At 36.8% G+C, this 72089-nt stretch overlaps 3 protein-coding genes across 3 annotated transcripts; all 3 read right to left on the reverse strand.

The window, feature by feature from the left end:
• Window positions 1–5953: 5953 nt before the first annotated feature.
• LOC144449366 (protein rolling stone-like) lies at window positions 5954–9034 on the reverse strand. Its single transcript, XM_078139894.1, has 3 exons — window positions 8960–9034; window positions 6821–7043; window positions 5954–6540 (listed from the first exon to the last, which is right to left on the reverse strand). The coding sequence occupies exons 1-3, from the start codon at window positions 9032–9034 to the stop codon at window positions 5954–5956; spliced, it is 885 nt and encodes a 294-aa protein (XP_077996020.1).
• Window positions 9035–10619: 1585 nt separating this feature from the next.
• Window positions 10620–12277, reverse strand: LOC144449572 (uncharacterized). Its single transcript, XM_078140133.1, has 2 exons — window positions 12185–12277; window positions 10620–11468 (listed from the first exon to the last, which is right to left on the reverse strand). Exons 1-2 carry the CDS (start codon window positions 12205–12207, stop codon window positions 10997–10999), a joined length of 495 nt encoding a protein of 164 aa, XP_077996259.1. The 5' UTR covers window positions 12208–12277; the 3' UTR covers window positions 10620–10996.
• Window positions 12278–14124: 1847 nt separating this feature from the next.
• LOC144449073 (uncharacterized) lies at window positions 14125–47758 on the reverse strand. Its single transcript, XM_078139492.1, has 54 exons — window positions 47664–47758; window positions 46608–46705; window positions 45686–45838; window positions 45187–45309; window positions 43271–43519; window positions 42610–42751; window positions 40570–40780; window positions 39776–39962; window positions 39030–39229; window positions 38421–38681; window positions 37317–37525; window positions 36778–36898; window positions 36291–36482; window positions 35265–35474; window positions 34566–34840; window positions 34086–34230; window positions 33681–33899; window positions 33230–33398; window positions 32580–32866; window positions 32225–32425; window positions 31876–32014; window positions 31585–31768; window positions 31032–31247; window positions 30722–30911; window positions 29920–30119; window positions 29144–29375; window positions 28577–28783; window positions 28218–28323; window positions 27924–28040; window positions 27454–27621; window positions 27113–27261; window positions 26856–26984; window positions 26387–26525; window positions 25654–25840; window positions 25275–25480; window positions 24924–25036; window positions 24530–24649; window positions 24256–24384; window positions 23576–23797; window positions 23283–23420; window positions 22982–23159; window positions 22578–22709; window positions 22049–22186; window positions 21626–21756; window positions 21219–21363; window positions 20416–20576; window positions 19450–19693; window positions 18389–18961; window positions 17607–17810; window positions 17062–17252; window positions 16763–16871; window positions 16227–16555; window positions 15811–16018; window positions 14125–15139 (listed from the first exon to the last, which is right to left on the reverse strand). Exons 5-54 carry the CDS (start codon window positions 43401–43403, stop codon window positions 14877–14879), a joined length of 9459 nt encoding a protein of 3152 aa, XP_077995618.1. The 5' UTR covers window positions 43404–43519; window positions 45187–45309; window positions 45686–45838; window positions 46608–46705; window positions 47664–47758; the 3' UTR covers window positions 14125–14876.
• Between the last annotated feature and the right edge of the window lie 24331 nt (window positions 47759–72089).

The raw sequence follows: 72089 nt of genomic DNA on the forward strand, positions 1-72089 counted from the left end.
CCTCTATAGCTGTTTCCTCAAATATGTACATTGTCCACACTACACACTACACACTACACACATTTGGACTAAACAGAATCCAGCATATACTACTCTAACAACAGTTGTGTAAACCTTGATGCCGAGAAATAAGTATGTATTCTGTGGTTGATTCCGTAGGTGTGTTCAACAAATAGCGCACATGCAGACCAAAACAACAGACGTCGACGAGCTGATGAATCCGAATTTTTCAGCGGACCAACCTCATTTACCTTTATCAGCATTGGTAGTTTTGTGAATTCGCCTCCATTGATAACTTCTAAGAGCTACCTGTGGATGTATGAGGATAGTGGTACCATACGTTTCCAAATAACAGCGTATGATGATGATGGCGACACAGTAATCTTCAAATTGGACAAAACCTCAACGTACCCGCAACTCGGCAGCGCCACTCTCTCAACAGATGGTTTGCTAACTTATCGACCTTGCCTCGACTGTTTTGGGACTGATTCGATTTATTTTGAAGCTGTAGAAGATCGCAGTAATGACGAAGATGTACTTTCAACGCCAGGACTTCTGGTTATTGACGTACGAGCGACAAATGACAACCCACACATTTTCCTAGTGGTTGATCATTCTAACGTCATGACAGATAAGTTCGTGGCAACCGTTGAGGAACATCATATGAATGATGAATCGCAGAAGAGATTCGCAGCTATTGTTGGTGCATGGGATCCTGACACATATGATACATTGAATTTGGTCTTTGACCTTCCAGCACACGGCAAGTTGATCATTGGAACGCAGCACACTGATGTGTCCTTCATCTACAAAGATTGTAATACACAGGATAATGTAACAGATGAACACCTATCTTACACTTCACCAGAAACACCAGTTGTTGTATTTCCATGTGATCTCACCATTCCTCATGTTGAAAGTCGTCTAGCGTGGTTATTCAGTGCCATATCATATCTCCCAGATCAGGGCTACTTTGGAGAAGATTCATTCCAAATAAATGCTCTGGACCAAGATGGGTTCCACTCTGAAGTGTTAACCGTTCACGTACATGTTTTGGTCAATCCATGCATGAATGGGGCAAGATGCATTGGACCAAAATCTGACCCTGATTGCACCAGTATACAACGTTCGTATGGATTTGACGGCTACGAATGTCAGTGTCCCCCAGGTTACATCGGAGAGTATTGCGAGACCTACTACAACCAATGTGACAACAATCCCTGTGAATACAATTATACTTGTATTGATATGGTAGGTTTAAATTTGTATTCAGCGTTTGTTTAGATGAATGTGTATTGCTTATTGCAGTTAAAAATACTCTTTTGATCATTCGGGCGTCTGTACCAGAAATCTATGAACGCAAATCTGTTCTTATCTGGTCTTTGCCAATCAGCAACACACGTGTAATCCATTGATATACTTTATATGTGTGAATTTGTACGTCATGTCATGCCAAAAAATTCGGTGGTCTCAGCTGGTTATTGGCAACAAATGAATTATGTTTAATAGCCATGTGACTTGGTTCGCAAAGAAACTGAATAGGGACTAGAAATGTAATTCATACTGATAATTTAGTAGCATTGATTAAAACAGACCACTTCATGAGTTTTTCGCACAATTTGTATTTCCTGAGAATACAATTCTTCGTCTCTGTTTTACTTACAGGTAGATGCATTTATATGTCACTGTGATGATGAAGACTGGCCATGCGGGTCAAAGTTCAAATACAGCCTCCCCGTTGTTGTAATTGCTGTTGTATGTGTTGCCGGGATAGTATTAGCGTTGGTTGTAATTGTAATATCGAGGAGAATTTACTCGAAGAAGACCAAGGGGAAAGTTGCGTGAGTACACTTTAATTGAAACACTTGTAAGGAAATACTTCATAGCAGATTTATTTCAAAACGTAGGCTTAGGTGCAATAGTTAGTCACCTTACTAAATTTAACTGTCTTATGAAAAAGGTGATTCCCGGGTCAGGTTATATGGGAACATGTGATAAATAATGTAAGTCACGTGACTTTGTGAGAAAGAATGAATATGGTAGTTGTTTATTTTCCTGGATTTTACCGAAAATGTTATGAGGTCATCCGTTGATATCTAAAAGACAAAGATCGATACACTTGCATAGGAGCAATCCATGATATTGTTTCAATTAATGTATTTAATTCAGTCCCAAACCAAATACGGATTATCTGAAGGATGTCTACCAATTTGGCATGGTAATGACGGATCTTGAAACGAATGAGTCTACTGATGCTAACAATGACATAATCGACTCGGAGGATAACGATGAAGACGAGCACACTCTAAGTGAACCAACCTTTGATGAAGCCTTTGATAGTAGACACTTACTCATCGATGATACAAACGATCAAGAAACTGGAAAGGTATGGGCTATTTTTTCAATCACTGATATCTATAATTGTCTTCCTCCTATATCCCCTCCGCTATTAAAACACCTTGCCATTGACTGTACATGGTGAATGAACTAAACAGACTAAGAACGTCCACATGAATAACAATGTAGATGTTGTAACTACATATTCATGATTCACAGGGGCAGCGATCACGTTAGTGATAATTTGATTTGAAAAGTTGAATTGATTTGATTTGATAAATTGTTAGAGTTTAATAACACTATTGATCATTCTTATCTTCCGATTGAATACTCTCTCTCTCTCACTCACTCTCTCTCTCCCTCTCTCTCTCTCTCTCTCTCTCTCTCTCTCTCTCTCTCTCTCTCTCTCTCTCTCTCTCTCTCTCTCTCTCTCTTTCTCATTAGGTATAATGTCTTGTAAGTTTTTCTTCTGTCTGATATGTGGCAATTCATGTCCTATTCTATGTGATCACAATTTGTCGTGTTTTTCTGTTCCGACTCAGTTTATATACGTCATATTTTTATTGCTAACTGTGGCAATTCGTTAATGTTTTTATTCTTGATTGCAGGTCATTGTTGTTCAAGAAGTCGCCAACTTGGACGACAGTGAAGCGAATGACGAGAATACACTCGGAGATGAAGACGATACTGTACATGTATCGTCAAAGAAGGTGGTCTATTCTATTCCTCAGCGTTTTGGATTCGTTGACCAACCAATCATACCGGTAAGATCAACCAGACACTGGGAATTTGCATTTGAAAGTTTGCTATGTATGCCTTATAAAAATTAAGACCGTAAAATATATATGTGGTCTGTGCCGATAGTCTCTGCTATGCAACTGTAGGACTACTAAAGCACAAACCTCGACAGCGCCACTCACGACAGACTGTACATGTATTTTTTTATAACTTGATATAAAGAAGAATACAACTGCGAACGTACCAAGACTCTTCAATATATTTTGAATTTCTTTAATCAAGTAGATGTTATTTAATCAGGGTTTTTAATGCATTCATTTGTTCATCTATTTATTAAAGAAATATGCATGGGGACGACAACGCTCTGCTGCAAAAGTAACTGGCCGTGATGAGGACGTTAGTATCGCAAAGACAGAGGAGATGATGGAATCCCAGGCTTAGAGGAATGACCGCAACTAGCAAAATATAACTCAAACAATAGATTAGCGTAGGGGTGTTTTGTATTTAGCGTTTATATTACATACGTGTATTTTCCTTTCTGTCGTGAAATTTTTACTGATTTATACACATCGATCGTTCCTAGTCAGACACAGAATTGTCTTTGAAATTATAACAGAAATGTGTACTTTTCATACCAGTCAGCCACGTCTTCACATATTCAATGCTGTAAGAAAAATAGCTTGTTCTATAACAATAAAGTCTAATTAAATGTCATTTCATTTTTACTTATATCAAGTAAATTACGAATCTGTCATTCACAGTTGTTTCACTTCTATCAATATTATACTAATATTATCAAAACTAAGTGATCATCTGGTGATCAAACTTACACAATGTTTATTATTCAAATATTCCGGTTTGCTTAGACTATAGTGGTCCAAACTAAAATGTTGCCAGTTTCAAAAATGTTACCAGTTTGAAATTGATCATAGTGTTTCCGGTATATCAGTATACTTTAGTTATTATGTTCTTTATATGTATATTTCTCTACTGTTGATACTCCATAAATCCTCGTTTACATCCAAGGTACGAGTATAGAGTTAGTGTCAGATTCAGACTCAGATTCAGATAGCGTCATCATGAGCGTCAGATAGCCTCACAGATCAGAAGACACCCGACGGCCCGGCCGGGAGGACTCAATCAAACCTGAAATAATACCCTTGAGACTACATGGAAAGATTCCGCTTCACAGCCTTTTGATGGCAGTAGGAATGACACTGCTTGCACAATTTTTATTTGGGAAAAATACGTGAAATAGAGTTGAAATACTTGCCACCATGACACGAGTATATAGCCCCAAGTTCAGCCACTCACTATGTTCGTTGGTTGATACATGTTGGATCAGTAAAGGTGTCAGTAAAAATTAAGTTTATGTTGCCATTTTTTTTTTTAAAAATTCAATTTTAAATTTTAAAAATTGTGTAAGCAGAGACATTCCACCTTCCATCAAAATGTTATGAAGCAGAATCTTTCCCCATAGTCTCAACGGTATTATTTCAGGTTTGATTGAATCCGTCGGGTGTCTTCGGATCTGACGCTATCTGACGCTCAATATGACACTCAATATGACGCTACCTGAATCTGAATCTGACGCCAACTTTATACTCGTCAAGGTGGTTTAGTTATCTTTATGACCAAAGTGTGTTTACTGTGTGTATGTTTTGTTTACTACTAAATATAATAAATATCCAGGGAAGCATACTGACCAGTCGTGGTTCTTTTTTGAGCATACGAGAAGTGAAGACAGAACCGTGCATGCACGTACACAATTTTTACGTCATACGTGCGTGTCCTCGCTCTCCTTTTGTGTCTACATACCTAACCCACCTGTCTGTCAGCCTACACACACACACACACACATTTATTACCAGCATTCCTTCCAAGCTACCTGTGTACTTTCCACCAGTACTCATATTTAACGGGGTCGAGTATTTTTCATTACATTATTGTTAAAAATTCTACAAGACAAGTACTGCGCTGCGCCGGTCAAACTTAGACTGTAAGATAGGTCGTGTCACCCGCTCTACTATCTCGTCTCAGGATTTGACCAATGTGTGAGGGCGTCCTGTCACGGCGTACCTTACAGACTAGGTCAAACTGAGGCTTTCTAAAATTAGAAATAAATCTATCAAATGTTTACCAACTGTCAAATTGTTACAACATTTTCAGGTCTCGTGTTAAAAATAATATCCATCTTACATAACAGCAATTACACATCGAATCAATATAATAGGAAACATGAAATACGCATTGTAATTACACTAAAACCACTATCCACGTCCAAAGAACTCCTCTGTGGTGTGTAGACCAAACACATCTATATAATATTTACTTTGCGGTATTTAATGTGATACATACGATTGAAGACTCTGGTAGAAAACATGAGAATCACAATGTCCTTAAAAAAAGATAATTTCGTTACCAACAGCAAATAAGTTGAGCAATGATAAAGAGAGTACATTAGCTGATTACCTTGTTTTATTGGAGTTCATTAAGAATTACTGAAGGTACCTATAGGTTATGTTATTAATGTACACATACGTATATCATGTATAAAGAGCAATTGAAGGTTTGTAAACATATTTAAAGTATTTTCGTTTCACTATAATTTGAGACTGAATTGCACAAGTTGAAAGATTCAGTACATGTAACCTAATCAGTAGATAAATCATGACGGGGCGCCCTCACTCATCGGTCAACCCCTCTCATGAGAGGAGGCCGATAAGGGCGGAACGACACGACGTATCGTACAGGCTACATGTGACTTGATTTAACGTAATCAAAAGATAACGACATGATGAACTGCGGTAATAACTGCATCATAATACAGCGCTGGGCCTTCAAAGTAAGGCCCAATGGGTATTGAGTATTTACATTATTAAGTTTCGTTTTTAACTTCTCCTTCCTCGATATCTGCTTGAGTTGTTTTATCGGACATCACCATCGTTGGATTGTCGATACCCAATACCGTCTTGGAAGGTTCGTTGTTATTCGCGATGACTGTGACGTCATCAACAGAACGCGATCTTTGAGGAGCTAGTTTGTTCTTCACAAAATAAGTAGCCCATAGCAAAAATTGGAAAAATATTATCATAGCAAGGCATCCAAAGGCAGTCGCAGTCGCTATACCAGGGTTTTCGGAATAGTCTAAAATAGGATATATGGCGTTACCACTTATACCCCAATATATCAAACTATGACTAAGGTATGTAATGCCGTATATTGCGGGATAAATGACGTGTACATAGCGAACTGGCATGCCGGCGATAACGACTTCTAGAACCACTGCAATGAAGTTAACAGCGTGTACGTGAAAATCGCCAACCTCCAGACCAGCTCCTTCGTAGAGGCTAACCCAGTAGATCAGTGTGATAATAGGAGCTACGATGGCGGAAAGGTTGAATAGTAACCATGACAACATGAAATACCACGGCGTTGAATTTGGTTTGCTCCATGACGCGAGTCCTGTTTAATGGAACACAAACAAGTATGTTATGGTGGTTATCCTGCACTACTATTTCTATTATGTGGATCTCATAAATTATGTTCACAATATCAATGATATAAAGGCGAGTTACAGTACCTGCATACGTAGATGTCATTGTGAAGCCAGTCTAAATTTGGCAAATATGTGGCAGACGTAGTGGTCAATGGTTTACAGAAGGCCACATTCGAAATTGTTCGTGTCGATGGTTTTGAAGTCCAATTGCAGCATAAAGATTTAAGTTAACTATTCGGTACTCACCAGTTTCCGTTTTTCTGGTACGAATGTGAAAATACAGTGTCGTGGACGAGGCTGTCACCAAGTACAGGGTCAATGTCATAAAGCCCCAGTTCGTCAGATATAAGAAATAAGCCCCTCCATTGTTGATGATGCTAGCAGTCATGGAATACAGTAGCCAGCCTAGGAAGTATAGCCCAAGTATGATACGGTAGATGCAGAAGATAAATGGAGGAATGAATTTCCACTGGAATAAGGACAGAATTAAAGAATAAACTGATATATATATATATATATATATATATATATATATATATATATATATATATATATATATATATATATATATATATATGTGTGTGTGTGTGTGTGTGTGTGTGTGTGTGTGTGTGTGTGTGTGTGTGTGTGTGCATGTGTATGTGTGCGTATATTATATATATTATATATACATATATGTATATATATATATGTATATATATATGTATATATATATATATATATATATATATATATATATATATATATATATATATATATATATATATATATATATATATATATAATCACTGGCGAGAACAGTGCTCGGTGCAATATTAGTAGTAGAGCATTATAGACTTAATTTAAAAGAATATATATATATATGCATATATCAATATATCAATATCAGGTCTATAATTAAATTGAAATAATCGTCGTTGTGGGTGTTGTTACAACTTTTCACCAGATTCGTCTATCACCGTACCGGTACCATCACCTTGGAAGTAGAAGAGCGTTCAGACATTTGAGTCAATGGTTGGATTTATGATTATTAGAGATATCAACAGTGTTCAAAGTTCGAAATAATAAAAGGTATAGCACACCATAATTTCATCATGCAATTCAAGTTGTCATAAATTTGAGAGTATTATGGGATGATAATTGCCATGCCAACATGTCAATAACATCCCACTGTATGTGACCAGTTAAACATACAGTACAAGCTGTGACGTCTAAACAAGAATTTGAATATGGATTTCTTCTCTACATATCTCCAAATTACTGGACACATATTGCGCATTGCGCAGTCTCTGTCAATATCATATCATATTTGAAGGTAATGTAAGACATAATATCATTTGTAATTATTACCATGTACAATGTACAAATTTAAAATAATCACAATTCCCCCAAAGGATTGAGACTGATCGCTACCAAATACGAGTAGTATATTTTTAATGTCCTAAAGAAATGCCAACAAGTGGTGAATTGTTTATCTAGAATAAAATGCCAGTTTTTGTAAACAACGATCTGTACATGCAGGTTATGTAATAATATGACTTTCGACATAATGTTTTTTATTTGTGTAAAATATACAAATTAGAAATGTAAATTTAGCACAAGAACAGCAGCTACAGTTACACAAGTATTTGAACAACGTGTGGATATTGGGCTATTAAAGGTGATCACCATGCACGGACGGCAGAACAGTAAAAACAAACACGAAGAGTTTTCAGAAGTGGTTGTGGATTTTGACCTAGTTCTCTCAACAGTTAGTGCCAAACATTCACTATTGGAGCCAAAATTCTATCCGATTCAAGTTGACGATGATTTTTGGATTTTAAACTCTTTCGCAAAAGTGCCATGCATTCACTAGTGAAGTGAAAATTCTTCCCGCCTTTTTAGAAATATTTGTATTTTTTAGGATACAAAACAGACTCCACTAAAAGTAAATAGTTTTTGTCGGATGTAACTAAAATGATTCAAAATCTTTGCCTCCAAACTAGAAGAAGTACGGTTTTATCCTAGATTGAACTACTGATCTCGCACCTTAAAGAGTTTGTGGGGTCACCATATCTTGAAGGGGACTACATATGTGTCGACATACACATGATACAAAATGTATTCCCAGACAGAGTTACGGAACAGCTCCAGACCACTAATGTTTGACTGTTCTGGGGCTTCAGCTTAAACCCAGTTTGACCATGGCGAATCATACATTACTTTATGACAACTTGATATAAAGCTTTAAATTTGGAGTGGATATCGCTCTGGGTCTTTTGACCACTCGCTGTACTGTAAGCAGATCTTAGAGGAGACAAAATCTGTACTGTAAGAAACACTGTTGACATACTACAATCGGAGTGACCATGGATGGCTCACGAATACATTAATGAAGTAACTTACCTGAGAGTTTGCAAACACTGAATTCTCCTGGAATCGGAAACCGAAGTCAGACTTCTTGACCTTACAACACCCCATTATTTGACAAATACAACTGGAGACAAATTTGCAGGCATAAAATCAACGTAAAATCAATGTCTCAACTTAGTGTTGAACAAATAGTTTGGTTTCTCGAGAAGCGATGTCGACTCTAACAATAATGACAACCAAACACGGAGTGAAAATAATGAACAAGTCAATATATGCTTTTCGTCTTACGTAACTTTACTATTGTCCACCTTTATCGCGGCTTCAAAGTTGGCGAAATTTGATTTCAGTTGAAATGGGACAATGTGGTGTGTAGTTTGGTTCTAATGTTTGAACAACCAATCAATATATAACTGGACATTGTACTCCTCCGTCACAAACGTGCATACCTACACTCCGACCTTTCACCCGGTTTATTACTGATCACATTTCCATTATTAGGCCTAAACAAATATTGTTTGGTTCCGGTTACCCGACCCCACCCAGGCTTTCACTACGTACCGACCCTAACTTTTTTTGTACGTATTCGAGAAAAGTAATAAAACCGCAAAAATTGTGAAGTCTCACGAAAACTAGTGGATGCGGAGGAAACTGACATCAACTTAAAAGACAATATAAAACTGTTCTTCCAATCTGTAATGGCTGTACAACTTGATAGGAAGAAATTAATAACACGGAGGCCATTTGGAAAACAATATATGGAAACTCGAACCTGAACTAGACACTCAGACAATAAAATAAAAAAAAAAAAAAAAATCAACCTATCCCACCTATTCTAAAATTGAGTGTAATCGGAACCACGCAATTTTTTTATTAAGCCCGAGAGATCTTACGAGAGATCGTAAGATTCGATGAAAGATAGCATTTAGTCTGCCAACGTGGCTTCTGACTAAACCACGTGAATCGTAATAATACCGTATAAGAGCTAGACTAGATAGCACCAAACTACTTACTACTTCTACAGAGCTATAGCTATCATGACGATTTAGCCAGAGGCTGGTATACGACGTCCCCCCCCCCCCCGTGCAATCAGTCAAGTTTTAATTTGTATTGGAAGATATCGATAATTCATGTGCTTTTTCTAATGACAGTAGTCTTGCTGCTAGACGTTCGGGCTTTCTTTCGATGCTATAACTATAAGCGAACGAAGTTCCATCCGCGATAGCGTTGTTCGGCGGTGTGTCGTATTTTATCGGAAGAACATCCGAGGGCTAGCTGATAGACTATAATGACAGCAGCCGGGGACAGGAGTCCACCCTTCATCGACACTGAATTCGATACAACACTGGCATCTAGACTATATTGAGAGTGATGCGTGCAGCATCTTACCAAGACGTGACAGATACGTATCATCCAAGGACACGTCAATATTGTTACTCCATGCTGTATTCTAATAATCATGACATTTATCGAACGCACCTCCGAACCTTCGTCGTCACTGAGATGCCGTTTGGCTTACAATTTGTCTGGTCTCAACAAATAATTGCACAGACAGACAGTATCACATTAATTAATAGTGATTCGACTTTTATTAATTTAGCTTACACATGTCTAATTTCGGGATCGATTTCGACAAATGCATTTAAACAAATTAAAACAACTAATAAAGGGTGATTTGTCTTCTACAACGTGCCATCTGTACTGGTACTGAAGGCACACTGATTTCATTATGCCGATTGAGTACCAACCACCGTCCTACCAAGTTTCCGGCACATCAGATAGCCTGTTATCAGCAGTATCATAAACTGACGTCCTAATTGCAACATTCCTGAATTGTGACGCGTGTAGACTCAGTCTTTAAGATACGTTGTCTCCCTCCGGCCTCCTCTTGAGAGGAGTTGCAATTGACCGATGTGTGAGGGCGCTCCGTCACGGCGTACGTACCTCATAAGGCTTTTCCCTACAAGTGCCATAAAGTAATGATTTGAAAATCTGGTGGTGTGTTTTGTTCTTAGGCTAGTGATTCATATCACAAAGGTCATAACATGAATGTATATTATAGTGATCGTTATTCTAAACACTGTCCATGGATCCGTAGTTCACATGACTGCCTCTATTTGTGACAACATTAATCTCAGAATCTGCAGAACTGCATCCCCTTTTCCAGGAAACCATTGGATCACACGAATGGTCAATATCAGGCCGAGAATGTGACATTGATGAGGTGGAATTGAGACATGGCCTGGGAGATGTCGATGTTATGCCCAACGTGGCGTTTGTGGCAACAAGGCGTGTATTAACCTGTTCTTGTTCATTTACTAAATTAAAATGTTCCTGCTGGTTTTCTGCGCCATTCTGACGGCCGGTTTGCCGTGAAGTCACACTGCAATCATGGTCAGCCATGTTATGTCGATCAGAAATACGTCGATGACGTGGCCATTCCTCCCACGGATCACGAAGAAGTTTGTATCGTCCACCATATTCCAAATCTTCAGCTTTCCCACTTAAAAACATCATATCCCAAAAGAAACTGGCAAAGTGGTATCTGAAAAGTGTGAAAATGGTCGGGGGATTTTGATAAAAAGAAATACTGCTATGGACGTTTTGGGGTTTATTCATCGTAAGTTTAATAGATTTTGGCAATCATGAGTTACAAACATGGACTAGACATGTACGTTGTTTCACATTGCAAAAAAACGTGCCTCGTCAAATAAAAAATCAATAAAATAGAAATTTCTCATCTATATTACCATTGACGATGTGAATATTTTTATACATTTCTTTTTCAATTATAGACGTATATGCCATATAAACACACATTGTAAGGCAGGGAGGTAGGCAGACATACATACATACATACATAATATACATACATACATACATACATACATACATACATACATACATACATACATACATACATACATACATACATACATACATACATACATACACAGACAGACAGACAGACAGACAGACATACATACATACATACATACATACATACATACATACATACATACAAACACACATACATACATACATACATACATACATACATACATACATACATACATACACAGACAGACAGACATACATACATACATACATACATACATACATACATACATACATACATACATACATACATACATACATACATACATACATACAGATAGGTAGACAGACAGACAGACAGGCAGACATGCAGGTAAACAGACAGACAAACAGATCTAGACAGACATAACTCAAAATACTAACCTCAGAGCAATTTCGGCAGTCATTCCCAGTATATCAACCACATTGGCCAAATTTGAGACATCTATAGTCCCTGTATGATCTTGACTTGGGACACTGGTAATGACTCCTTCAATATCAGCAATTTCTTCTTGTAGATTGCCGCTATAAATTGTCCATAATGTTTTAGTAATATAGACTGTTACAATCACGAACTCAACGAAATTTGTCAAACTTGCGAAGCAGAATACCACAAATGAGAGGAAACCATGCCAGCAACTAGGTTTGGTATCTCTGTAGACAACTGTCAGAGGACCGTTCTCGTTAGCGACTACTTGTAGAACAAACCAGGCCACAAGCCCACACGGCAAAGCAAGGTATCTTTCGGGTCGATGTCTTAAGTACAATGACTCAAACGAGAAAATGAAAATAAAGTAGGCAACTACGAAAATCACAACTAAGAAACGTTTCATAAACCAGTTGTATTTGAATATTGATCCAAGACAGCCTTTAACACATTGACAACCACATCCGAGTCTACAACGGGTTCCACGGAAATATAAGGCGACCACTGGTATAACAATTATCATTGATAAGAATGGTTCGAGGACTTCAACCACTGTAGCAAATTTATTTAGACTGTGAACTTGGAATTCACATTCAGCATTTGATTGGTTGAATTCGTAAGCACATAAAAGTTCCAAAATCAACTCTACAGCAACCAAACCGACGGCAACGCAGACAATTATGATAACCAGCAGACAGCAACATTTCACTTTCCACGTGTGTTTTACAGGTTCCGTGTCTTGTCCTTGTTGTTGTCGTTCCATATCCTCGTAATTTACTGATCAATATCTATTTCGTCCAATTGCAGGTGCGAGTCGACAGTAAACGAACCTTTGCACTCTACCTCACACTTACTGCAGTGTGTCCATACGCTAATAACATTCATATCATATATCCCCACTGTACTAGGGCAGACATCGCCTTGATTCCATGTCGTATCTTAACGCAATAAGCCTGTCGTTACAACCACGTAAAACTCTGTCAGTCTACAGCACCTTGTCCAAAAAGGTCTTGAATCACAGACAACTAACACATGTGTTAGTTGTCTGTGCTTGAATCAATAGATAAACGTTTGACGTTCACGTTTAACTGTACTCAATCAAAATAGTTGTTACGTAAAGGTATGCGTTTTAGTTGATAGCTCAATCGTAGATACGAAAGTGAAAACAATATATACTATATTCTGACCTGAAACCGGAAATTCCAGCATCTATAAATAGTACAGTGTGATTTACCGTGTTTCACCCAATCTCTATTTCAATGAAGAGAATTTCCACTGAACTGTATAGCATGGGGAATCCCCTTCAATGGAGTCATTGATCTACATATAAGGCAGACGAATTCCCATCATGCTGTGCAAGAACTGCTGAGACGTGTTTGCACGCTAGTTATTTCGTGTTCGAATGTAATCATTTTGATAAAGATGGAATGACCAAATATATTATATAACCTTGCAATTACGAACCAAGTTGAACAAACTGCGTGACTGATCATTTTGTCGAGATCAACTGTCTGAGTGTGTTGGTTGACATATCTGCATATACGCCCCATGTAGTCAAGCACATCTTTTCAATAGCGACATGGAATGGTTCTGTGTTTGCATTCAGACAGTGAGGACGATAAGTGGGTCAGGGGTTACGGAATGTGCTGTCTTGATAATGATGCATGCCCAAAGGCGTATTGGAAGAACAGCGTATGACTGATAGATGTATTCAATTCTTTGTAAAGCATGGGGTCACTTGGTGTGAACTTTCTTAAACGTGAATGCTTCTGCGACCACATTTTGTCCTTTTTAATAGCAATAAGCAACGTATGTATGTATGTATGTATGTATGTATGTATGTATGTATGTATGTATGTATGTATGTTAAAATAACAGGCTATATTGGAAGGTAAGGTCAGAAATGTTTTTAATTTCAAAACAAATTACAAGATTTACACACACGTTCCTTGGTTATAGGTCACATGCACACGGTTTCGCCTGATGAAATTAGCTGAAATATGTATAAAAGACGTCAATGTGTACACTTGCAGCAGTTAACTAGTGAACTACGGTATATATTATGAAGACCAAACGCAAAGTTACAGCCACGTAAACCACGTGTTTTGCTCAATAGAAAAGAGGTGCAGCCAACAGGCAGATTTGTGACTTTCATTAATTATGTATTGTTTCTGACCTAAAATAATGTTTTAATAGTAGCGCTCCCTCAAAAAAATTCTGGGGAGAATGTTTAGCTGTTCTTATGTGCCCACCCACTTGTGATAAAAGATATCTACCCTCCCTCCCTCCCAATGGGTTTCAACTTGCACGCCAACCTACTGTCAATGAGTATGCTTTACCCACACCCCAACAGGAAAACGTTTGTGTTATCCACTATACTAACAATTCATTTTAACGTTAACAATATGAGCCCCTCCCCGCACAATTACATGTTTTCGCCTCCAACTGTATCAAAATCATGAAAAAAGACTCCAAGGATAGTTATCATCACCATCAGCGCTATGCTTAAATGCACACTGACTTCATATCGTATATTGTGTACCTCTGCAGAAACCATATTAAAAGGTCTTTTAATAAATCAAGTTGTCAACACATTTTGTCCATTTATGTAATTTGAAGAGAAACGGTCATAATGTCTTTGTCACCGTCTTAAGTATAAGAAAGAACATCGTTGTAAATGTTATGCAGCCCAGCCTCGTTCACAGCCACGATAGTAACGAAATATTCCATTGATCGGTCAGCACCGAAGACGTACGTTGCCTGGCGTGTTTCATACCACTTGATGATATTACTTCCACCTAGTACAGTGCTGATGGTGATGTCATAGATCATTGTGGAGTTGCTTAGAAACACTTGATTCCAGTCCAGTTGTATGACATCAGAAGCAGACCACGTGTAATGCAATTTGTTTCCTAGAAAAAAAGATATTCAGGAATAAGAGGTATTTTTCTTACAAAGCACTTAGCATGTCGATAGTATATGTACCGTGACACCGAAATCACACCAGGAGGCGAAATTGCACGAGCACAGCCCGAGAAAACGCAAAGAATGAAGGCACAACTATATGACTGTATAGAATGTCATGTATATGTCCATAACTCTGGTTGAAATACACCATTATATATTTAATTTAACACATGTTACAAGACACATACAACAGGAATTCGACATAATGTACTTAAGTTCAGGAAAATATCAAGAACACCCAGTACATACACTGATTGAGGAGATATTGTTTCTGGAATGTGGCGTTTTGTTTGACAAATGAGTAATAGTAACATACATAAGCTTCAGTGAAACTTGTAAGCCTGAACCATTTTCGCTTTCTTTTTTAAACATGTTTTGAAACTAGATACCAGAGCTAAAGATTACCCCACCCCGCATATGATATGGCGCTGTGTCCGTGTTTAAGATGCCATAAATATATATTTTATCGTCTTGAGTACAAAATAACTTATGAATAATGGCACGTTCAAGATCAAGTAGCAATGCTTTACCGAAAGAATGTGTGATAAACATCATGGAAAAAGATACGAGTCTTACTGTCACAGAAAACCGTCAACTAAGAACAATGGTTCTTTACCTGTAATTATTGGATGTGATGTTTCAACAGAAACATCAGATGACAAAATATCACTCTTCATACCGCCATTATTAACAGCACGTAACTGCAATTGATATATCTTGTAAGAACGCATACTGATACCAGAGACCATTCCCGCCATTTGACCGTCTTGACCAATAACGTTCCAATCAGGATCAGCATTATAACCCTCTCCAAGAAGTCGACACTACGTTAACACAATAACATAGAATATATTCCAGTTAGGGGTATTCCATCCACTAAGTGATCACACCAAGTGAATCAATGCATTTCAGAAAAAAGAACTCGTCCTTGGTAGTGAATTAACATAACGAATATTGCTTTCTTGAACAGAAATATAATTGTTATGAAATGACGTTCCACTATATATTTCCAAACCACAAACAACATCTTACCTCATAGTAAGAAATGCCAGATATGTCTTCAAACCCATCCCAAACGATATTGATATTGTCTGTCCGTGATTGGTGGTTTCCTCTCGTTTCGTACATAGATGGGGAACTTGCAACCAGTCGAATTATAGCATCATCTATGGCAGGTCTTTGTTTGACTATGGTCACGCCACTAGATGTCACCTGACTGTACAAACCAGCAAAGTTCCTACATCGAATGGTACAGTACACTGTATGCCCATGCAAAAGGAGACCACTGAGGTCTTTCTCGGCTGTATGTAGCGTATCAGTAACTGTAAATGGACTCAGTGTGGCAGAAGACGGACTTAGCCCTGAATCGAAACAAGGAAAAATGCATAATTATGTATTTATATTATATTACCTCTGGGGATTCTTCCTTTCACCAACTGCCACAAAATTCAATATATTCGTTAGGGTATTTTAATCATTCATTTCTTAAAACATAATTTCTGGATTATATCTTGACCTCATAAACATTCATTGACCAAAACACCCTCATCTAGTTACTCTCTACTTACCTATTGCCCATTCACAGAATTCCACGCCACTTTCATCGTCAACAACATGCCATCGTATTGTGATTACATCTGATGTTTGATAGGACAAATCTGCACCTTCATTTCCGTCCTACACACAAAAAAACAAACACGTTATTAACGATCTGTATCAGTTTAAGGCATTAGGTATGAAAATAAATTACTTTTACATTAACAGCTATTATGGTTTATACTGTAAAGTACTTGGTGATGATTAATTGGAATCACAAAATGTATATGTAAATTGTAAATTAATGTAGAAATAAATTGTCTGCATTCACCTTTACACAGCATACATTAGGAGGTGACACGTCAATCACTACTTCTTCGGAATAGAAAACAGATACCAAATCTGCGGCATTCCTAGCTGTCACCGTCACATGAATGGGTATGCCATGGGTGAGAAGTATGTCGTCAGCAAAGGCGTGCGCAGATCTACCAATAGCAGTAAAGGACTGGACCTGAGTTCCACCTGTTGTCAATGAAATTAAATTTAGTGTTCACTGTGTTGTGGATGGCTAAATGTTTTTAGAATGACATAATTGTCAAGATGATATCTGATTTCCCATCTTATTCATTTGCTTCTGTCAACAGTACAGTGTGTATATTCAATTCGATATTGTTTGCTTATACTTGTTTGTGCCACTACCTTATTCAGGTGTTACTTTACAAGACCTGAATGATTGCTCAGTTCTATGACCTCTCAAAAAAGGAACCCGTGTCTTTTAGAAAGAAGACTGTTCTTAGGATGCAGTTTCTTGGATTTGGTTCAATAAGTGTAAAAAAAAAATATTTTAAAGAAAAGGACAATCTATAATTTTCTCACCTTTAATAGTTCCTATTGCCCAGGTGAATTCTATGATGGGAGACTCTGGATCTACAATATCCCAGCTTGCTGATACTGAATGTAGTTTGCCATTAGTTCTGGTGTGTACATGAATACAACTCTTTGCAATTGGTTGATTGACATCCAAATAATCATGGTCGTCAATGTGAAGATGTTGAACAGCCACGTTGTCAACTGCAAGACCTACAAGGGTATTGGTGATATCAGGGAGCTGTATCAACTGCTTCATGTTTTATCATTAATAATGTGAAGCTTTTTTTTTCAGTAACAACGTATGTTTTGTTGGCAATGTACTCAGACACACACGAACATTTTTAAGTATGTTCGGATACAAACAAGGCGAAACTGATAAAAATCTCAGGTTAGCAGAATTACTTCGTGACATTTCTTTTGATGTGTTAAAGGGAAATTAAATTGAAGTTGACTTGGCATTTCCATCAGGTGACATATTTGTCACACACACAGAAAATAAATACTCATAGAGGTGCCACACAGTTGGGATGTAGAAACAGAAAAGTAATCATATTGACTATCAGTAGGAGGTAAAGGAGTGAAGCCATTAAATCATGACATGTCCATGTGTGTATTTCCTTCAGCTGAAGCCTGTTTCTATTGACAATTTGTGACGTAGTATTGTGGAAAGTCGTGATCAGAATTGTTTAAATACTTGAAAATCTTTACAACCCTAAAGTCTATAGTATTTGAATATTTGTTATAAATATATGTTTTAAACCCTGGCCAGTGTAAAGGCATTCACATACCATTTCTTTCACCAAGCGAACCAATCTTTACCATTGATGACCTCGATTTTGCAGTAAAATAATAGACATGCTCATACCAGTCAACGTCACCATTACCATGACTACCAGTTCGTTGATACAGTTTGAAGACACGATGTAGGCCAGGAATTTGCACGTATCCTTCTTGTGAAAGAATGGGAACACTTGAGTCACGTAGATGGCTGATGTAGAAGGAAACCTTGTATTTTTCACCTTCTGTTGTTGTAATAGTTTGTGACACACTTCCATGTAGGATAAGATACGCACTTCCTGATTGGGCGTCCAGATTTGCAGACTGTATCACATGACCTGTTCCTTCCATCTGCCAGTCTTTGGGAAGGCAGATGACGGAGGGATATTTACAGTCAGTGTCATTATTTTCACTTTGTGTCTCAAAGTCTTCAAAAGAGGGATTAACTACTATATTCGAGTGACTGAGAAGATTGAGTATGTTTTGCGGAGGAGTTGTATCTATGGTAACGCCATTCGAAACCGCTACATCAGACTGCAACCCCGCTGCATCCACCGCAACTACTTTGGAGTAGTACCGTAGGCCTACAGAGAAAATGCAAACAACTTTTAACTATACATTATTGTTTACATGCAAATTTACATGTTAAGTAGAACACACGACGGTGACCAATTTTTCTGAAAACCAATGTTCTTGAGATTTATTTACACCTTGCCAGATGAGAGTTGATATCTGTTTCTTTTTCAATTTGGGTTTTCATCACCTTGTTTTCAAGGGAATTGACAATCTTTCATTTTTCACTTTAGGTAACGAAGTGTTTGGCCGCCAGATTGGATTCTGAAATGGCTTCATTTTTGGATCATTTTTACCTTATTTTGTTTCAAATATTTGCATGGTGACTCCGATTTTATTTCCTTATTTTAATTGAGAATGAATTGAATACTTTAATTTGACAAAGTAACAACAATTAAAAATGTTTAAGAATGTATTTACGAGGCGAATACTACATTTTCAAAGAATAGCATATGTAGATGTTACACGTTCATTAAATCTATAACGAGATAATAATTACCAAGTGTTATAGGTGTTGTGATGTCCGTGGAGTTTGCCAGATGAAGTCCAACGTCTTGACAAGGGAGTACATCTTCATGTCCAGGTTGACTACCAACACACCATAGATAATGATGAATTGAAGAGTGTAAATCCGAAAATCCATGCCATGATGCTGACACAACGATGCTGGAATTTTGATAGTCCACGTCATGAATTCCACGACCATCGTATACAGAGCCAGAGCTTGGTGGTATTGTATCAACCTGGAAGACACGAAATTCTTAAGAAATGTCAGATCCTTGTTGGGGATATACAGATGCTACATATAGTTGATTAACAATCTAGATTTTTGCTTATTTTTGTAAACAGAATAGTTGTCAGGACTCAAGTACTAAACGCTAGTCTGCTAGATTTCCCACGGTAATGGCCAGTCTGAAGCGTAGAAAACGCAGACCACAGGCAATTGTAACTAAATGATATGTTTTCATAAAAGCAGATAAATATGAAATACATGGTTACGTATTTGTGTTCAGATTTTTTTTAGATGGGCAATTTGTTTGACCTAATCAAAGATATCCTTGGGAAGAACTTTTAAGGTCTATGTCAGTGGTGTTGCACTATTCGTCGAGTGGTGAGTGATGATGTGATTAATACCACCACCACCACCACCACCACCACCACCACCACCACCACCACCACGATTCTTTCCCATGGTTTGATTAGGTAAAGATACACATTTTCAAAGAACATATTTATCAAGATATTAGATAAAGGTACTTTGCTCAAGACCTCATTTCGTCACACATATGATCACAATAGGGCTGCAGCTGTACAATCATGTTTTACAGTATAATTGTCACGTACTAATAATTCATGGAAAGTCATTGACAAAAGAACCAAAACAACTGTCTCCATTGTACATTGATTATGGAAACATATGATAACTTAGTATGTAATTACAACAGCGTCTAAAATTTTATCTTACCGTGACGCCATCAGAAGATGCTATTGTATACAGCCCTGCATGATTTACAGCCATGACGTTAGAATAATAGGTATGCCCTGTTTGTAGATTTAGATCTGAAAAGATGACTTTAGATACATTGGCTTCATGGACACTTAAATTGAATGGTCTGACGTCTTCACCTGTAACGTAGAAAGGTATTGTCTATCAGGTGTTTAGGAGTAAAGAATAATTGATTTCGAATGACAAAAAAAATTACAGAGATACCACTTTAGGAAATAATCAACCAACCAACCAACCAACCAACCAACCAACCAACCAATCAATCAATCGATCAATCAAAAACATAGTCTTAATGTCTTTCCTGAATTTCTCAACAGATAGTGCGTTCCATAACAACGGAGTGGCATGTGAAAATGAGCGTTCACCATACAATTTCAGTTTACAATGAAGTACGTGTAGTAATCCTTTATCATTGGAGCGAAGTACACGAGGGACAGGGGTAGTACACATCAGATCCAAGATGTAAACAGGTGCAGTATTGTTAAGTGCCTTGTAGGTGATTAAGAGTACTTTGTACTGTGTGCTACGGTGAACGGGTAACCAATGTAGTTCCATGAGAGTTAATGTGATGTAGTTCGATTTCGTGACGAGTAAAATAATTCTGGCTGCAGAATTTTGAGCTCGTTCAGATCTACAATGATCACTGAATAGTAGTAACATGTTCCGAACTATCAGTCACCGTGCATTGAATTTTCATAAAGTACGTTATTTTTGCTTTGATCCGTCTGCTATTCGAATAACAGTGATTAAGATCATCATACCTTGAATGTGTGAACTGATGGCTACCAAAAAGTGGCTTATTTCATCTTTATCCGGGAATACGTTTTTCCAGGAGACTCCAAGGGTCAAAGGATTACTGGAGTAGTCAATGTCAATAAGGTTACTCCCATCGGTAATATCCTTGACCTGGAAAGAAGGAAATACACTTTAGTTGTACAACTCGTGAGTTATAAGAGTTGTGTTATTTGTTCTGTAATTTGATAGTTGGCCTTTATGTTCACCCTAAGACACAGGCACTCATTAAGAAAACATATTTACCACGAGTTTCTAAAGGTCTTGTCAATGAATAAACTATAATTTGGAAACAGTTAATTCACTGAGTAGTGAAGACAGAGAATTCCTTCCTTTATGGAATATTAAATTTTGTTCTGCTATTGCAAGATTTTACCTTTCGCGACGTTGAAATCGTAGGGTTTGTAATGTCTGCTTGTATTCCATCAGATTCAAAGACTGCATATGTTTGGTCATCATACCATGCCTTCACATAGAACACATACTGTGTATCGTGGTCCAGGGAACCTTGGGAATGCAATACATAACTGGAATAAGTTGACTTGTTGGGATTGTTACTCCAATTTTAGAGTCACGGTATTGTCGTCGTAGTACACGGTTGAATATACTTCAATTGTTGATATAATATATACATTTTAGTAAATGGAGTGGTCATTTTGCGAAGCCTCGAGGTCATGTTTCAGTCTCTAATCGCCAAGTGTTTTCATGACATGGTTGGGCGTTACATATCAAGTTACGTTCTCTCGCTAAAATTGACTTTAGTAGGAGATAAAATGCTTGTTTCTAAAATCTTACTTACCATTTTTCAGTGAGAATACTACAAATGTATCCAAGCCAGCTTCGTGCCATATTCTTTCTTTTGCTGGATCAAGCAATCCGGCACCAGGTGTTTCGCCCTTGCTTCCAGCCGTCCATTCATATCGTTGAATTGCAATACCTATACGTATATAGTAGCAAAATACAACACAAATGGATGTCAGCGTATACGTATTTTAATATGTGTACAAGTACAATAATTAACTGTACTGTATGTAGCAGAATATTATGCAAACACTGAGACAACGCAGATGGATAAAATCTATAGGGAAAGAATTTATCAGTGAGTGAGTGAGTGAGTGAGTGAGTACTAGTGTGAGTGAGTACTAGTGTGAGTGAGTGAGTGAGAAGCTAATGAGTGAAAGTAATGTGGTATATTGCAAAAAATAATAAAATTTGATAAATAAATATATAAATAAATGAATAAGGAATGAACGTGGTATGTGTTAATGGAAAAGATAATAATACATAAATAATAATCATAATGGCAAAAGGTGTCATGAAAATCATACCTGAACCAATATTTCGCCATTTTGCTGCAATGGTGCATGTCGATGGCGTGTAATCATAATCTTTGTAATTGTCGTGGTCATCATGGTAGTCTAACACATCAAATACTTCAATTTGTTGATGGTCGCTATCACCTACAAAAGAAAAACACTTATATGAACGCTTAACGAATGTCTTAAACAAAATATATACCTTTATACATCTGTTGCAATATCATTTTAGTGATTCCATGCATGGTTAGTAGTTCAGTCACTTCACCGAAGTTTTGAAATTTATCTTCTGCAGGCATAACCAAACGTTATCTGCCACAAAGACATAATCAACTGTATCTTTCGAAATGGATACAAACATTTCCATGACAACATCATTATAAATACAGAAATACTGAGTGCATTTTGACAATTACCTGATACATCATTACAAGGTGAATAATCTTCCAGACAAAGCTGATTCTGTGGTGCACACGTACAGTGTCTAGCACATGATTGTACATCACAACGTCGAAGTATCGATAAAACACCACTGGCATCATTCGATCTGACAATCACAAATGTTTCATGAGCTTCGTAGCTTCGTAATCCAACCTGTGAGGAGAAATGAAGTTTATAGCAAGAAACGTTGAGAAAACGCAAATATGTACATGACTAGTCCACAATTATGTATAATTCATAATCGTTTGAAAGTACTGAATGCACATGACTGCTTACCCCATTCACGGCCCATATGGTGCAATATATATGTTCTCCAGGAACAAGATCTCTTATAAGAGGAATCTCCAATGTCTGAACACTTCCTTCGTCGTAATGTGAGACTCCATCAATGTAGTCTGTACTCACACTTAAGCCCTAAGATAAGGAAGAAGTGACAGACACAGAATTATTTAAATGCTACAAATTACAATATTAGTAAACAAAATCAGGTGAAGTATATAAGATTGGTTTCTCTAAGATTCTAGTACAGAGCCCCCAATCAATGCATCTATCTTGAAGTCTAGGTTTACCTGGGTTAAATCCCACAGGCCAAAATTTGTACCAACTGTTACACCGTAATGGCTTATCCCTGAATGCAGGTCTGCAAAGCCTAGCCACGCTAAGTTGACGGAAGCCGATGTATCTCCTTGACTTTGGTGGTACGTCATCCAACCATCCCTGTGGCGTGTCAGACCCGCTGCATGATCAGTTTCAACAGCAAATGTTCCAACAGTCGGCGGGCTCGAATCAATCTGAGATAGAACAGGTTTCCAGTAAGTAATAATATTTGGTCATGATACAGGCTCTATTCATAAGTATTATATAGGGCGATTACTTAGGATATTACAAAATCATATTCAAATTCAAGTAAATAGACCTTATGAAACACATATGTAAGTCAATTGTAATTAACTACCAAATTGCGACAGTAATTGAAAAAACGATACAAGATCTACATAATTATGTAAACAAAAAGTTTTTCTTTCCAATTTTTCTAAACATTGTCCATCTCTTTCGCACATTTTATAAGTCTGTAAAATCTATGGTATTTACCTATTCAAAACCATGTTTATAGTTATAGAAATAACAATTCAAAAATCCAACGCTATACGCTAGTGCGAGTGAAGTTGTTTAAAAACATCGCATTGTTTTCCTGCACAGAACCAGTAAAGTTCATGAATGCATAGCAAAGAAAAATGACAGTGCTTACCAAAATTCCTTCTGTCTCGCTCTCAGTACAAAGTTTAGCAGCATTGCAAGCCACTACCTTAACATAGTAGGTATTACCATCGTGCAGTGTCAAGTTGGTAAAAGTATATTCGCGGACACTTCCTCCGACCTGCAATAGTAGACGATGATTTTTTTTAGTATCAAACACTATCAAGGTTTAGGATAATGCAATAGTAGAAAAGAAAGAAAACATACATAAACAATGTGACAACTGCATCGCAGTTAATGTGGATTAGAAAATCAAAACATCATACCTTGACTGGCGGGATAGACATGTCTGACTGGTGATGTGTAAACACTGACAGCACATGGTTCTCTATTGGACTCTCTGGATCGCTGAATTCCCACTGTATACGTAGGACGGAACGCCATACCTACGAAGAGTGTGTTGAATAATCGAAAGGAGATTCCATTAATTTAGTTCTCATGTCACGGATAACGGAGTATGTAAAAATACTAGTATGTATGTATGTATTTACACAAGAGGAATACTATCGACTTATAGTTCTGTGCACAGTTTTTAGGCTATCGGGTTATTTGCTTACTTTGGTAAGCAGTACTTGGTGCATATGTGAACTTGAAATGTTCCAAAGGGTATTTGTATAATAGGAAGGAAAAAAGTAATCAATAGTATATTGTTAATCCTACCTGTGTGTTTCTTGTTATTGAGCCAACTCTCTCAACGAACTGGATTTTATTTGCTATTGCTGGAGGGGATTGGTCAACTATTATGCCATTTGATGATGATTCGGTATATAGTCCTGATAAAATAATTAGCAACGTGGAGTTACAATACAATTATGACTATTTAGTTCTACGTAAATAATTCGAGTATTTCCGGATCTCTTTCCATCTTATGAGCTGGGTTAGGGGATATCAGCAAGAAACATGTACGAATTTGCTTAATATACTTGCTTAAAGGAGTTTATGATCGATTTCATAATCTTATGTAAAATTTACAAACTTCAAGTTATAAAATTAAAAATACAAGTTTCATACCTGCCCTGTTGTACGCCCTCACTGTCACATATAAAGGAGTGTTGACAGGTAAATTTAGATGGGATATAAAAGCTTTTTCTGTCAGATGCAATCTGATTGGTTCAAATACGTCATCACCACCTGGTGTTGTACCAGCGAACCATTCATAGTGAGAAAGTTGGGTATGAGGATCATGGAAGTTGTACCAATGAGCTGCCAATGTTGTCCTGCAAAACAAATACATATCAAATCTAAAGACAAAAAATAAAGGTATAACAAATGTCGTAAATTCAAATTGGAATTGCCCTCATTAAACGACTTTTCGATATTCTGAATGAAATCTGACAATGGTGCACTGAGAGTCTGGATTAGAAATTTATGAAAGTTTTTGTAGTTTTACCTTGATGATTGAAAGGAGTGGTCAACGTCACTAATCCCATCATACACCATTCCAGCAATTGGTGGTGAGTCATCAGCAATGATACCATCTGATGTCACTGTTGTACATAGATCAGCTGCATTACATGCTGTCACTGTTGTGTAGTATCTTATTCCAGGTTGAAGACCAAGATCTGTGGCCGTCATTTCTGAAGAAATAATTAGTATTGCGCAATTTAAATTCAAACAAGTCTTCATCGAAGACATAGATAAATATTGGTGTCCTTCAGTGGAAATAGATATGGGCTTCAAGATGATTTACGTGTATATATCCAATATTACTTATGTGTATGATTTGAAAAAGAACACACTCACATACCACAAAGCTTAGAATGTGTTATGCCAAAAGGGTTGTTTTTGATACTATAACGATCAAAGTCGGGATCATACCTAACTATACCAGACAAAACTACATACTATATTATGAGATGATACCTAAATCACTAGCATCCCTGTATTATACTTTCTAAGCTGTTGTACAAATAGTTCATTTACATTGTATTGATATTACATGTGTCTGATTTAGTATATTTCTATGCCACAAATATCTTATTTTTATCATTTAGAATGTGCTTGTCCAATATCTCACAATAGTAAAAATACAAAATGTAGCATTCCCAATCCTTCTAAGCTGCTAGGTTTAGTTATGATATTGCAATACTGAGATATACTCATTTCAATAAAGGCAACAATACCTGTCAATATTCCAACGTTATTTTCTTCAATGACGTCATCACATCCGGGACAGCTACCGATTTTAACCGAGTACCCGACAACTGTTGTATGAGGATCGTGGAAGCCATCCCATCTTGCACCGAGCGAATCTAAATTTGTCTTTAAATAGAGAATGTAAACATGATCATAGGACCAAGGTTTTCACTGGGGCCATTGCCACTGCTAATTAACCACTTTTGCGGCATGTCATTTTCTAAACAAATTTCTGGGAAGACTACTATTACTGACCAAGTATAAAATGATTTCTACTGTGATTTGCAAAGCAATATATTGATGGAAGCTACGTTCCATGTTATTGTCCGCAGTGTTGGCATGTACGACTACGATAAGGAGAACCGATAGGTATTAATAGCTGTGACTGTTGGGAGCCAAAGTGGATTTTGAATTATGAAAGACTTGAAGAATCATAGCATTGTATGACATCGGTACCTGGAAATCCTTGTCTGCAGAATCTTCTGACACCACGCCATCATAAATAGCACCCTCCTTTGGTGGTGTGCCGTCGACAACCACACCCCAGGATGTTACTGTGGTCGATAACCCCACACCATTATACGCCTATAATAGAAAATGTCCTTATTTTGTATTACACAATGACTTGATTGGATGTCTCAAATTGCGCGACATACCACATATCACAAGATGACATTTTGCTGTCAGTAATGTGTGTGTCTAAACTTACTTACCTTAACTGTCACGTAGTAAACGTGGCCTTGCAACAACGTCATACTATTGGTATCGTCGGTCAGTATTTCTTTTTGGTTTGTAGCTGTACATGGGAACACATCTGCAATCCCAGGTTTTGATCCTATACACCATTCATAGTAGTCGATTCCTGGGGAAGACAACATTGCATATATTGTATAATGAAGACATATACTTAACCTTATATGATTCTTACAAAATTGTGGAATCTTTGGCCATCATGGTTTATTTTACGAGCCAAGAAACTAAGGGTTGATGTCTCATACCAGCCCCGAAAATTGAAAGTTCAACGGCAAAGGAAAGGAAAAAGATTAGTACATACCACTTTCAACATCATCAAATACTCCATTCCACGTAGCTGGCAGTGATGAGGTAGACGTAACGAAAGAACCTCCAACGTCAATCTCTTTGCCAGAGGTAGTTGGAGGAGTAACATCTACTGTGATTCCATCGGAGATGCTTTCAGCCGAACGTCCAACAAAATCAAATGCTACATTTAGAAATAGAAAGATAGTAATAAATGAAAGCAAATAAGGTTATTACTATGAGCTCCACACGAAGCCAGTGACATGCCAAATGTTATTGTGTGAAATTTATCTAAAAGTGGCAGACGAAAGAGAGCAGGCCTACTTCAAAAACACTTGTATTCAGATGTATCAAAATGCCTCATCTGTTTCAGAATTTTGTCACATAAGACCAATTCTATATTTGATATTCTGAGTTATTAATAATGCTTTTATGCCTTGTACGTTAAGAGAAAGAGAATAATGTATAGTATGTCAGAATTATTACCTTTAACTGTAACGTAATATGTATGACCACCCTGTAAGTACAGATTGTGCACCACAACCCAGTTCGTTACACCGACATCTTTAAAGTTTTTGACATCAACTCCATTAGGCGATGTTCCTATGATAATAAATAATAAATAAAGATTTCCACTGTTATACCCTATTTCAGTAAGAAACAGCTAATTCAACGATGTGATATGAACGATTGTGATGATTACAAGTCTACGTTTTTCTAAGTCTATTTTGAAATAACTCAATGCATCTTTTGATCCATTGATCACATTACGCAACTCACCTACTGCTGTCTCATATTTCCTGATACCAGAATGATGAGTTGTTTGTCCATGTTCTTCAACATCATAGAATTCATCCCAGTGTACTACAAGGTCTGATGTGGATGTCTGTATAGGTACAATAGGTGGAATGAACTTGACAAAAATAATTTTCGGTAGATTAATGGGGCCATATTTTCTTGCGTTTGAAACAGCTAGTATTATTTTCTTTCAACCAATGACAGGTATATATATCTGTAGGTTATTCAATACTGACGTCGGATGTTTCATTGATTATATAACTGCACATTATGCACATCTGTGGCGACCACTGACAAAGAACACAGTCCGGTTATTTCTCGTTTATGAAAAATTAACTGACCTGATAAGTCGCTTTGTTCCACCCAATCCAAACTTTACCATGAGTAGGGGGTGTGAGATCAACAACGACTCCATCAGAACACAAAGATACCTCCGGTAGTATATGCTCTGCTTTCTCGTAGACTTTCAGTGTTTCATTTGCACGTACACAAACGTAATATCTTTGTCCGTGTTGAAGCTGAAGGTTATCAACGTTCACGTAATTGTTCTGTGTTGAGAAGAGAGCATGTGTTGGTTCACATTTATGATTGTGCTGAAAAAAACCCGCTAAAGTGTCTTTTCCGAAATTTCAATAACCATAACTATGAGCATGGCGATACAAGTACAACATGACAACGTAAACAAGACTTTGTGGGTAAGTACGAGATTACAATCTTCTCGAGTAAATGTTATTAGTGGAGCCATGAGAATCACATGGGGGCCATTCTGTTGCTCTGGACCCATGTTTACCATAGACTGTAGACTACCAGACGATTGTTTTTTAAACCTGAATTTTAATCCTAATCCGAACTGGGGTTTTATGTATTTTAATCAGTACAAATTGCAAGACAGTAACAGTACAATTTACCTGTGTTTGTCCACAAGCCAACACTTCAGGTGCATCACACTGATAGGATTTGTATGCCAGACTGTTCCCTGACGTTTGATATGCTCTTCGATCAAGGCCTTCATAAGCTACAATTTTCCATTCGTATACACCGTGTCGTAGAGTTGGCCATACAGCTGACAGCTTATGCTGAGAGAGCGTATACTCAGCATCTGAATATTGCCAATGAGCGTTTTCTTCCAGGATAATATCCCTGAATACAGAAAACGTATGCTGGATATTACAAACGTTTTTTTTTCTGAACCATACGTGCTATCCTCTAAGTTTATGATTTACGCCAACTAATTCATAAAATAGAATTATCTATATCCACTATATCTACTTTCTCACAGTCCGAAGATTTATTCTTACTCGTTAATTTGGCAGTTTCACCAGTTTGTAACCGGGTGTGTAGTCAACGTCTCAAGTCATCTCGTTTCTATATTACAGTTGTCTCTTAAATACATGGGAAAGGGAATGTCGATGTTGATCTGTTATCTATGACAAAACTCACGAAAATCACACACCGACGCTTAACAGAACTCATCAATCCAAACGTAAAGCATATTACATTTTTGTCCGTGATTTTACAGCTATCACAGACAAAAGAAGATATTATAACCTGATGTCCATACGTGTTTGCAAAGTTCAACCACCTGGCAATGGATAATCCTTTCGGTAGAGGCAATGATACAACGCGTTTTTCCTAGTTACTATACAATAACGTGGTTATTCTGTACCTGATACAACATACTCACCTCACTTCTGTCCCATCAAAATCCCCAACACTATCGATCACAATATTCGGTATAACATGTCTTGGATCAAATGCTTCACAATCTTTGATATCTTTGTAAATATCAGAGTACAATCCAGCTTTGTTGTAACCACGCAAACCAAGTCTTATACAATCCGTGAATTCCAACTCATCAGATGGTAACGACACAGTAGCTTGCAACTTGGAAGGAAAATGAATGAATATAGTTTGATCTTTCTATGAATACACACATCCTATTTATTGACAGCATAGCAACCTTCGTGAACTTATTTGGTTTGTGAATCGGTCAAACTAAAAATAGTGTTGCTTGCATGGAACTACCAATGTGATGTGTATTGGTTTATAATATTTCAATCATTTAATTGGGTAATCACAAATATCCCTAATCCATAACGAACCCAAGTACTTGGTCTTGGTGAATGAATCAATCTTTGGCGTACGTATGACAACAGACTTCAAACTTTTCCAACCCTGAATCAGATGACCAAAAACGATGGAAATATTACTTGTTTACTGTAAGTTTTTACGGATATAACAAAAGGATGAACGATCACTCTCTGCAAAGTGCACTCGTGTTGTTGGAGAATTCGAACCAATTCATGAATGTAAATGTCAATCTACTGGCCCAATGACAAACACACGGTCGGTATACCAGAATACATTATCGCGAAATGCTTTTTATTCATCAGGAATCAGCAATTCACTGAAATGTTCTCCTTGTCCTCGTATGAAATTAAATTTGCATTTCTCCCAAATTTGTAAAATATCCTATCAAAACTTACCATATCATTTTCATAATGAATCGAGTTGATTTTTTGCCACGGAAACAATAAATCGCCAAACTCTACCCAGTTTGCAGTGGTCTTAACATTCAAACACCATCCGTAATATTCCAGTGGGTTTTCATCAAGTATATGACTGAGTTCTTGTTGTTCAAATGGATGCCATTCAAAAGTCAATGTTCCACTCTCACTAAAAGTAGATACGGCATAAACATACGATATTACTGATCACATGTGATTAGGTGTAAAGGTAAATGACAAACTCTGAACTAAATATATTATTGGACCGCTAACAAGTGATTACACTTACTTGTAAGAAATATCTTGAATGTCCATCGTTACAGGAGGTTGAGATATTATCCAAAATCCATCACTTACAACCGATTGAAAACATCCATCTGGATGACAAAATCTTACAAATGATCTGTAGTGGTGTCCTGGTAGTAACGATAGTTCGACGACGTTGATATATTGCTGAGTTCCGAAATCATGAAATTCAGTCACGAAGTCCCAAAGTGCGTACGAACTGTTGATAAATTAAGGATATAAAAATAAATGCAATCTGATGACTAATAGCAAAACAGTTGCTCTTAATATGGTAGCTATGAGAACAAAACATCTACTGCATTTTCACGGCACAAAAATACCAAACCAAGCCAATGTTGCAGTTATGCCCCTGGAATCAAACAATTACAGGGAATAAACTAGTATCACTTGCACCCAAAACATAGCGAGAAAAAGCTATGCGCACTATCACATAATATTTGTGCCTATTTCTATGCGGATTATTTACCGATATTTTCTCGCTTGTAAAATACCAAATCAAGCCAAGTCCAAGATTTTAGCCAAATCCAAGATTTTACCTGTTCAAGGTTTCTTCTCTTTGTAATGCCCACTCTGCACGTGTAATGAATTGCAAAAACTCTTCTGCCATCGTCCAGTAAGCAGATACCGAGTTTGTCGATGCTTGGAAATCGATATCCTCTTCACATTTCCCTCGCCTATCATAATCATGGTGTACAGGTGTGTTTGGTCCCCAGTCCGATGCTTTGGTATAACAATAAATGGTAGTGACTTGTCATTAGATGTTGAAGTCATAAAACAGACCAAATAAATTACATTGCCATGCAAAGTCACAAGTAAGTTCAACTTACAGTTATCTAAAGCACACTTTTGACCATCATAGAGCTGGATGTCTTGTAAGATATCTGTACCATCTATGATGACAACACCGTCAGAACTAACAGTCACATTTCCAACTTCTGTCGAAGCTTTAACAGTGACGTAGTATCTCTGTGGGTGTCGAAAAAAAAAGACGGGTGCATTTAAAAGTAATTTGCTTTGTGAATATGAGTCTAGACGTAGACGTTTAACATAAAAATATATATCCCATACCCTCAATACAAACAATGACATATATAACATGAATTTTGATCTGATCCTGTCTCGCCAAGATGTCTGATGAGACACGTTAGATAAAATCGTACTGTATGTTACAAATACCTGAAGGTTGTTCAAGTTCAATCCTTGAAATGTGTGGCTTGAGTTTGATGGCGCAACAGCGATGAAATTCACTGTGTCATCATTCCCTGGAGATGTACCAAGTGCTATTTCATAGAGTATGTCTTGATATGGATGGTGGAATCCTGACCAACGACAATACAGCTCAGTTGTACTCGTCTGAAAGTCGATATCGTCTAGTTCCTACAGTGGAGATATAACGACACCCGAGTCATGATCAATTCTAATAAATTCATTAATTCATGAGCATGGAGGTAATGTGCTTACGGTTATCTTATAGCTGAGTCTAAAGTGGTCTTATTTCTTCTTCTTTTGTTATAATTAGTAGTGTATTTACCCCAATTGCAGAAGCCTCTACCGGGTCCTTTGTCTCGTAGACGTATCCTTCCATTGGCAAAAGTACGTCGTGTCTGTAGGGTTGTGACGTCCCGATGACACTAAGTCCAGCAGTGTTCTCCACCTTAATGGAGACATAGTATACTTGTTGACCATGAAGATGCCAATGTAAAGAAGAGGTTCCTATGGCTACACAGGATGGTGGGGTTGTTGCTGGTTGACAAGGATCACTCGATATGCTTTCTATCGGAGTGAATGGTATAAGATTAGCGCCACCATCGACGTCACCTGAAAAAAGAAGATAGACAACACCGATCATAGTTTAACAGACAGTTATAATGATGGAAACATGTTCTAGTAATAATACTACAGTACTTGGCCTACATCTCACTACAAAGCTTTAACATATGCAATCATTTTACTTTACTATAGAAGTCACGGACATTGCTTAATTAAACGGAGGCGTAGGCCTAGTTGAAGTCTTTTAAATATGGAATGTTAAGTAGGGATCAGATCACACTCAACGACACAGTCTTCTGCAGTATACCAGTCAGGTCAGAAATTCACGAGGACATACATCAAGTCTGTGCAACAACACAGCTTTCATTGGCACTTGCGCCACAATTGTCAAAATGCTATAATTATACTAACCAACAGCAGCATCATAGTTAAGTGGGTCCATGTCTTCGTCATCATAGAACGCCCCCTGTGTCCATCTAGCCACAAGGAACTCCTCATCATGTACATCTACTTCTAGATTTACTAGTAGATCTCCAGAGAAAATAGGAGGCGTGATTTCAACAACCACTGGTCCAATGATCTGTCAATGATTGAGAACACTAATCAATCAATCAATCAATCAATCAATCAATCAATCAATCAATCAATCAATCGATCGATCGATCGATCATTCATTCAATCAATCAATCAATCAATCAATCAATCAATCAATCAATCAATCAATCAATCAATCAATCAATCAATCAATCAATCAATCAATCAATCAATAACAGTCAAACGACCTGGTGTATACAAATGTAGGATAAAGAGAGCTGTTCATAAACTTACAAGGCATTTCCCTTTAGACGAACGTAAACCTTACCTCTTCTTTAGTTAGACCAGCTCTGTTTGTTGACTTTATGACAATGTAAAATTCAACACCTTCACCAAGGTTAGGATGATATCTGAGGAACTCTGTATGTCCTTTAGTTGATGTGAAGGGCATTATATCTGGATTCATTCCAGATGGCGAACTGCTTAAACCAACGTTGTAGTCGAAGACTCCACTCTCTTCGTCTTCTCCCTTCCATAACATGTGGAGCTGAAAGTTGGCAAAGATATGATTGGAACCAGAAAACAAAATTACATGATGACCCTTTTCCAATTTATAACCTTACATGCGAGGATTTTCAAATCAAAGCATGAACAACATTGAATTTAAATGAACAACTGTACTTTTAAATGACAGAGATTGGTTTTACTTGAAGAATTAATTTTGAGAACTTACATGGTTTTCCTTTCGTAGAAACCAACGGACACGGTAGCTACCGAATGAGATGCACGTTGAGTCTGAGAATGTGATGTACGTATTGTTTACACCGGTGTCGAGAATCAGGTATAAATCGATTGACGTTGAAATTACAGCAATATCTCTGTTAAAACCAAGGGATTAAAGTGATTAAGTATAATTGTGTATTCATTAATACAACTGGACTTACCGCTCTGTGCCAAAACTTATGATATACTTAACACGTTCCACACACAACTCGAAGTAAAATCAACGGTGTCTTGCTCTGCAACTAAATTAACCATTTCTTGTACCATGATTCCATCAATACATACGGTTAAAAAACTTACAATGAACAAAAAATGTCAAAGTCATCTGACAATGGCCATGAATGTTGATTCAATGATTGATGAGTGACACTATAATAAGACTCAAATGTCCAGGATCGTATTAAATGGTCCCTGGTGGACTATTTATTACCTGCATACTTGTGACACATTCATAATTGGTTGACGATATCTTCGTTCATTGACGAACCAGTATGAACCGCTAGCATCTTTTAGGATCCCAGGCTTTCTATACAGTTCGTCAATTTCAACAAGGCTAATACTTGGTTCAGTGATATCTATGGTAACACCGTCAGAACACACTGGCAGTGATGGCTCCAAAGCTTTGTTGTATGCAATCACTGTACAGTGGTACTTGCCGGGACCTGGAGCTGTCCATTGAGTATGTGTCGATGTTGTATTCTGCAGCTGTAAGAAACCACATTCATTTATCTTTGTGTTGTAATCATAGTTTAGGCTAGGACGTCGTTAAATTGAGGAGGCAGTATAGTGTTATGTATGGGAGATGATACCAAATAATAATGAATATACATATACAGACTCTCACATTGACCGAACTATTTTAGGGTAGACTTGAATGCGTCCAAATATTCACCAGTTTTACATCAATCAGGGTAGCTCAAAGCTCTTGTTCTGAACAACGTTCATGTTCAAACAGACTCATTTCTCGCATTTTGCTATCTCAATTTTCGTATTGTTTTCTTTGGTTTATATTTTATCCGATTCCAATCATGTCAATCCAAGACTGTATGTAGGTATAGAGTTATTCATTCAGAACTCTCGCACGACACTGACATAGTTCCTGTATCTGTATTACATTTCATATACTTACAGGATATTGAGTGGGAAATGATATATTGCTGTACTCCTCCAGACAACTTTCTCCGAAATGATAAACATACATCATGATGCCGCTTTCCCTGTCAAAGAATCCATCCCACGAAGCGAATATCTCATAGTCTTGCTGGAAGTCAAGATCTACTTCACCAGGTCTACTGTCATGAATACTGCCCTGATGGGGTGGACTTGTGTCAACGCTGATCTGAAAAGGAAATTTCAAATGCTTTGTTTGAGCTATGCGACAACGATAATCATGGCTCTAAATACTGTTGGAGATCTTACTAGAAGGTAAGGTGTGCAGATTCAATATTCGGATTGGATTCACCTCTTGCATTTGTATTTCTTGCAGAGGGCAATCTGATAAAGACATAGACTACATGAAAGACACCGCACGTCGCTATTATAAAACATATGACATAAACATATCTATCGAGCACGTACTCAATCCAGTATATAACTATTACGTCTGATGACCAATCGGCATAGCTTTACTTTTACAAGTCAAAACCATATACCTGGCTGCGCATTTGCATATTCCACACACGGCACACAATTAAGATGTAGTGCAAGTTTTCGTAGAAACTGTTACAGAGACTCGCGATGTCCTTCATAAGTAGTCATTGTTAGTATTACAATGTATATCAAATCATCACCCTCTGCAAGAGACAGTCACATGCAACAATTATATTACACGTGAATGTATGCTGCAAAATCAATCTCGTATAGTCAGTCGTTCTGACTCAGATCTGCACAGCTAACGTATTTGTAATGGAATGCAAGGTAAAACTGTTACATTGGTTGTAGATTGTATCTGGAATTTCAGGCAGTGCCGCAGTGGCATACTAATAGCATTAGTGCTAATCAAAACTTTCGTTTCCGGCAAATCATACAACTTTTACGCCTCTCAGGATATGATGCAATATTTGACAGGTAGAAACCTGGCATGGCCTGATGTAGCCTTGTGCTAGAAACATAACTACAAGACATCAATGGTTACAGTTGTTTGCATGAAGATTACCTGAAACTGACGTGTTGTTTGCAGTCTGGCGTTGTTGGTGACTGTGATAGTAATAATATAATCATAATCATGGGTTCCTATGGGAATGCTCATCTTACTGTAATCCAGTGGAATCTCATAGTTTCTATAGTTACACTCCTTGTCCTTGGGTATACAAGCACAGTCTGGTGGATCACATTCCGGATTAAGAGCCTTAGGATTTGTACCATATATGGTATTGATTAGTTTTCAAAATCTCAACAATATATATATAGCTTAGATATACATAATTCCACGAATAATTATTTCATAAGGGCTTTAATCCTTCAATGAAAATATCCGTTAATAATGAAAACGAAAATGAATCCCCAAGGGCAATACGTCGCTATACCTCTCGTTCTCTCTAATTCCAAGCTACTTGCCCTACACTATATGTAATATGACTGTTTGTCATATCATTCCCTGTATTGGCTCCTTCTATAAATGACATCTAGTATCCTATACTCACTGATGGTTTTCTCACAGCTACAGTACCATTTCCATGTACTATATCTTCATCTTCCATGTCATGCAATGCCCAATGAATTGTGTACAAACCACTGTGGTCATCAAACGCTTCAAAAATGACCCTTGAACAGAAGTGAAAGCAATACGTCATTATCGATCGCAATTAATTCTTCATACCTGCAATCCCATGAGTGTCAAACTGGCCACAGTGACTAATCTGCTACATTGTTCGAAATATTAAAATTTACAGGCACTACTAACCGAGGATGCTAATAAAGATGCAAAGTATACATACAGAACGTTACTTAAGATGAACATAAAAATACGCTACAGATGATAAAACAACCACTTCTAGTATTAAAATGTTATCAGTGAAAATCTGAAAGCTGCAAATGGATTAAGACTTTGAAAATAAAATTGTACCAAAATAGCATATGGCAAATGATGCATCCCTATGTGACGCAATATTATTCTGTGATGCACCACTGTCATATGCAAACATGAACATAGGGACTTTCTCAATACATTTCTGACACCAACCTCATATTGTAGAGATCTGTAGAATCATGGACAGCCAAAAACGTGACTCCGTCCTTAGTCAGATATATGTCGCCAAGTACAGGAGGAGAAGAATCAATGTGAACTGTTACGTTGTCAGTAGCTGCATTGCCCATAACATCGAACACCTTCACCCAAATTCGAACGGTATCACCATCAGCACGAGGAATGTCCAGCTCTATTTCTTCATCCTGCAATCAAGTACGGGGTTAATTAATATAATTGTCCAGGCTTGTACTGCAATCATTGTCTCCTATTATCCAAGTTAAAGCAACAGTTAGCAACATCATAGCGTCACGACAAGAAGAATTAGAGTAGTTGGATTTACTGACTGGATAAGAATAATTTGTATTATACATCACCTGTCACCAATCTCGCATTCTGATTAGTCGAGAACCCTGCAGATATGCAGGGTTATTTTTCACAGCAGCCGTACGCGTATTTTAAGCTTGTTGTATCACGTGGTCACTGTACGTAGTTCCCCCGTGTAAACAAACATCACAGATGACTAGAAATTCAGCTACAACGCACTATTTCGAATGCAAATTTAGTTTTAAACGTACAAAATATAATCGTTGTATACTATACATTTTAATAACTTGTTACAGGGGAATTGTTTATCTCGAAGGATAATCCTCGAAATATTAATGTGTAATGTGAATTGCCATAATTCATACCAGGGTAGTTTAATATATTAAAGGTGGTCGATTTTTTATTCAAATTAGAAGTTGTGATAGGAAAAACGGACAATGGTAATTAAAAATAAAATGAAATCTTTGAAATCATTCCGTTTTGTTTTCAGTGTTATTTTGGGGAAGGAAATCTTACTAATATTTGCTGAAAACTATGATTATTTAACAGTAATAAAACCAAATAATTGCGTATGGATTAACCAACTTTGGCATTATTCAATTATTGGCCACTACTTCCGGGGCTTGTCAGCATTTTATTCATACAGTCAGTCTAAATGACATTTGCAATCGATTTAAGAGAATCATGTAAGATAAAAATACAAATAACGTAGAATTCTAGTACACAATATTCATGAAAATGTTGATCTTTTAAATTCGATATTACTGTACTCACTAAGAAGTTTTCAACAGTTGTATAATCAGCAGGTGATGATAAAGTATCTCCTCCTTGATGATCGACACTAAATGAAATGAGTGCACTGACTGTTCCATTGGCATTTGGTATGGCCTGACGTGACCTAGTGACAGGTGGCTGTCCAACCGGATCGTCATACTCGTCATCAATGTAATATAAATGGTCAATGTTAATCGAGCCAAGGAATCCATTCAGGTGATGATGCTCATTTTTGAAGTGGCCTGGCCATTTAACATGTACCTGTAATATTTTAAGAAGCTATGTGATTACTTAGACTAACAAACTCACTGTTTTGTTTTCCCACACACGTAGGTTTACGATTGTCTAAAAGGCCCGTTTAGAATATATTGTGTGTGCCATAGTCAAATAAACACACACACACACACACACATACATGATTTCGATGTGCTTGATGTAAGAACACAGAAGACTTCCAAGATTTATGAAAAACAACCTTAAAAGAAAAAAAAATATGTTAAAATAATGTGTCTTTAAAATTTCATTTTAAAGCAAAGAGGCGCCGATAAAATGACTATATCATATGCATATCTTATATATTTTAAACATGACACTTTACAGCATTCTCACCTTAGGACGTACTGGTAGAGAGTCGTGTGTATCTGTTTGCCATACCAGGTCAGAATCTTTTGAAGCCGATGCAACCCATAATGGATAATGTCCGATCTGGTCTAATTCAACAGAATACGTATCGTCGAATAACACATACCGTATAGCAGATTTGTGGTTCTCGGCATTGTCAGTAACAGTTAATTCTACACAATAATTGCCTAGGGAGGAAATCAAGAACGTGAAATAGTTACTATCAAACCAGAGTGACTTTAGCAATAATGGCGACACAATGTTTTTTACGTCTCACACAAAGCTTTTTGTTCGGAATCACGTGAAACAAAATACAGACACTGATAGGGCGTAAGCAAATAAAATGAAACATTTATCTCACTGTCAACATAAATAAACATCACTGTCAGATGAAACAATTGCAAGGAAGATTGAAACTCTATGACTACAAGGTACATTAGACCAGGGGAGCCCAGTTTTGTTGTTGTTAACTTTCGTCATATATGAGAGAGAGAGAGAGAGAGAGAGAGAGAGAGAGAGAGAGAGAGAGAGAGAGAGAGAGAGAGAGAGAGAGAGAGAGAGAGAGAGAGAGAGAGAGAGATACTACTGGCATTTAAAAGGGATAGAGAACAGTGAGTGACAGCCTATGTTGATTCTTAATTATTAGTATACATCATGACGGATTTGTAGCATGTTTACCACTTTAGATGGTTAAAATACTGAAATATATTTACTCTATATATAGTAACAATTACCTGGGTCAGTAACAGTAATTGAGCAATGGGATGCTGGTGCTTCCTCCTCACATATTTTAGCATTGGTTTCGCTAGTATCACATGTGAGTTCACCGTTATTAGACTGGGTTGGCATGACCTTAACTCTGTACTTGTTAATTCTTGATAAATCATCTTCCCATCCAGACCATGTAATCCGTAAGGTAGCCTGTCAAAATGTATCATCGTTCAAAAAATTGAACTCTGAGCTATTATTCCTATTTGACATTCCAACTATTTTATGTTGTTGTAAATATCTACTTAAAATAATGTTGTAGCTGCAACCTTCCGTTATACCCTAAAAGGGAGAGATTATATATGTATACTGTAAACGACAACAAAGAAAAGAAATGTAAGTTTACAAAACGTAGTACTAATACAATTTTCAATGAATCAATGTTCATTTGCCAAATGCGTGTACATTATTAAGACTATACTTTCTCAACCTGCTATTTCATAAGGTATTCCTGTCATTGATATACTGTATACCAAGTACTCGTCGTCAGATTAAGGAACAAGCCGAATTTACGGGGGGGGGGCTCAGAAGAAGATGGGAGGGAGGAGGAAGGAAAAAAATGGAGGTTTGATCGTAAAGGGATGGCTCGAATATTCTGATGTCCCGAAAGGGGGCCACGAAAAAAGTTTGGTCATGAACCACAGTAAACCTCAGTAGCAGTCGTTTACCAAATATATTTGCAAATTTTCCTGCGGTTTTGCTGCAGTAAATTCAACATTACCGAACTAGTCATACAGAAACCATATTTACACATACTAACCTGTTTGGTAAATGGTGGTCCTCTATCCAACATCACATTGGCGCAAGTAGTTGTTACAGCACATTGATATGGCAGGTCAGTATCGAAAATAAAACTCGCAGTGTAAGATAATGTTCTACCCCTGTAAGTCTCTCTTCTCCGGCTACTTGGGGTCGGATGTCCCGTCAGATCAATAAACCCACCATTGGTTGCCCTGATTGTCACACCGACCCTGTCCAAATTGCAGAAACATCATGTAACAATGTGTAACGCTTAATGTCATCATCGATTTCAACATTGCCTTGTACTGTATTTATGTATTCTGTATTAAAGTATTTTACACATTGAATTTGTTTCACTCTTCACAAAAAGGTCGACATGTAGATAATTAAGTTTACAAATGATAATTAAAGCATACACATGTAACAATTTTTGAATTTAATGAACATATACGTTTCTTGGCAAATGATATTCCTTTAGTGGCACACCCCGTCTTTATTTTAAGATGCTGCCACCCTAAAGACGCAAGCACGTCCTTCAACTTTGGACTTAGGTGATTCGAATATGTATAGCGCGGTCATAGCATACTATCATGTTGCCTAGTTCCGGGTTCTCTAAAGCCGCGAGTTTAGAATCGTATACAGGGACAGTACTGTTTGTTTTTATTAGCAAATGCAATGGTGTATATTCTATTTATTAGGAGATTAATGTAAAATTTATTCGAGGACGTTCTAAAACCCGTACCTCCCAATTTCTGCGGGTGTTTTATTCTTACGCAAATTCAACTACCATTACTAGCATTGCCCGTCGCCCCTGTACAGATTCGATGTATTTGTCAAAGAGCAAACTCAAATTAGCCAAATGTTACAGGTAATGCGCATGCCATTTTGATAAAGGTATTCGAAGAAGTATGTTTTTTTTTAGTTTTGTATGGTTGACATCAACCACACAGAGTAAAATACAATATAATTTGAGACAAGGTTAATGTGAACGCATACCTTTAATCTTGAACTTTGACCCTGGGAATCTACTGTGACCCTATTGTGCCAAATGGCAGTTACCCTTTAATATAATGCGAATGTCATAGGTCAGTGTGACTTAAAGTCTTACTTCTATAAACATACTTGAATGATGTATGTCAATACAATTCGACCTTGAAAATGAAAGTAAGTCTAAAGTCTATAAATACAGGTACATACATTTAAATTGAGTTTCTATGAACATTTATGAACAGAAATTTCGAACTTTATTGAACACATTCCGTTTTGAGGTTTACGATGAAGCTCAAGATCAAACTTCGAAGCCTATGAGGAAGGTTTCTTTCTCTTACCTCTTTGGCCATAATTGTCAATGTCGTGAAATGACGTGGCGTATTTATATACCATAGAGTATCTCACAATTTACGTTAGTTTCAAATTTAGTTCTTGATGTCACAGATATAGCTGTCCACGGATAGCCCATGGCTCATTCCTATAGCAACCCAATGCTGTTCCTTTTACTTTGGGTCCAACGAGACCTCTGTTGAGGGAGCACGTAGGAAGCGGTTGGGCAAAAATGCATTGACATTGACATTGATAACATTTATCATACAGTTTGTATATCCCTAAAAGGTGTGTTTTCATGTTAAAATGGCTAGGGTTTTAGCATAGTTTTACATTGTCATGGAACTTTAATCTGATTGGTCAAATGGCAGAGGAGAAGTAGAGATTAAACGCAAATGCTGGTGACATTATTTTTCATACCCTTAATAAAAAAATATCAACGAAACCTCATACAAATAAAAAAGCAAATTGTGAAATCCAAGGAATACGTTTGCCTTTTAAAAGAAAATGGGAGATACGATCCCAAAAGCAAACATATTTGACCATTTGTTGGACCCGTATGATCGATGCCAGAACAAACAACAATACCCCCAAAAAACAAAACAAAAACAAAACAAAACCCAACAACAACAACAACAACAACAACAACAACAACAACAACAAATACACAAAAAACCCACCAAAACCATGCACATAGCTATAGTACATTGGCATAAAGAAGAAACATGGAGATACATACCTATCACCATGCTGGAAGGTATGTGTTATGTCGTCGGATATACTGTAACTTTTTGGACTTCTCAGTGGATTAAGATAACTCAGTGAACGCCCGTTGCCGGTATGAGTGTTTTGATCTGCCATATTCCATGATCGACTGTTGCCTTTCAAATGAAAATTAATTTGATCAGTCATTCATCAGCCAGATTGTCAAAGTTATTTCATTTACTCTACCTCACTGAGGTCACTCCATGAATGGTTGACAAATGTGTTACTAACTTTGTAGCATTTTCTCTCTCAAATCATTAAATGTGTCCTATTTATTAATCACTCTTATACTAAATAGTGTGACATTTAGCTTAAAGATAGGTGCATATTTTTTTTTTAATAGTTGTAGTATTGCAAAAACATAATTTTTATCTTTTAGAATCAAAAAGTACTACATACCGTAACGAATTATATAAGCAATAATACAACCAATCTGTTGTTACTGTATCGTGAGGTGTCCTTTTTGCAATGTCATTGGCTATTTATTATAACAGTTTTTTAAAAACCTGTTAATATTGCTGGTACCACTGATACGAACCAAACGACCACTATATGAAACGTGTTTATACAAGCATGTGTATGATATATAATGGGATTATTGGAGATTATGCATGCATGTAGAAATCTTAATTTACCTTCTGATGTTATAGTGTATGAAGATGAAGAACTAGTCAATCCGACTGCAAAATTGTGTACGTATCCAGGACGAGTTGGAAAGCTGTTGGCTCCTGTAAACTGTGCTGACCATGTTACTTGTAACGTATTCATATTTAGAGTGTTAAGGTAGAGCACAAGACCTGCAGAACTGACTTGGACATCTTTTGCTCCTCCATTTGCTGATCTTAACGTTGCAAGTCCGCTTAAAATATCGCTGTATTTAGAAACTTAGAATTGAAATAAAAATGCAATTAAACTTCTTTTTACCTCCCTTAAGGGTATTGACGGTATTAACAGGTGTCTGTCTGTCTGTCTGTCTGTATGTATGTATGTATGTATGTATGTATGTATGTATGTATGTATGTATGTATGTATGTATGTATGTATGTATGTATGCATGCATGTCTGTCTGTCTGTCTGTCTGTCTGTCTGTCTGTTTGTGCGTGTGTGTGTGATCATTTTCCTATGTATGTATGTATGTATGTATGTATGTATGTATGTATGTATGTATGTATGTATGTATGTATGTATGTATGTCTGTCTGTGTGTGCGTGTGTGTATGTATGTATGTATGTATGTATGTATGTATGTATGTATGTATGTATGTATGTCTGCCTGTCTGTCTGTCTGTGTGTGTGTGCGTGTGTGTATGTATGTATGTATGTATGTATGTATGTATGTATGTATGTATGTATGTATGTACGTACGTACGTACGTATGTATGTCTGTCTGTCTATCTGTCTGTCTGTCTGTTTGTGCGTGTGTGTGTGTGATCATTTTCCTAAAAAACGGCTGGCTTAATTACAATCAAATTTGCTACAAATCTTCCATATGCTAATGGCAAGAACTGATTAGATTTTGGTAAACATCCAATGAACATTAATTAGTTATTTGCATAATTAATGGTTTTGAGTAAATAGGCTATATCTTTGGAACGCATAGTTCAAATTCAATATAATTTGGTGCATATGTTAACTATAACATGGCACATATGTGCTATAAGGTTTGTTGATTTAACTTAAAGCTTTTATGAATAATTTGCATAATGAACAACGTTCGTTAATTCCGGTTTATCTTTAAGAATGCAAGCTTCAAATGTCATATAATCTGGTATAAATATACCAACCATGACAATGCGCACAAATTTGTTGACATAGCCTTTACTTTTAATGAGTAATTTGAATAATTAATGATCTTCAATTAAGCTATATCTTTGGAATGCACGTTTCAAATTCCACATAACTTGGCGCAATTACACATCAACCATGACAAAGCGTACATCCTGTAAAGCCTGTTGATATAGTTTTTAATTTTATGACTAATTTGCATAATAAATGAATTTCAGTAATTAGGCTATTTCTTGAGAATTAACACTTCAAATTTCAGATAATTTTGTACATGTATTAATGGTCGATGGTAAAGAAGTGCAAGTGTCATTTAAAGCTTGATGTAATTTATAATCTTTATGGTTAATTTGCATAATCAATGTTTTTTGAATAATTATAATTAGGCAATATGTTAACTGTGCAAGCTTCAGATTTCATTTCGTTTGATATAATTAATAATTAATGGTACATCATGTATAATAGCTATACTTTAATATAATTTTGTATTTGAACAATGTGTGTAGGCCCAAAAATATATGGTTTGACCCTTACGGGTGGCAGTCAGTTTAAATCTGGTTTCAAGATTAATGTATAATCTTGTGGAGTCCTATTCCAAAATTATATAGCGTGACTGTATGAAAATGGCCAAGATGGCGTTTTATGTACATATATATGACACCCCGTCTTTCGTAGAAAATTTAACTTCAGTGTGTGAAGTTCTAAACCAACACAGGAAAATAGAAAGGGGTAAATTAAAAATAGTCACACTATAGACGTTAAACACTCACTTGTGAGACAGTCGTTACCCGAGAAACCATTTGTACACCGACACGTAGATGGAGGTCCATTAGAATTACACGTACCGGGATAGCAAAATGACCGACCACTCCCACGAAGCCAGTTACATTTCTCTGTATTGACAATGCGACATTGTTTGAGTGAACTGTATAGATGTTCACCTTAATGTTCAGAAATCGTACTATACGAACAGGTAGAGAGACATTAATTATGGTCATGTTTGAATCCCTCGGTGCACGCACACAAGATTGACAAAAGCAAAATGTCAAATGTCACATATAGTAAATATGACAACTCAATTCGTTGATCCAGGTGTATTAGATGAGTATCACTGTGATTTGTCCTATCTCATAATATATATCTAAGAGCTCACAAGTATCCGGTTTGAACATGTTTAATTTAATGATATCTCGGCAGATAACAGTTTGCGATTTTAAACATGACAATCTCAAAACTTGTGAACATGTATTTCATTAAAACTGACTTTACCTTGACATCTTCCGTTGCGAACACTGCCACGACTCAGCAGAGCATAGGCTGATTCCCTTGGACCCAGAGTATATTCACATTCAAGACAGTAGTGATTACTTGATGTTGAGCATCGAACGTTACCAGCCGCACAGTGGCTTATACCCCTACAAGCTAGAATAAACAAATTTAGCAATTGATTATTTATTTCAGTTATCACTTTTAATGTTGAAATTCTGTCTGTCTGCCTGTTCGAATATGCCATGCAAGATTGTGAAATGAAGAGATATGCACATGTCGTCTATAGTTTGCCCTAGTTTATGCAAGGCGAGGTAGACAGTGATAAATGAGTGTGATATTGCTATCCACAGACAAATGAATGAACGGACATGGCTCATTCCTTTGGGTCTCTCCGGACTTTGCTAGTTTGGGCTAATCCATAAATGTATATAAGAATGATTTGGTACCAATCAACACATCTAGGCGGAATTTTGTCTCACTCTCATACTGAATTTGTTATAGCCAAGGCACACGAACGTGGTTACAATAACAACATGTTTTAAAGTGATCAAAATCGGTGTATGTGTATATCATTGAATAATTTAAAAATGCAAACCATGATTAATTAAGTAAAGTTAAAGCACTTATGAGTCATGAAAAGTTAGTGCCTATCACATATGTATGTCTTCTAGGTCTTTTAAGGCAACGGTGGACCAATGTGAGAACAATTAAGGTGAAACATTACTATAGTTTCCATGTTGTGTTTTATGGCAATCGCACACACTTTATATGATGTAAAATCATGAATTGACTCTTCAAAACCCAAAGTTTACGAAAATACGAAAATACTGTTATTTCCTGGAGTGGGGTTCCCCATTAAGGAAGATTGTGTGACAGTATACTGAATATATATGTTGATTATGAAGTCTGTAAATATTAGTACCTGAACATCTGGATCCATCGCAGAAGCCATAACACTCAGTCTGGTAATATTCGGTGTAGTACGTTGTGGAATACCGTATTTTGTATCTGTGTCTAGTCCTGGTAAATATATATAGAGATATATGAGTTTGTCGTTTGTCTTTTCCAATGTCAGGAAAGCCGAGTTTTCGTATAGGATAGGTGCCACAAGCATTTGAGAAAACACACTCACACAACTGTAATTAGCTCACAGATATAACTCGAACTGGTCTTATTACAAGTAAATAGAATAAAAAATACGACACTATATACAGCAAAAATGCTTCTACTAAAATATGGCAATATTTAAGAAAATTGTAAATGATGAATTGTAATTAGAAAAATATATTTATTGTTTATCTGATCATTATGAAATATCAACATCATCTTATAATTTTTTTCTTCTGTTATTGTAATAATAATTTGATTGTTCGATGAAGGAAATTGGGAGATTATAAACATAAATCAAGAACGAGAAGCCAGCCATGCTATTGGTAACTATACTCACAGATTCGATTATGACTCGACTATATTAAGGAGACTCGATAATTATTTAACGACATCACTGGTTCTAAGTTACGACACCACTGGTTCTAGGTTAATTTGCTTAGGTATAATCAAAATCTGACAACAAGTGTGGGGCCCTCAGTAATTTAGGAAGTAGAGCCTTAAGTAGAAATGTAATGCTATTTATATATACAGGGTATTTTAGCGCATATCATCCAGGTCATATATATTGTTTCATTCATTTAAATACTTCCACATAGATACAAGGAGAGAGAACATAAAAGTAAATTTAAAAAGTATGCAAATGGAAGTGTTAAAATATCCTTAAATATAATAATTTTCGAGGACAGGACAGACAGATATTCACAAGCAAACACACACACATGTGGACAGACAGTCAGAGACAGACATTTAGATAGACACCACAGAAATTGACGACGGGTAGACGGAGATATGGAACTATAACATGGGCATCCCCGTTGGAGCCAGAACAAATATAATATTTTTCAAAATCTACATTTTGAAGTATTACCTGTATTTAGAACAGTCTTTCCATCCTACTACTCCACAGTTATATGTAGTCCTAGACTGAAACGATACACGGGTCGAACGTGATGACTCTCGTGATTTCTGTCTCGAATAGGTACACTGGTTTGGCCTATTTTAATGAAAAAACATGTTTGTTAAAATAAAAATGCTTTGCATGTATCCAGTTGATTAAATCAGAGAACTCATACTCATGGCATGTTCACACGCAGATAAATATGACAAATGCTGAACCGGTGCAACTTTGTATGTATGTATGTATGTATGTATGTATGTATGTATGTATGTATGTATGTATGTATGTATGTATGTATGTATGTATGTCTGTGTGTGTGTGTGTATGTATGTATGTATGTATGTATGTATGTATGTCTGTCTGTCTGTATGTATGTATGTATGTATGTATTCATGTGTGTATGTATGTATGTATGTATGTCTGTGTGTATGTATGTATGTATGTATGTATGTATGTATGTATGTATGTATGTATGTACGTACGTATGTACGTATGTACGTACGTATGTATGTATGTATGTATGTATGTATGTATGTATGTATGTGTGTGTGTGTGTGTATGTATGTATGTATGTATGTATGTATATGTATGTATGCATTTATTTCTGTATGTATGTGTGTCTCAACATCTTTCATATGGTAATGACAAGAACTGAATAGATTTTGGTAACCATCTAATGAATATTAATTAGTCATTTGCATTCTGGATTTCTACCTTTCTTAAGGAGAGGTTATCTTTTAGGGATGAAAGGTCTGTGTGTGTGTGTGTGTGTGTGTGTGTGTGTGTGTGTGTGTGAGTATGTATGTCTGCCTGCCTGCCTGCCTGTCTGTCTGTCTGTCTCATCGTTTTCTCAACCAGATTTAAACTGAATGACTTCCTTAAGGGTAAAGTCTTTAGCTTTTCGTTACTAGACACAATAACTGTTGGAATGCAACAGAACATATGCGATTTCTTATGTTTCAAGTATTACCAGATTTAATTGAATTTGACGAGTGCATTATTACGATATAGCCTATACGGCTTCCATTCAGTTATTTCCACGAAGGTCAACGTTGAGGTCAAATATAATGACATGAACAGAGAGGCAACCCCTTATAATATAGGAGTATACACTTGAATACTGTCTTTTAGTTCTGGAGATGCTTTGAAAGTAGATTATTGCGCCAAATATTGCTATTATTCAATACAAAATATGAGTGCCATCAATAATATATATGTATTTTTCTCTTGTTGTGTATTGCATATAAATATGATTTACAAGAAATTGAAAATCACACTTGAACGATGTCTCTATAATGCCCGGGATTTCTATGGCAAGTAAGGCCGCCATGCTGTAAAATTAAATGATGTCCTGAAACAGGCTGACATTTTCTTTAAAATATACATATTTTGTTTACTTTTTGTTTAGTTTGTTTGGTTGTTTGTCTAGCTATCTATCTCTCTGTTTGTTTGTTTGTTTGTTTGTTTGTCTGTTTGTTTGTTTGTTTTTGAGATGGGGATGGATTTTTATCTGCGGTTAAAAATCCTGCAGATTCACTGATGTACTTACCAAGGCCTAACTATTTGCAGCTGCACACCAAAATACAGGACTAGAAGAAAGAGATGCTTTGTTGACCCCATTGTCGTATTTCAGCAATAGGACTGCCAATCTTCGTGACTGCAACTCTGAAAGCAAACAAGAAATTGCAAAGAGAATAGAATAGAATAGAATAGAATAGAATAGAATAGAATAGAATAGAATAGAATAGAATACAAGTCAAGGTCATTGTAAATCGCTCTGTCCATCGACGACATTGGTTAGGTCAGAGGACCTCTTGGAATAAAGACTTATATGATGGGTCCAAACTAAATAAAAAAATATAATTGTGAAAAAACTTCTGTTTGCAATTTTTTGGACCATCAATGAGTTTAATTATTTCGGCAGGCAAATGTTATTTACACGGATTCATGGTAGGTTTCCGCTTTCGTTAAGTGCAAATGATTACACTCTCAACCCTGAGCGCAGTCAGCGAGGACATTGAGTTGGTTATTAAGCTGTATTGTCAACTACAGGTTGTGTAATAATTTCTTTAAAAGTTTTATTTGAGGGAGGGAGGGAGGAATGGAGGGTGGGCGGGCGAGCATATGGAAGACCGGTGAGGACAGCGACTGTCATATAAATGTTATTGCTACAATAATAGTGTATATATATATATATATATATATATATATATATATATATATATATATATATATATATATATATATATATATATATATATATATATATATATATATATATATATATATATGTTAATCACAACAATGTACATATGTCCTATGCGGTTTGGAGACATAACGTTTACTTTTAATGTGTAATTTGATTGATTAATGATGTTCAGAAATTAAGCTATATCTTGAGAATGCACGCTTCAAATCATATATAATTTGGCAAATACATAACAAATCACAATAAAGCCCGTGTTTTTATGTGCCAATTGATTTTCATAATTGATGATTTTGGTAATTAGGCTATATCTTTAGAATGCAACTTTTAAATTTAATATATTTTGGTAAAACCATAGCGAAGCACATATTTGTTAGAAGTTTGTGAAAAGTACTTTTTTCCATATGAAATTTTGCTGAAGTTCACAGCTAGCTGCATATTATATAATACATTCAAAACTCAGTGGCTATGGGTTCACACCAAATGTTCCTTTGACAATGACATTAGTTGTATTTGAAGATGTAGGCAATCTGCCTTAAAGACAAAGATTAGAACAGGAAAAAAGAGCTCAAATATCAGTCAGAGAAGTCAACTCCTGGAGGTAGTCCTGGCAAGGATATCATGTGTAAATATTGTACCCATATGACTGAAACTGGAAGTGAACCATAAATGGATTACATACAAGTATCCAAACTCAAAGGAAGCACATACCATTATGGTAAAATGCATCTTTGAGGAACTTCATAAGGCTAAGTAAGTTACAATCATTCGTAGTGTGTCGTTTCAATGACGAATTAATTACTGGTGACATAGTTTGTGGATGTGGCAGTTTTACATTTATCTCTAGAATGAACAATTCTCTTTGTGATATCATCATCATCATCATCATCATCATCATCATCATCATCATCATCATCATCATCATCATCAGCATCATCATCAATTAATCTATCTATACGTTTATTTGAGTATACATAAACACTGGAATGAATAGTTCACCCCAGGATCTATGGTAATAAAATGGAACAATTGTATTTTAATATGTCTTTCATCATTGATTCGCGAAAAGTTTGTTGTTGTTGTTGTTGTTGTTGTTGTTGTTTGTTATTTGAATGTTTTTTTTGTATTGTACTCTTTCCCATGGAAATGCGTCTCTTGATTTGAAAGTATATTTTAGAATTGTGTGAAGGTGAAAATGAATGTTCTGATGTTACAACTGAAATGAGGTTGGTGTGGTGTTTCACTCATAGGACATTACCGTTTTTGACACACGGCAAACACAGCAGGATCCATTGCCGAATCACACTGAACAGCAATAAATATTGTTATTCTTTCACAGTGCAGTAAATGAAAACATTACATATTGACTTGATGATTTTAATAGCTTCAATTGTTTATTTTCTGACTGATAAATCAACATATCAACTTGACTACTTCTACATCCCCCATTGTGCATGGCACCTATGTAATTGTTTCGTTTGCATTTGAAGTTGTCCGAGTGTGTTTAAAAAATATAATGTCACATTAGTGAAACACCAAACCGACATCGTTTCAGTTGTTTATAAATAGGTCACTTGCACTGGCTCCATGTGGCGTAGTGGTTAACACCCTGGATTAATAGTCGGTAGATTAGGTTTCAAATACCACTGGAATTATGTCACTGACCCAATCCCAGGGTGAATGTTCTACAAACTCGGTAGATAGGCTGTAAGAGCTGTACATGCAACATAAGCTACAGCTAGTAATCTGTGTCCATGACGTGTTACACAATAGACTTCCAACGATTTTTCACAATTAGTTTACTCGATGCAATCAGCAGACAAACTACAAGGAATGATTTACGTGTTCCATGAGCCAAACACAGGTCGGACCAATTTACTATTACGTACGCAGGTTCGAAAGTATGGAATAGCATACCAATGAATATCAGGAACATAACCCGGAGGTCAGAGTTTTACAGTCGGTTAATTTTGTAGTTTAGATTGGCGGGTTTTTTTTGTTTTTTGTTTTGCTGTGTGTATTGTATATATTTGTAAGTTTTGAGAATCCCAATTTTATTATATCATATTGGACATGCCCAGATAGTATTTGTTTTCAACTGCACAATGTATTTACAGGGGTTGGACTAGATTAGTTGCAAGGCAACTATTTCATTTCCCCCTTTCCCGTTAGCTATTGATATACATATTTATCTTGACAAGTGAATTATTTGCAATTTGTAATTACTATATTATTTTAGGAATAAAAATTATTATTATTAATATCACGAAATATTTCTTTCTCAATACATTGATTCAGAACTAAACGAAATAATTTACCGGAGATGTTATAGCCTGGTTTGGTACATATTATACTACAGAAGGCTGTATAAATGAGGAACAGGCAATGTTCGCCGAAACGCTAGTACTTTGCTTATCATACATATTTTATGTTCCCCAAGAACCATCTAGATAGGAAAGGAATGGGTCACACTGACAGCTCGTCATGCTCATTGCAATTGTAAACGACACCATCTGGTCCATACAGACACCACACTGTGTCCTTGCCCTATAGTCCTTAGAACAAACAAGCTATTGAATGTCATCACATTGCAGGCCCATATATTAACACACGCATTGATTCAAAGTTAATCAGGTGTACACTGAATGTCTTCCGTAAGGGCAAAGTTCTGAGATTGTCGTTCCTACAGACAATTGTTGGAATACAACAGAACATATGTAATAAGTTACTTTTTCTCATTCATTGCTATTTGCTCATTGCTGTTAGTAACCTCCTGGCCAACCACAACATGTGCTGTGACATTTGTTGAGAATGTAGAAAAAAAATTAAGTGCATCGTTGTACCACTTCAGACAACATTTCCTTTTTAGTGGCCTACAAAAATATGCCAATGATTTATTAAAACTAAAAGCTACATCAAGAATATTTTTCAGGACAAGTTTGAAGTGTGCATTCTTGAGATATAGCCTAATTACCGAAAATCATTAATTACGTAAATTGCTCATTGATATTCACGGGATTTTTACCAAAACCTAATCAAGTCTTGCCATTACTCTACGGAATACGTCTTCAAAATTTTGTTTGAATTGAGCAAGCCGTTATGGAGAAAACAATGACACAGACAGACACACAGACTTTCACCCATAAATATATCTCTTCCTTACGGAAGAAAAAATTGTTGACCAACTCGAGACAGAAATAACAATGGTTTCCAGGGTATGAGATAAAACAGATTGTTGTGCTGCAACAGTGCAAGCGTAGAAACTAGCTACAAATGTCAAATTCCCGAGTACATGTGTTTCTTTTAAATTTCAAATTTAAACAAAATAGTGTAGGGCAAGGAGGGGGAACCCTCCCCTCCCGTACCCCCCCCCCACACACACACACACACTGCTTCCTTGTATTTCGATTCAAATTTTAACTATTGTTACATGTTACCTGTTACAATAGCATGAGGCATTCTTTTTGTACTCGAATTTCAAAGTTTCCTATGGGTATCTACTTGCGTTATCCTACCCGACACTGCTAAATTTTACCTAGTATTATTACTACCTCGACATGTTAAATTAGCATCAAAAAGCATTCTTTTAGTCCTTGAATTTCAAAAATCTCCAAGGACGGGAGGGTTCCCCCCTTTCGATCCCGTACCCCGGCACCCCCACTTGGCTCCCTCAAACTTCTATTCAACTTTTACCTCCTACTTTGCAATTTTACTAGCTACAGTTCTGTTGGAATAAGCTGCATTCGCATTCGTTGTTAACGCTTGTGTATGTCTCCTGTTATACGGACTTCCAATTAAAATAATAAAAAGGTTTGTTTCTTTTGAATGTATGTATGTATGTATGTATGTATGTATGTATGTATGTATGTATGTATGTATGTATGTATGTACGTACGTACGTACGTATGCATGTGCGTGCGTGCGTGCATGTAATGTATGTACTCCTGCCTCAGTATTGAGCAAGAACATTTGCAAATGTACTGTCAACGATCGCTTCCGAAGTTTAATTTAAGCTTCCATGTGCAAAATATTTCGTCGCCCCACATTCAGACCATCAGAATTTTAATGACCTCAATCGCACCCTAATTGTTTTCGTTACTCCCATTTTCTACTCCAGTCCCCCCCCCCCCCCGAAATTCTTATCCGCCACTTATTCGTCTGAAATATTATACTGATAAAGTTTATAGTGGAGGCCCGGGAGGAAGTACCAGTGGCCAGCTCTGGTAGGGGTGTGCGGCCAGTGCTGTCAATTCCAGGTCCCATTTTAGATCTAGACCCATTTTGACCAAAAACCAACAACCCATTTACATCATTACAGGTTTATAAAGGATCAAAATACATTTCCTCAGGAACAACATTGTAGGGCAGTTAACTTAAGGTCAAGTCCATGTAAAAGCCTATGGCTGTGGCAGGATTATATAGGCACAGCTATAATTTGGTAATTTAAAAGGACAGAGGACATTATGCATGTAAAATCAGTTACTCACAGTTTACGTCGATGAACCATTGAAGAACCTTGGTCACTGCATATTGTACATGTCTTCTCCTGCGATGTGACATTTAGACAGTATGTTGGAGAAGAGGTCATATATGAATACTGGTCTGGGTGAATCTACTTTTCATAGGATGACACTTTTGTGGTGTACAAATATCGCAAACTCAAACACCGTAAACTGTTGCCTTCTTCATTTATGATCACTTCTTAAATTGAACACTAAAACATTTTTTGTCAAATGTTGGTTTGCGAGCCTCATTAATTTACAGTTGGGGTACAATTGAGAGGCTGCCATTCCCTAACTGTATAATGACATAGACCAAACCAACAATAACTCACAAGAGAATAGTTCACGAGACGCTAGAATCTTTGATCAGGCACATTTTCTGTTAGAGAATTGAACTGGCCAAGAAGAAGACATCTACCTATTTATGGCGGGAACTATCGGCCACTATGGAAAGTTGCATTTAGTTGTTGTACTACTTGCTGCCAATATTTTGGTTGTGAGAGGTAATCTTGTCTACTTCAAACCAGGAGTCGGCTATTCATACGAGTACAAAGCTACTACAAACTTGCAGAATGCTGGTACCATTGACACTCAGGCCGAGGTGAATACTGTGTTTATTACTTGATGGTTTTAATCTTCATTAACTTTAGATTTGCAGGGCTTTATTCAGCAAACGAGACGTCTTAATTTGTTTGAAACCACTGTTCAGTTATGTTTTGTATGTACAGCTTTCTCACAGCTTTTTTAATAGAAGAGGCATAACGATTGCTATTTACATGTTAACGTCATCAATGGTTTCAAAGTTAGCATAACGGAAACTTATGTGGTTGGGAAAGTCATAATAAAATCAGGGATCTTTACATAAACATGTTGAATTTTTTATTCAAAATAATGTTTTCCTTAAAGTCAACATTACAACTGATTAACACTAAATAGTATATTTATTATTTTTGCTCGTATCACTTTAGAAAACAAATTTATTTGATAATAATGAAAACATGACCAAAATAATATATAATTTAATAATATACCAGTGGAATAAAACTTGAATATTGGGGTTAATGTCGCGTACGTTCTTTGACGTTCGACGACATTCAAATCCATTGTGCATGCCCGTACATACACATCATGATGCAGCACCTGTAAACTTTCGTCTAGAACTATAAATAATCGAACAACTGTATCACACAACCTTCAAACTGTAACGACGAGGCGCGAGGCCTCACTATATATACGCAGCACTACGAATGGCCCCCGAACACAGATATATAGATGCAAGTACCCAGAATTGTCCTGCTTGCACGGGACGCGGGAGGGACGATTGTCAGTCCCGGATTGTTCCTTCTGCAAGCAGGACTATCCGGGTACTTGTTTCAACTTGCTTTCGTTCCACATCTTGACCAGTCCTCAGGCTAGGCGCTCGTGAAGTTCAGCGGCTAGATCGTAGAGTACTACGACAATGAGGTCGAACGGCGAGCAACACAACTCTGTTGATCACTGTTCGGCCTCACGGCTTTACGGTCGTACGGTTGTAATTGATATAGCAACTCGTCTAGTCTATAAATACTTTATTCAGCATCTGTCACAAAATGAGAGCAATAAGGTCAAGAAAGCAACCTCATATTTACAAGAAACGTGACGTAAACCATACAAAGTAATACAATACCGAATACTATTTAAATGTGTGGTTAGGGTATATTGCCATCACAGTGTGGTCGGCTACATTAACACAAACATGTTTTGACAAATGTTTCAGAATTAACCTGTTAACCCCACTCTTCTCATAAAACAGCATGCCCTTCTTGACAATGTTTTAATTTAACCTTTCACTACAGAAAATTTAATGATTAAAGTTTGTTATATTTACCCATGCGTCAATCTCTAATCTTCTAAATATTTCCCGCCAAAACAAAACGGTTTAACGATATGTTACATCAAATAATATGCTAATATCATTAATTATGGAAATTAGCTGGTAACTATGGAAGACATACCGGTGAGGACAGCGACTGCGACTTGAAAATGTGGCTTGTAAAACTGCGACTTTAGTACTTGTTATATTTTACTTGAGGATATTTTGGGGCCCCTTCAAGCTACAGCACATACAAGCCATGCCTCTAATATCTACATCGTATACGACATATCAATCACTGTGTTATCAATATATCTACCATGTTCCTTTTAATCCTGAACATTCTTTGTGACGATGTAGAAGATCAGAGATGCGCTGTACAGTAGAGCGACCAGGGTATATAATTCACATTTGCTGTTCAAGGTCAATACATTTGCTTGTATGTGGTATATCTTGGTGTTGGGTTGCCGCTTCTGAGACGACAGTAACTCTAGACAACACAATATAAACGGTATTGCGCTCAGGACCGAATTATATACTGTATGTGAATAATTTAATAAAAATCATAGAATATATAGTTCCTAAACTCTATTTGGCATATCTTACTCCGAACAGTATTAGTATACATGAGTCAGCGTATCATGCAATTGAAGTGTGATTTCGCTCATGACAAGAGATTTAAACTTTTTCTTTACTATTAGTAAGTAATCATCATGATTATCTGTCGAGGAAAACATCACTGCTGAATGCTAACATACAAATTCCAACATTATGGCTTTGTTATTGCATCAAGTTTAACTTACATGTAATTAGATCAGTAACAAGGCATGGACATGCAAACTAGTAGCTGAATGATTTACTGACCGCATGATCTATAGGCGTACTTAGACTTCGTTTGAAGGTGAACCTTTACTGTCAAATGTATGGCTGAATCTGGCATACAGATGTCCACTACATGGTATCGGTTATATATGGGGTGATGCAATGTAGAGTTATGCCATGTCTTTGATAGATCTATTTAGTCATTTTCAGCGTGTACTGTTCGCAACTGATATTCGCAAATAGCTTCGTTCAATGTAAAACGTCACAAAGGGTGTTCACGGAGTGTGTTACAGCCTGAGTTCCACAGTTTTGGAAAAAATGTCTTTGCTGTGATCGAAACCCCTCTTTGTTGAGATACCAGACATGTATTTTACATTTCCAGCAGTCTCCGATGATGGAGAATCTACCCGTGGTGAAATTGACACTAAATATTGTCGTAAAGATCACAATGTACAGTAGCTGGTTCCGATCACTGAAACTGGCTATTAATCAAGACAAGTAATGTCTTTTATATTTAGTTATCTTTCACTGTAAGCAAAGTCAATTACTACTACTAAACGAGGGAGACTATAGTGTTTGAATTAGGCCACATGATACGTTTTTAGCACGACTGAACTGATAAAGTTCAATACAACTTCACCATTGGTAAGTGTGTCGAAATGAAGGGCATACAAGACTTACTTTATTGTTGAGCTTTTATTTAGGCTTACTTTTTCGTAACTCACATTTCGAAACTACGTATACGTCACCCCATCTGCGTCGCCAGAAAAGCTTACAGTATTGAAATAGGGTTTTTCATCTTTTTGATATCATAATAAGATCACTTTCGTCACAGTTTTCAAATGTTATTTGTTGTCACAACATGAGTTTAAAAATTGAGATTATCATATTAAGCCTTACGAATCAACCAGCGTGTAAATATTATAATGTTACACAATAATTTGATATCTAATCTGAATCAACAGACTCATTTTCTCTATCTCCCAATTTCGACTTCGTCTGTGCATGCACTCAGTCAGATAATAAAGAGGGGGGAATTGGAAATATCTTGAATGAAATGATCACACACGACTTGATACCACAACTTGTATTTACACTTTATAATGTGTTCATAAATCAACGTAAACTTAGCTTAAGTTTGTGAAATATTTAAATACTACGACACTGTCGTATGATTAACGGGTTCCAAATTCTAACTGTTGTTTCTATTTGTTATCTCTCAGATAACGATTTACTCTCTCGAAGACTTACAAGATGGACAACATTGCCGTATGGAAGTCGAAGATGCTACTTTCCAATTATCACATCAAACACAAGGTAAAATAATTGCACCATCGATTATATTATTATCATTAATTTGTTGTTCTTTAAGAATTCAGGATCCCTGAATGATAAAAGGGAGAACTCATATAAACAAAGTAAAGTAATTTTATAAGGCTTGTGAACATTTTTGAAAGTCATGAAATGAGAGACATTTGTAGCTAATGTTAATTCCTATACAGGAGGAATACTTGGTCAGTATCTAGGAGAAGACGAGTTTTCAAAGTGGTAAGTGCACACATATATTCATTGCACGCAAAATACACATTTTCACTACAGAAGTACCTATATATATATATATATATATATATATATATATATATATATATATATATATATATATATATATATATATATATATATATATATATATATATATATATAGGTGTGTGTGTGTGTGTGTGTGTGTGTGTGTGTGTGTGTGTATTGTTCGTTTTTTTGGCTACATGTCAAAATGAACGTTAATGTTTGTTGTACATGATTGTATGGTGGCAGATAACACTAGTAGAAAAAATAGTACAGTTTACGACACTTTCCGTACTATAGTTCAGATTGAGTTCAATTCTGTACTTTTATGCTGATGAGGTGGACGTTTCTGTACTTTCCCATTAGCGCCTGTCTAATCGGATTATACTCGATCTGAAAAATAGTTCAGATTGCGAGTCGGAAGTGATTTGAATACATTTGCATTTAGTTCAGAATATATTCATGAGTTCACCCCCATAACCGGGCAGTAAACAAATGAATATTCAAATCTATCTCGCCTGCATGTGATTCAAGGCGTGTACACTAATTGTTTGACCCACAGAAAACTAACAGTAACACTATTTAGTTAGTTAGTTGTCTGTGTTTGACCACATGAAGGCGGAGGGGGAGGGTGCAAAAGAAAAGGGTTACACACATGTACAGTGTATGATATGATGAGAGCTACATTTAATGTACATGTACATACGAACTGACATGTATACGTACATGTACAACTACGCTAGCATGTAAACGTTAGCAAAAACTCTTACTACTACCTCAGACTACTAAAATACTAGAGTGGTCTGAGCTACTACTACTTGCAAAAAGTATTTACAAGCATTTCCATGTAGGTCAATGAAATATCACCTATGTGGGTTATACTTCAATAGTCGTTCAAACAGCGTAAAGGTCTACATTCTACAATGACAGACATGATTGTTCAACTCGGTGCGATCTAAGATGAATTCACGGTGTATATTTTGTTACGTCGCCTTTGAATTGATGATGACGACTCGTCCGACCTAGACTGTTCTGGTCCAGTTTCAAGTGAAAGTCAGAATTATCACGGTGCCATTGATTATACTAACTGTGATGAAACTCGCCCACTCTAGTCTCTATGACTTCATTAGCCCCAAAATGCAAGAACTTAATAATGGTATTGTAAATCGAAGTTCATGCATGCTCTGACTGTCGCCTGTTTTTTGTTTTCTTACATTTTATACAATTTTGAATTGTTAGCTTTGTATTTCCTGCATTAATGTTGAAAACTGGTCTTTTTACTGTGCGTCTTCAATGCGCAGGTAAAATAGTGTGTTAATCTAGCATCGTGAGTACGCGCTCGCTTATGGTTTCGCATACCTTGGACTGCCTGTCATTCAGTATTGTTTTAGCATATTTATTTCTAAAGAAAAATGGTCTGTAAAGGGACTGCTTTAGTTGTCACAGTGCCTTTGTGGATTTATAAATCGATTTATGACAAGTGAGTCTACCTATTTTTTTCCGACCCACTCAGTCAAGGAGTGCGATACACCAATCACCGTGTATTTAGCTTTGTATACAGTGTATGGATAATAGCAAGTTTCGGGACTGAAAAATCATAAATTGTTTGTTAGACTTATTTTTTATTCAATGTAATCTGGGTTGATTGGGAATTTTCAGATATCAGGATTTAAACCTCGGATTTCAACTCAGAAAGGCTATATTTTTTGCCTCAGTCTGAATTATATTAGTAGAACTCTCACCAACGTTCCCAATGTGAAGTGATCTGAAAGTTGGTGAGAGGTCCTCACGTTGGATTGCAGCACTGCATGTTCTTGCCGAGAAGATAAAGAGGTGTAGTAATTATGGTTTAAAACTGACTTTTACAAACGCCAGTCGTGTAGGGTCTATGATTTTTTATGTTGTGGATGAATGCGGCACTTTGATCTGAACCTCAGACCACTATAATAGGAACAGACTAGAATCGCTTTTTGTTTTAGGTGTAAATGGGGCTCTAAACCCATCTTCTCTGTCGTGCATGGTTACCCTTCAAACCTGCTTCAAGCCGAACGTTGTGCAAAACGATACTTCGTGTCTTTACGGTTTTTTTTTTGCAATTGTGTTTTAGTGGCCTGAGTCTGAACAAGTGTTCATACAGTACAGCAAAGTCCCACCAACAAAATCCATAGCAATAGATGCAGGAAAACCTCAGTATGGGCGACGGTGAAATCATGGTGTTAATTCTAAAACTTTTGAAAGCAAGAACATATGTTTGTGCAACTTTTGTATTAAAAGCATACCATTCCAATTCAAGGACAACGATTTTGTTCAGAAATGGTGGTAGGACTATAATCCTTCCTACCTCCTTCCTTCCTACCTCCATAGTTCAAAACCGCTGATCGTAACTGCATGGTACAGCGCATCTACATTTATTTCTGAGTTCCGGAGGGCATTATTTGATAAGTACCCCATTCGTCCCTGTATTAGATCTTGTATAGTCATAACATTACAAAGATATGTGATTGTTGTGATCATTTCATTTGCTCATTATGTATTCAAGTGTAGTCAAATTTTCTTAGGTGTATGAGCAACTTTACTTCACCAATAAATTCTACTTTCTCACGAGTATTGTAAAATAACATGGCTATAATATGATACTACACAGCACGTTTTAGACGTATTTGCATATCAATGTCATCTTCAAATTTTCTTGAAGAATTCTTCATCCAGATACTCTAACATACCTGCACACCAAATGTCAGCCCATTCAATCGATTAGTTTTGCGGCTGTCATTCATTTTTACTTTGAATTCTTTTATTTACAAAACAAATGACAGTTTTTGACCCCAAAAATGACCAAAAACAGAAAATTGAAAATATCTTGCTGTCATAAACAAATATGAATAGACTTCTCGATAAAATTCCATTTACTCATTGGGAACATCGAACGTACAATGTCAAAAAGTCGCACTGGCGCAAAGTATCATGGGAAAACTTTCTTTGGCACACCTCACTTAGGAAATATAGCCGCAACAAAAAAGTTAATACTGGGATCATGTCTTTTTAAATTTAGCCTTTACCTTATAGAATAGAAGTATCAAAAGTGTATGCACTAACAAGTATCTGTGGTTTGTGCAAACATGCCAAATCGCTGATGATTGTTAAACAACAAAACTTTGCATACCATTGTCATTAATAATTCTACGTTTTACTTCTGAATCAGTTCTAAACACTTACGATTGAAATGATCGTCAACGATACGCTGATTTGTAGTTGAGGGTAATTAAAAATATTTTACAATGACGATTTCGACCATTAGCCGATGGAGGTGACCCCAACCAAACCTGTCACAAGATGTAAACTTGCACACTTTTTGTGTGTCAATATGTCTCAGTTCTGGTCAGTCTGTTTTGGGAATTTATGGTACACTCACTGTCGCAGTTTTCAGCCAGGGTCACGTTATTCGACGATTACTATTTGGATAAACACTGCAAAAAAGTAACACCCGTCATTGTTGCTTAGACATTTTCCTAGGGTCTTTTTCAACATGATTTATAGTAAGAAGTAACTTTGTTGATGGTGTAGTCACTGAATTTATAACCCTACATCGATGACTTAGTAATTGAACACGCAAATGAATTATCATGAACACTGATCTACAACCGATCCGACCCTGGGATTCGATCACAATTCATGGCGTCGCTTGCCAGTCTATGTCTATGTCTTGGTCACGCAAACGTGAACACTCTGATATCTGAAACACTTCTTTGCTCCAGATACGCACCTTTTTTTCATGGAAAATGTCATATAGTTTGAAGTAAGCTGGGAGAAAATATTAATGAGATATTTGTAGATTTAAATAAGAGTGAAATGATAGTCAAGTGATTTTGAACCATCTCCGTGTATTTTGCTTTAGCGAAAACACTGACAACTACTAGTATGTGATCGCCCGGTCGTCAAATTGCAAAGAACAATGAAGAACAGCTGAACACCTTCCTGTGGTCATCTGTTCCTTTCCGTACCGACTCTCAATTGTTTTGCTGCGTTTACTTGTATATCTTTAATAACAATAGTTTTTTAACTAACACCAATGTTCTTCCACTTTCTTTGCTTTCAAAATCAGTCACTTACTGTTGTAGCCAGTCAAAGACAGCCATCCTCAACTGGAAACACACCATGACAACAAAGATATACCAGAAAGTCATGACGTTTTGAATCATATCATTCGGCCCCCAACCCTGTTTTTGACAATTAAAAAATGCTCTACTACCCATCACAGCCAGTATCAATCAGACTTTTTCCATATATTATATTCCACCCTAACTTAACCCATATGACCGCCCCATTTATAACTCGTATGTCCGGACATGAACATGATTGGCTTTTCGCTGACCAAGGGGTATGAGACCATATGTGGAAGTGGGGGATAAGCTTATCAAATATGACCGTAGTTCCATGTAAATTAAAACTTATAGTTATGCTTATAGTCGTTACGTTTTCAGTTTATTGTGGTACCCGCTTGATGCTTTCTCTGAAGATGCCGACGGGATCAGTCTAAAATTCAGTTCTGGTGTATAAACTACAATGTATCACACATATCATGACTCTCACTATCCAATCCATCGGCTATACACTGGAGAACACAAGGACTATACTGACTGTTTTCTATCCAGCACGAAATAAATTGAGAATACGTGGAACTTATATGTACATGAACAGTAGCTCCGACAACTCTGACAAGTCTCTATATACCCCACCATCTGGAGTTCGCGGAGCGTGTGTTGTTACCATTTACACCTCCACTCACTAAACTTGGTTTAGTCATAGAAAATAGAGAGGACCCTCTCTATTGTCTATGGTTTAGTTAGATACCAATTGGCATCTGGACTAGAGCTAATCACGAGTCCATCACAACGTGCATGCATCATTTTCTGATGTCCGCATTTGATTTGGACATTGAAGTAAATGATTTTACATTTCTGAGTCTCATTCGGTATTTTTCCACTGTTCTATATGTGGTAGCTACTACTTTTGGCACAATAAAAAAAAGATGTTACGAAGACGAAAAAAAATATAATCGAGATGCACGATAAACATTTTTGGAAAAAAAGTCACATAAATGACTGCAGTATCCATATTTTTAATTGGCATGATTGAAGACTTTAAAAAATGAATGATGATAAAAGTGAGATTTTGCCTCAGTGATGGTTTTTCTATACAAGCGATAACATCACGATACCGGGTACTTCACAAACATTATCTCACTGACTTCAAAACCATAGTGACTAAATCGTTTCGTACAATTAGACGGCATGATGTTTTTTACGTCTCGCACAAGCATATACAATGGTACACTTTACCAAATTGTAATAGACCATGTAAATATTACATTGACCGATGCAGATCTTGCTCGCGCAGGTTGGGTAGATTTATATGCTACGTTATGCCTTAGGCCTAAAAAATAACTGTTTGGTTTCTGTTACCCGACCCACCTAGTTTTTCACTGCCGACCCTTAACTTTTTTTTTACGGGTTCTTGAAAAACTAACAAAATCGCAACAATTGTGAAGTCTCACGAGACATAGTGGATGCAGAAACTGACATCAACTTAAAAAGACAATATAAAACTGTTCCTCCAATCTGTAATGGTTGTACATCTAATGGAAAGAAGCCAATAACACAGAGATCATTTGGAAAAAATGGAAAACCAGAATTAGACACTCGCACATGAATAAAAATAAATCTACCTACCCCACCTATTTATTTATTTTGCCTAATCGGAACAACACAATTTTTTAATAGGCCTATTTCCTAACTCAAGCTTAAATTATTGGACCCTTGTGAACCAAAAATGTGCGAAAATACAACGCCAAAATAGTAACGCTTTGCACGGTTTTCACACTGAGCAATACGATTAGATCATAGACAGTGAAGTTCTCCAGTGTCTCTGGTTAGACCGACAACAATGAAACCGTTAGCGGGATCTCAGAGTCATACTCATTCACATACAATTTTTTATGGCTGTTCACGTTGGTTAGCAACATCTCTGTCTTTGAGTTTGAATGAAATCGCTGCCATTCCCTACAGGAAACTGTTCTATGGAATTACATGCCAGGAGCGCTTTCAATATCATAGAATGTTTTGTTGATCTTTTTTTTTCTTTTTTTCTTTTTTTTTTCTTCTTTTTTTTTTTTGGGGGGGGGGGGTCGACAACTTTTACCAAGACAACCATTATATTAATCATTATAGTAACTACCTAGCATGGCTAATAGCCATACTGAGGTAGAACTGTAGATTGCTAAAATGTTATGGGTTGCTGGTTGTACACAACCTCAGCATATGCCACTTGACTTTCAGGCATTAATAGGTGGCAGAAATAGTCCGCACCAGGGCCGCTCTGTAGTCCGCATAAAAGGGTGACTAAGCCCAGACAATATTGTCCAGACCAGATTTGGAGGTGTGAACGCATTTAAAGCTGACTCGGTTCTAAATCTTGGTGCATATTCATGAGGTCGACACCTAGAAAATGAACCATGTGTACATTTCTTTTGTCTTTTGTTAGTTAATTTATGCGGGTAAACTGTGTCTTCACTAACATTTTCCACTAAAAGTTTCAAAATTGTCTTGTTTTTTGAAGGACTACTATAATAATATTTCACCGCCCTTGCTTTATTGTCATATCAGGAAAGTCAAGAACTTGACAAAAGCTATTCAAAACAAAGTAATCAAAGTTGTAAAACCAAAATGGTGCCGTGGAGAGTTGTGTCTGGTCATGTTCTGATCATGGAAGTATAACCCACGGTCTGATCTAGTAGCAGTATATCAACGACGAATCTACATTACAAACAAACAAACAAACAACACACACACACACACGGTGATATTAAAAAGCACGCAACACAAAGGTTGGTTCACATCCCTCGCATCAGTACCGGTACCCATTCTACTGAGTTATAAATATAAATCACATTCTCAGCTACAACATTGAACTTGTATGATACAAAAATCTTCAGAATGTGCGGGCCATATTTTCACTACCGGCATTGGCAGTCACCATCACTGCCTTTAAAAAAAATTAATACAGATAAATGGAAGCAAAAACAATCCTCTTGACGGTAGTTTAGTAGTCAGTTATGAATTATGTAACGTTAAATAACGCTATTCAAATATTTCCCTCTATGCCTCCCATATACCGATAGTAAATCTTCAAACATCCATACAGACATGCGGACTTTGCTCCCTACTAGATACATCCATGTTTTACGTTACTTTCGTATTGCAAATTTAGCTGATGATGTCATGTCAAAGCCACGTGGTCTAAAAACCTGAATCTCCGTACATACATTTCGATATGAAATTATTTATCCGTGATGTTTAGAATTTTGGTCGGTCAATATAGTTTCAATGACCAAGTGTGACCCCCACTGATGTCTAAAGTACTAATATCAGTACCTGACCGGCCATGGCCATGGCCTTGTTTTTGTTTTTGATTTTCTTCAATATTCAAATCTACGTAATGTCTGGTTTGTTAGGCCATAAATTCCAAGCATATTTACCATGATATCACAAATATAGACCAGTTACAGAAAGTAATAAGTGTCAGCAAAATACTGTAATATCGACACTGTTTCACGGATTTTAGGGACGCTGGTGCTTGGATTATTTTACGGTTGACATTACCTAGCCAGTAATATAAGGAGTAGTACATGGGTATTTTATCCCTGGACTCTCTGTCTGTTTATATCGAAATGGAATAAGCTGAAACAGTTCTTCTTTGAGCAGGAAATATGTTGTGATTATGGATATTATATATATACATGTATATAATTGCCAACACATCGGCAACGAGAGTAATGACATTGACTATACGTAATATGTAAAGATGTAGTGTAAAATTGGAATACGGTCGTCAGGAACTAGATTAGGGTAGGGGGAGGCTCAGGAGAAAAATTGTTGTCACGGGAAAAAAACGAATTGGGACGTGCGTGAAAATTCGGATTGTCTGAAAGGGGCCCGGAGTCACGTACAAATATTTTGCTCATGAGTTGAACCAAATTTAACTCCAGGAGCAGACGTTTAACAAGCGTATTTTTAAAAGGGTGACTGGCAGAGAATGTGTGTCTCTTGAAGGGTAGACAATATACTCGCGATAGACTATGGGTTTCAGGCCACTGTGTCAGACGTGGTCTTGGAGGAGTCAGTACAATTCCTCCAAGAGTGGTAAGAGGCCAAGCCTGAAATAGACGGGTTGTGCGGCAAGTAGAAGTTTACATGCCTTGTCTGTGGTTTACATTGTGCACGCAAAACATCCCACAAAACCGGCCATAACTAAAGCGGCATATCAGTAAATATGAAAAACGTGATCTTGGTAATTTGGATACCAGTTCTGAAAATATTCTCCGGGAAAATAGGTTAAAATGAACATCAAGATAGCTGCCTATTTCCCATTGTTTATAAATCGTCAAGAGGTTAAGCTATCCACTCAGATGAACCACTCTTTGTCACTTTATAATCTGGCATTATACATGGGATAATTTCCAAAATGTACATGTTTTATCGTTTCATTTTGGACTTTATAGAAGTTGATGACTAAAATTACCTTACCCTCGATGAAAGTTATGAATGCGACTAGGTTTTACCATAGACAGGGTGGAGGGTCTATGGTTTTACCTACTAGAATTAGTTGCGACAAGATTGTAAATGCACATGGGCGAGTTTTGCCAGATTGCTTTATTTCAAGTGATTTGAAAATTGTGAATGGCGGACTTGGCCGTGGTCCATCGAATTGTCGAGTACTACCGTGGTGGCACTAGTCGTTCCTCACTGGAACGGCAAGTGCCACCTTATGGCGATATTTATTGTCTTTGAACCTTTCTCAACAAATAAATCACACATAACTCCCCAAACGCTTCCATTCTAGAAATCCGGTGCCGACCCTAAACCTTTTTAATAAAGAAGAAAAATCAGTAAAATCGAGAAAATTGTGAGTGAAGTCTTGCCAGAAATGGTCATCAACTTAAAAAAGACAATAAAAAAACGCGGTTCTTCCAATCTGGAATGCAGAGCAGATGTCTTTGAAATAGAATTATTTAATTTGGTTTAAAATTTAGTTGAAGTGGGCACAAAACTTGATTTGGTTCTGACTGTTCTGAATTTAGGGACACGAAATCGTCTCCCTGATGGCAGGAGTTCAAAGTGTTGGGACATAATGTGGCCTTTGTCATTTACCATTTTCCCAGCTTTGTTTTGTACACGAGATGTAAACATTTCATTCAAATTAGTCTACTTTTCACTCAATACTTTACTAAACACATTTACAATTTTGTTCAAGACACTCTTGTAGCTAGTCCCTAGACTACCAAACCAGCACAAAAAAGAAAATGTTAAACCGACTCAAAACTCCGATAGAATGTCTGTAATACCTTGGCATTTACAAAATTTTAGGCCCCTCAATTGTTGTAGACAGTAAACTCTAGATTGACATTTCTTGTTAATGAAATCTGTGTTGGCCTTAACATTTGATTTATTATCCAAGACTGTTCCTATATATATATATATATATATATATATATATATATATATATATATAGTCACCTGTTCAACTTTAACATTGTCAATAAAAAGGTCGGGCACTACTTTAGGGTTCTTCCTAAAGTCGACCTTTCGTCCAAGTAGTTTTCTTTACACCAAGTAACAAACCTATCAACTTCATCGAAATAAGTACGGTCAGAATTTGACAGGTCAACTAATGCAGAGTTATCAGAATATTTGATAAGTGGATTTGTATCGGTACCTGATGAGCAGTCATTTGTGTAAAGTGTAAATAGTTTGTGTGAGAGTATCGTGCTCTGTGAGGCACCCCTAAATGTTGAATGGAAGGCTGAACTTAATTTTTGGTAGCGAACAAACTGGGAAAGGTTGACAAGAAAATCCATTATCCAGAGGATGAGTTTGGGGTTAACGTTTAAATAACTAAGTTTATGAGCCATCATGTTTGGTTGACTTCTGTTAACGACTGATGAAAAATCAATAACCAATAGTCTTACAAATGAACTTGGTTTTTCAAGATGTGTATACGCATCGTGAAGTAATGTGAGAGTTGCATTATCAGTACCTCTATTACTTTAATATGTAAATTGGTATGGGTCAAGGTGTGAATGTTTTTGTGGGTTTTGACAAAGTAAAATACGCTCGAAGCATTTCATCACAATGGAAGTCAGTGCTACAGGACGATGCCTTGGAAGTTTTTAGGGACCGGACAGATGGTAGATGTTTTCCAAATGGTTGATATCGTATGATCATTGTACGACCAATTGAACAATCTACTGGAAACACTAGCTAACTGCGATGCATAGACATTCAGTAACCTACCACATATGTTATCAGGACCCATAGCTTTCCTTATATTTAGTTTCTTAAAAATAGACAACTCGTTTATCACTGATTTCAAATTAACTCTTCTTTTCTTCTTATTTACTCTCAAGATCTAACCCGATGTTATCTATTTCCTTTCCAAAATCGTGAATATCAAAGCGACAGTACATTACAACTTCGCCTCGCCACCACCCTGTGTTGCTTGGCAAGGTGGTAAATAAAACAAGTTTGCCTTTGGGATTATATTAACTGGGATTGTCGACACTGAATAATCCGGTCAATCATGGCACTGCGCTCATTGTATGTCACGGCGTACAAGTATAAACGACGTTCATATTTCCATGACCATAGTTTCTGCGACCTGTCATTTGTTTGACCATAGACACTCCACCTTTGTGGAGGGTCCATGGTTTGATGGGATGCGTTAATTCTGGCAAACTTGTTTGGCAAATCGATCTGACGCAATATAGCTTGTGACCGTGGCATGCATAGCTTGGGTCAAAATCTATAACACCATTAAAGTATAAATAATGTTTAAACTTCCACGATAACACATACCTTTGAGAAATTATACTGACAGTATAATTACTCCAAGCACAGACTATTCTCGTGTCAAACTCCGACACGAACTTGTTTTTCCTTGAAGAGTATATCTCGTGAGACCTATGGAAATTATCAAAATCTATATTGTAGTTGAAAAGAGCAAGAATGAAAAGAGGGGAAATTTAAGGGACATCATTTCTATATACACGTGTATTGTGCAAAGAACCCGATATCTTTGACCGCGTTGCCGTCAACCGAGCAATGGTAATATATATATATATATATATATATATATATATATATATATATATATATATATATATATATATATATATATATATATATATATATATATATATAAGAGGTAAGTCATAAACTGAAGGAAAAGTGCTCAATACTGAGAAGTAGAGCTGTATTTACACAAAGTACACAAGTTATGGTACGGAGGCCGTTACGATCTTCAGACGACTAAATAACGGAAATTCAAGTGATAGAATTCGATGCGCGTTGTTGAGTGACATGGTGGAATGATAGAATGTATTTGTTTTCGTGGACGATTTAGTGGACGATCTAGTGGAATTAATCTCTAAAAAAAACCATGAATCATGGTCTGAGTACTTCACAAATGTATTCAATGCTCAAGTCCAAAGTGATGAAAGTTTCTCGATTTCCATGATCTTATCAGATCCACCTTGATAGACATAAATTCAGGCATTAATGGTGAGATTAATATCCGACTGTAGTCTTTTGGACAAGGTAATTACTTTGATAGTCTAGTTCCTATACTGTATCATTACCATTTATACCTCCACTCAAAGTATAGTCAGAGTCGTTACTCTAGAAGTCTTGAAATGCATGAGATGCAATTTAAAATTCATTTACAGCCACCCACACAGTCATTAACATCATGTCTTTGTTAATAAATCACAAAACTCTAACCAATAACACAGTCCCTCATAAAGTTAGTGTTTATTGGGACAGTAATGTTCAAATGTGGTATATTTGTCAGCCCATGATGCTACTTATATACTGTTTACATCACCAAAACATTTAGGTTTCACTGATTGGGTGAACAACTTTTTTGTGCTATTTGAGGGGCTTTTGGCTAGACGTGGTTTAGTTAGAAACCATATTGGCATCCAGACTATTACTTTGAAGGAGATCATTGAAGAACAATAAAAATAAAACTCAAGGTGTGGATATGGGATCAGTGTGGCATTCTACATAGACATTCTCCAACAATTCTTGTAGACATGTTATGTAACCATTTTTTCTTCACGAAAGGCATGTTCCCACAGGAATCAATGGGGTAGGGGTTTCTAACATTGTCTTTTGAAAGTAAATTACATGTATGTCAAAACTAAAATTATTGTATTTACTAAGAGATGAAATTCTTAAGAAAATTGAAAAGTGGTTATTGGTGGTCATAAACTCGACGTTGTTCGCTTTTTATGAATATCTAGGCGTGATTATGTCAAGCAGTGGTCTATGGTATTTAGCGCTTGCAGCTCAAGCGAGTAAAGTAATGATTGCGGTCATGAGTCAACTTGCAAAACTTGGGGACCTCCTAGTCAAAACTAAATTTAAAAGTGTTTGACTGTAAACTATTACCGATATTAAATTATACAGTGGAGATTTTGGGTTTTAATAGGTCTACTGAAACTGAACGTGTTCAAAGTAAATTTCAGTGTTATATTTTGAGTCGTATATAAACATATATGTAGTCTTTGAGTATGGGAGCTACAAAAATGCTTGACAAGTGTTCATTACGGGAAGTAGGCTGAAATGTTTTGAGATTGCTGAACGAGAGCTGCAAAACTTTAACCTCAGACCACTTCTCCTCAGCCCTGGTTCAAGTTCTTAGGTCATAGTGGTGTAAACTACATCTCAGACCACAATGTAGTGACCTGAGACTACGTGTACATGTAGGCCCTACCTACTGGTATATTATGTAACTGCACTTGACGCCAGTGTGATTTCTAACTAAACTGTGTTATTGAAAGAACCGATGTGACGTCATCTGTTTTCTTTGTACCTGACACAATCCTAGCTGCTGTATTTTGGGCATGTTCAAGAGGGACAATGTTTTTAGCTGGCAGCCCATACAGAAGGGCCATTCAGTAGTCAGGTATCGATGATATAAGTGCATGACCAAGGTTCTGACAAACTCCGTTTGTAAGATACTGGCGTATGCGACCATAGACAGTGGAGGGGCCCCCTCCACTGTCAATGATGCGACCTATTGTTCGGGGGTGAAAAAGAACTGATCTACATGTCAACGAGATGTGCTTCTTGAGGTTATAACGGTCATCAATTGTTACACAAATGGTACATGCTGAATCCACTAACTGCACAGAAGACGATCCCATGTTGATGTGGTTCATGAGACGAGGAAGCCTGTTGAACTGAGACGTGATAAGGAGGACCTCGGTTTTGCCATCATTAAACTAGCTTATTTTGGGTAGTTTAATATCATGTGCAACAGTTTCCATAGACAGTGGAGGGGCCCCCTCCACTGTCAATGATGCGACCTATTGTTCGGGGGTGAAAAAG

This window comes from Glandiceps talaboti, chromosome 18 (genome assembly GCF_964340395.1).
Source record: "Glandiceps talaboti chromosome 18, keGlaTala1.1, whole genome shotgun sequence".
NCBI classification, from domain to species: domain Eukaryota; kingdom Metazoa; phylum Hemichordata; class Enteropneusta; family Spengelidae; genus Glandiceps; species Glandiceps talaboti.

Excerpts from the sequence above, each read along its gene's own strand:
- LOC144449366 (XM_078139894.1), bottom strand. The coding sequence starts at position 9,034 with ATGGGGTGTTGTAAGGTCAAGAAGTCTGACTTCGGTTTCCGATTCCAG. Across the intron at positions 7,044-8,959 it reads CAGTGTTTGCAAACTCTCAG|TGGAAATTCATTCCTCCATT; the intron begins GTAAGTTACTTC and ends TCCTTATTCCAG. Across the intron at positions 6,541-6,820 it reads TACCAGAAAAACGGAAACTG|GACTCGCGTCATGGAGCAAA; the intron begins GTGAGTACCGAA and ends TCCATTAAACAG.
- LOC144449572 (XM_078140133.1), bottom strand. The coding sequence starts at position 12,207 with ATGACTGCCGAAATTGCTCTGAG. Across the intron at positions 11,469-12,184 it reads ACTGCCGAAATTGCTCTGAG|ATACCACTTTGCCAGTTTCT; the intron begins GTTAGTATTTTG and ends CACACTTTTCAG.
- LOC144449073 (XM_078139492.1), bottom strand. The coding sequence starts at position 43,403 with ATGAATACGTTACAAGTAACATGGTCAGCACAGTTTACAGGAGCCAAC. Across the intron at positions 36,899-37,316 it reads ACAGATCTCTACAATATGAG|GGTCATTTTTGAAGCGTTTG; the intron begins GTTGGTGTCAGA and ends CTTCTGTTCAAG. Across the intron at positions 15,140-15,810 it reads ATCACATCCAATAATTACAG|GAAACAAATTGCATTACACG; the intron begins GTAAAGAACCAT and ends CTTTTTTTCTAG.